This window comes from Vombatus ursinus, unplaced genomic scaffold, assembly GCF_900497805.2.
Source record: "Vombatus ursinus unplaced genomic scaffold, bare-nosed wombat genome assembly UNPS02014786.1, whole genome shotgun sequence".
Taxonomy (NCBI): Eukaryota; Metazoa; Chordata; class Mammalia; order Diprotodontia; family Vombatidae; genus Vombatus; species Vombatus ursinus.
The window spans coordinates 10,962,312-11,034,400 of NW_020954564.1; the positions used below are offsets into that span (position 1 = coordinate 10,962,312).

At 42.2% G+C, this 72,089-nt stretch overlaps 1 protein-coding gene across 1 annotated transcript; it reads left to right on the top strand.

Moving 5' to 3' along the window:
* The first annotated feature begins 15,447 nt into the window (after positions 1–15,447).
* Positions 15,448–41,528, top strand: LOC114046935 (carboxyl-terminal PDZ ligand of neuronal nitric oxide synthase protein-like). The gene is made up of 11 exons (XM_027867568.1): positions 15,448–15,552; positions 22,383–22,454; positions 27,876–27,968; positions 29,351–29,409; positions 29,738–29,846; positions 30,315–30,444; positions 31,093–31,211; positions 32,207–32,407; positions 39,142–39,307; positions 40,054–40,258; positions 41,185–41,528. Exons 1-11 carry the CDS (start codon positions 15,448–15,450, stop codon positions 41,477–41,479), a joined length of 1,554 nt encoding a protein of 517 aa, XP_027723369.1. The 3' UTR covers positions 41,480–41,528.
* Positions 41,529–72,089: the final 30,561 nt, after the last annotated feature.

Consider the following 72,089-nt stretch of genomic DNA (forward strand, 5'->3'; position numbering starts at 1 on the left):
TCTCTCCTGCCCCCTACATCTTTTCAGTCTTCTGTCTTAATCTTCAATCCAGTGACACTGGCCTCCTTTCTGTTCCGTGAACAAGATACTCCATCTTCTTGGTTCCAGGCATTTTCTCCATTTCCAGTCATCCCCAGTACTTAGCATAGTGTCCTGCATATATATAGCAGGTGTTTAATAAATACTTATTTATTAAGCATTAAGACCGACTGACTGAACTGTGAAAGTAGAAATAAAAATTGCCAACTGATTGTGTAGTGTAAGTGATGAGCCTGGGTGACTGGAAGGATAGCATTATCTTCAACAGAAGTAAGGGAATTTGTAAGAGAGGTTGGTTTAGTGGAAAACATAATGAATCCTCTTTTGGATATGTTGAGTTTGCAGTACCTTTAGGATGTTCAGTTAGAGATGTCCAGAAGACAATGGGTAATGTGGGATTAAAGCCAAGGAATAATACTTGGACTGGATCTCTAGATCTGGAAGTCATTGGCATAGCCTAGAGATAATAATTAAATTCATGGGAATTGAGGTCACCAAATATGAGTGCAGAGGTAGAAGAGAAGGGGTCTCAAGGCAGAGCCTTAGAATATACCCACAGTTACTGAGTATAGATGAGGGTGCAGCAAAGGAATCTAAAAAGTCAAGATCAATAGCACAAGAACTGAGTAAGAGAAGTGTCACAACATCCCAGAGAGGAAAAAGAATCCAAGATTGCCAGAATGTTTCAAAAGGTCAAGAAGGATGAAGAAAAGACCATAAGACCTAGCAAGTCAGAGATTAGTGGAAATATTTTGGCAAGAAGTTTCAGTGATGAAATCGGAAGCCAGATTAAAAAGCATTGGGGAATGAATAAAAGGGAAAGATGTGGAGTCAAGGAGGGTGCACACCTTTTCCCAGGAATTTGACTAAGAAAGAGAGGAGAGCTACAGAATAATAGCTAGAAAAAAAATTATAGGGTCTAATGAAAGGTTTATATGTTTGTGTGTGTGTGTGTGTGTGTGTGTGTGTGTGTGTGTGTGTTTTAGGATGGGAAAGACTTGCACTTGTGTATAAACAGCAAGGAAAAAAACAGTAGAAAGGAAGAGCTTGAAGATTGAAAAAGAGAAAAGAGATGATGGGGAAAGGGAGATCCCACTTTTTTGAAGATGGGAAAAGATAAGAAGGACTACTTCATCAGAGCCTGGAGAAAAGGGAGAGAGAATAGGAAATGATGTCGAGTTAAAAGTTCCAGAGAAGGAAAGAGGATGGAGACCATGGCAAATGGACACTATATTCTTGGAAAAGTATGAGGTGAGGTCCTTAACTGAGTGTGTAGGGAAAAGAGAGGTGTGGAGACTTTGAGGAGAGAAAAGGGGAAAACAATAGCAAATCAATTATGGAGGACTAGTAAAAGGGCTGTCTTGCTGTAGGGAGAGCCTGGTTGAGATTAAATAATACATTTATAGTGGACTCGGGTCACTTTTGCAACTTTCTCTAGCTCTATATAATAGCACATAAGTAGTAATGGAGAATGATAGTGGTGAGTGTAATCCAGGGTTCAAGTCTGGCAGGACATGAGGAGTGATCCAACAAAAAGATAGTGTAGAGTTAAACTGGGTTTAACTATAGAGTTGACTACAGGGTGATTTCTTGGGAAAGTGCAGGATGGGGTGAAGGGATTGGAGATTTCATTGAAGTCAAAGAGTAAGTTTGGGAGTAGTAAGTAGCATAAGGAGAGATGGAACTTTAGGACGTTTTTTAAAAATTATTTTTCCAATTACATGTAAAAACTATTTTTAACATTCATTTTTAAAAATTTTGAGTTCCAAATTCTCTCCCTTTCTCCCTTCACCCCTCCTTGATATTTTTCTCTTGTTTATCCTTCTGTCTCTCTTACCTTTCATTTTGTCCCTCCTTGAAAATGTTTTACTTCTGAACTCTGCTTCCCCCAATTTACCTTCCCTTCTATCAGTCCCTCCTTCTTCTCTTATTCCTGTCCCTTTTTACTTCTCTATAGGGTAAGATAGATTTCTATATCCAACTAGGTGTGTCTGTTATTCCCTCTTTGAGACAATTGTGATAAGAGTTCAAGCATTGCCCACCATCCCACACCCCATTTTCCCCTCCACTGTAATAATTCTTTCACCTCTTTTATGTGAGATAATTTACCCCATTCAGTCTCTCCCTTCCTTCTTCTCCCAGTGCAACCTTTTCTCACCTCTTAATTTTTTGGATATCATCCCATCACAGTCAACTCACACCCTCACCCTCTGTCTATGTATACTGCTCTTAACTATAAAGTTCTTAATGAGTTGTAAGTATCATCTTCCCATGTAAAAATGTAAACAGTTTAGCTTTATTGAGTCCCTTGTGATTTCTCTTTCCTGTTTACCTTTTTATACCTCTCTTGAATCTTGTATTTGAAAGCCGGATTTTATTATTCAGTTCTAGTCTTTTTATCATGAATGCTGGAAAGTCCTCTATTTAATTAAATATCCATTTTCCCCTGATGGATTATACTCAGTTTTTCTGAGTAGGTGATTCTTAGTTGTAATCCTAGCTCCTTTGCCCTCCAGAATATCATATTCCAAGCCCTCCAATCCTTTAATATAGAAGCTGCTAAATCATATCTGATCCTGGCTGTGGTTCCACAATACTTGAATTGTTTCTTTCTGACTGCTTGCAATATTTTCTCCTTGACCTGGGAACTCTAGAATTTAGCTATAATATTCCTGGGAGTTTTCATTTTGGAATCTCTTTCAAGAGGTGATTGGGGGATTCTTTCAATTTCTATTTTGCCTTCTAGTTCTAGGATATCAGGGCAGTTTTCCTCCACAATTTCTTGAAATATGTCTGGGCTGTATTTTTTTGATCATGGCTTTCAATAATTCTTAAATTATCTCTCTCCTGGATCTATTTTCCAGGCTAATTGTTTTTTTCCAATGAGATAGTTCACATTTTCTTCTATTGCTTCATTCTTTTGATTTTGTTTTATTGTTCTTGATGTCTCATGGAGTCATTAGCTTCCACTTGACCAGTTCTAATTTTTAATGAATTATTTTCTTTTTTTCTCTTTTAATTTATTTATTTTTAGTTTTCAACATTCACTTCCACAAGATTTTGAGTTCCAAATTTTCTCCCCATCTCATCCTTCCCCCCACCCCAAGATGGCATGCATTCTGTATACCACTTCCCCTAATCTGCCCTCCCTTCTATCTCTCCCCCCCTTCTCTTATCCCCTTCCCCCTCTATTTTCCTGTAGGGCAGGCTAGATTTCTATACCCCATTTCCTGTATTTCTTATTTCCAAGTTGCATGTGAAAACAATATTTTAATGTATGCTTTTAAAACTTTGGGTTCCAAATTCTCTCCCTTCCTCCCTCCCCACCCACCCTCATTGAAAAGGCAAACAACTCAAAACAGGCCATACATATATAGTCATGCAACACTCTTCCATGATAGTCATGTTGTGAAAAACTAAGTATATTTCCCTTCATCCTATCCCACCCCCCATTTATTCTATTGTCTCTTTTGATCCTGTCCCTCCTCAAAGGTATTTGCTTCTGATTACCCCCTCCCCCATTCTGCCCTCCCTTCTATCATCCCCCTGCTCTCTTGTCCCCCCCCCATTTTCCTGCAGGGTAAGATAGATTTCCATACTCAATTGAGTGTATATGTTATTCCCTCCTTAAGCCAAATCCTATGAGAATAAGATTCACTCATTCCCTCTCACCTTCCCCTGTTTCGCTTCCACTGTAAAAGCCTTTTCTTGTCTGTTTCATGTGAGATAATTTACCCCATTCTACCTCTCCCTTTCTCCTTCTCCCAGTATAATCCTCTCTCACTTCTTAATTTTATTTTCCATATATCACCCCTTCATCTTCAACTCACCCTGTGCCAGCTATCTATCTATCTATCTATCTATTTATCTATCTATCTATCTATCTATCTATCTATCTATCTATCTGCATACATACATATAATTTTTTCCCTCCAACTACCCTAATGCATCCTAATACCCTAATTACAAATATCATCTTTCCATGCAGGAATGTAAACAGTTCAACATTAAAAAGTCTCTTATGATTTCTCTTTCCTGTTTACCTCTTCATGTTTCACTTGAGTCTTGTATTTGAAAGTCAAATTTTCTATTCAGCTCTGGTCTTTTCATCAAGAATGCTTAAAAGTCCCCTATTTCACTGAATGTCCATTTTTTCCCCTAATGAATTATTTTCTTCAGTGAGCTCTTGTACTTCCTTTTCCATTTGGCCAATTCTGCTTCTTAAGGTATTCTTCTCTTTTGTGGATTTTTGTGCCTCTTTTACCATTTGACCTATTCTGCTTTTCAATATGTTATTTTCTTTTTTTAAATATTAATTTATTTTTAGTTTTCAGCATTCACTTCCATAAGCTTTTGAGTTTTAAATTTCCCCCCTACCTCCCTCCCCAAGAGAGTATGCAATCTGATATAGGTTCTACATATACATTCCTATTAAACATATTTTCACATTAGTCATGTTGTAAAGAAGAATTAGAACCAATAGAAAGAACCACAAGAAAGAAGAAACAAAACAAGACAGAAGAAAAAAAGAGCAAATAGTATGCTTCAATCTGTAATCAAACTTGATAGTTCTTTCTCTGGATGTGGATAGCATTTTCCATCATGAGACTTTTTCAAGATATCTTAGATCCTTGCATGCTGAAAAGAGCTAAGTCTATCAAAGCTAGTCATTGCACAACGTGGCTGTTGCTGTGCACAATGTTCTCCCGGTTCTGCTCTCAATGTGTTATTTTCTTCAGTATTTTTGTGCCTCCTTTACCAAACTGTTGACTCTTTTTTCATTATTTTCTTTTCCCAATTTTTCCTTTACCTCTCTTATTTGATTTTTAAACTCCTTTTTGAGCTCTTCCAGGAATTCTTTTTGGACCTGAGACCAAAAAGGTTAAGGCTTTTCATGTAGCTGTTTTGACTTTGTTGTCTTCTTCTGAGTTTGTGTTTTGATCTTCCCTGTCACCATAGTAACTTTCTATGGCCAGGTTCATTTTTATTGTTTGCTCCTTTTTCAGCCTATTTCTTGACTTTTAACTGTTCCCTGGGTGTAATGGGCACTGTCCCAAGCTTCACATTTTTCATGCTGCTTTTTCAGAGTGAGTTCTGGAGGTCTGCGAGTTTTCAGTTCTTTTAAGGTGGTATGATCTAAGAAGAGGCATAGTTACTGCTCTCCTGACATGTGCTCTGGTCTGTGGGTAATCACAAGCATTCTTTACCACCCTGGAACTGTGACCAGGGCCCTTGTATCCCTGTGGCAGCACAGTTTAGTGTTTCAGTGCTCTTCCTCCTCAACCTGGGACTGTGACCTAGAACTAACTATGAGCAATGCAACAGAGTTTTATACCCAGCAAAGGGTTCCCTGTAATGTCCTTCTGAACAGTAGTCTGATCTTACACTCTGGGCCCTGAGAGCTCTGGAAGCTGCAGTTGCTGATTCAGTTGTCCCCAAGGCCTGCTGCAGGTATGCTGGAGTGTGGCCTATGCCAGCAAGGCCTATGCTGGACTGAGCCTCACTCTTACCCCAGTAAGGTAGACCTTTCTTTCTGACCTTCTAAGTTGCCTTGGGCTGGAAAGTTATTTCATGCCATCTTTTTGTTTGTTCTGCCACCCCAGAATTCATTTTGAGACATTATTTTAAATTTGTTTGGAGGAGAATTTGGGAGAGCTCAGGTGAGTCACTGTCTTTACTCTGTCATCTTTCAAATATTACGAGATTTTGCTGGATTTTCCATTTTCTTACTTGTAGAAGTGGAACACTTGTAGGTGATGGCAAGACCAAAAGTGTCTGCAGAGGTGGAGTGGAGGAATAGGTCATTGGAATTGAGCAAATAAAGGAATTTGGGGGAGGTGGGGTTAGAGTATTTGAAGAAACATCAACAAGTATGTTGACATTCCCTAATATAGGGCCCAAATTGGGCAAAAGAGGAAAAAGATCAGACAATGACCTCAGAGGGAGGAGGTGGAAAAGATAACTAACACCAAGGTCTGGACAAATTTGTGTAGACTAAACTTCTGACGAACCTCAAGTACTGGTAGCAGAAGGAGAGTCTGGAAGTGGCAACAGATAGCAAAAGGAGTTCTGACTCCATTCTCTAGACCAGAGGGCTAGAACATGAGAGATAGTGCAACAAGTCCTAGAAAGAGTATATATGTTTTATATCCACTAATCTAATAAAAGAAAGAAGTCCAACAGCTAGCATCTACATAACGCTTTAAGGTTCACAAAGCACTTTACCCTGCATTAATGTAATTTGATTCTCACAACAGCCCTGTTGTTGTTGTTCAGTCATTCAGTCATGTCCCACTCTTAATGATCCCATAGACCATAGTATGTCAGGCCCTTCTATTCTCCCCTATCTCCCAAAGTCTGTCCAAGCTTACATTCACTGCTTCCATGACACTATCTGTCTATCTCATCCTCTGTCATCCCCTTCTTTTGCCTTCAATCTTTCCCAATGTTGGAGTCTTGTCCAATAATTCCTGTTTTCTCATTATGTGGCCAAAGCATTTAAGCTTCAGCTTTAGTATTTGTCCTTCCAATGAATAGTCTGAATTAATTTCTTTAAGTATTGATTGATTTGATCTCCTTGCTGTCCAAGGGACTCTCAGAAGTCTTCACTAGCACCACAGTTTGAAAGCATCAATTCTGAAGCACTCAGCCTTCCTCATAGTCCAACTTTCACAGGCTTACATTACTACCAGAAAAACCATAGTTTTGACTATATGGACTTTTGTCGGCAAAGTGATGTCTCTGCTTTTTACTATGCTGTTCAGATTTGCTATAGTTTTTCTTCCAAGAAACAAGAGTCTTTTAATTTCGTAGCTGCAGTTGCTGTCTACAGTGATCTTTGGGCCCAAGAATATAAAATCTGATGCTGTTTTCATTTCTTCTCCCTCTATTTGCCAGGAAGTGGTGGGACCAATTGCCATAATCTTGGTTTTTTTTTTTATGTTAAGCTTCAAAGTCAGCTTTTGCATTCTCCTCTTTCATTAAGAGGATGAAGCCTCATCAAGAAGCTTTTTAATTTTTCTTCACTTTTTGCCACCAGAGTGGAATTGTCTTCATATCCCAGATTGTTGATATTTCTCCTGGCAACCTTAATTCTGGCTTTTGATTTGTCCAGCCTAGTATTTCACATGTTGTATTCTGTGTATAATTTAAATAAATAAGGCGACAATATATAGCCTTGTCAAACTCCTTTCCCAATCTTAAACCAATCAGTTGTTCCATGTTCAGCTCTAACTATTGCTTTTTGACCTGCATATAGGTTCCTCAGGAGACAAATAAGATGATCTGGTACTACCATTTCTTTGATACTCATGAGGAACCTGAGACCGAGAGAGATCAAATGGCTTTCCCAAGCTTACATGGCTAATAAATGTTTGAGGCAGGATTCAAATTCAGGTCTTTCTGATTCCAAAACCACCACTCTATCCACTTTGCCACCACCACCAGAGCAACTTTAAAGCACTACTCCTAGTAGCAAAATGAGACAGAACAGTTGGGTCAGTGATGTCTGGAAATTACTTCCTACCTTTCAGTTGTTATGAGTAGTCCTTCTTCATGGATGACTTGTGTTGAGAGATCTATGACACAAATGAACCACTTCTGCTTACTTAAGGGCTTCCCAATATACTGTAAGAAAGACCTTGATAGTGTTGTGGCTGAAGATTTAGTGTAGATGGCTAAAGTGTGGGAAAGGAGAGAGGTAGGGATAGAGAAGGAAGAAAGGGACAGAGAAGAGAGAATAAGGGAAGATGAGAGGGAAGAAAAAATTACAGGAGAGAGAGAAAAGAGGAATAAATAACTGGTACTACCCGAGAGTAAAAAAAAAAGGGGGGGGGAGAGAGAGAACACTGGATTGGGAGACTAGGGACCTGGGATGGAGTCATTGCTCTGCCAGCGATGGTTACCCTTGTTAGTAAACTGCATGATCTGTACTTTCATTACCTTAGTCATAAAGGACTGAGTCAACCCTGCAGTTTCAAATCTACTATTCTAGAGATACTGAGTATTTTTAATCAAATACACAAACCACTAAGTCTTCCATATTAGCAACATTTAAGTGGCAAACCACCATGTTCTCCTTAGATATATTTCAAAACTGAGGTTCATAGGTTTACTGTCATGATCGGATTGAATTTTAACCAAATTGAGAAAATAGTCTTTTTTTGCCAATTGACAATGATGTGATTGTGAATCATATAAAGTCAGATCTGAAGGACGCTTTAGAATACAGAATGTTATGACTAGAAGGCACCTTAAAAATCACCCAGTCCTGTACTCTTATTTTACAGATGAGGAAACTGAGGACCAGAGATGTAACATGACTTACTTAGGTTCACATAGCAAATTAGTTACTGAACTAAAAATAGACCCTAGATCTTCAGATTCCCAGTCCAGTACTTCCTGCTTCTATACTACATTGCTTCCTGGTTGCTCTCCCATATCCCTGCCCACACAACATTTTGTTCTAATTTGGCATTAAGGAATGAATATTTATCCTCTCCTCCTTTTAGAATAACAGGTCCTAACTACAATACCTCTCTGCTGTGTCATTGGCTATCTTCTAAATAAACAGTCACTACACATTTCTGTGGCATTCATAAAGAAAACATAGTATTCTTCCAAAGGGCTGTTTCTCAGAGAACTTCAGTGATAATACCCAGAAAGGGACAGCCTGATAGCATGTAAGGCAAATGGCAATGTAGTAGATAGCGATGTATCTATGAGAGTCGCTATCTGAAAGAATAGTGATTATAACGGTAATATTTTAAGGACCTAACAATTTCCTTGTTAATGTTTCCTCCACCAACACACATTAAAACCCCTCTTTAGCTTAATAGATGGTCTTCAAAAGTTTCTGAGGCCATATAATTGATCACTCTATGGCCAAGGTAGTAATGAACCTCTCTGATCTTAGCTGATCTTTGACCAACAGGCACATGATCCCTCACCATGTATGGGCTGATGCCTTTCTTGCTAAACAGGAGCTGCCATAGCTTGTGCTCTAGCTGTGAGCATTCTTGTGCTCTTTGGCAGAGCCTTCTGTGACCTAGAGTCACCTCCATGTTGAAGGTAGGCACAAAAAAGAGTGAAGGAATGACAATGATAATAAGTAAATACTAGAGTATAAAGTTTGGGGATGGAACTTGTGGGGTTGTAATAAGTATTTCACTTTTCTTGCCAAAAAATATTTAGAGTCACAGAAATAAGCATGTCATTTGTAAAAGAAGAAACAAGTTTGGCATTATTCAGGCAGAAATTAAGAACATTAGATGACTGCCTTTAAGCATCTGGGCTGATATGGTTGATTGACTGACAACAGAAAAATATCTGGGAGACATGGGTACTTAAACACAGCAGGCATGGAGTCTGAGGCCATTACTCGAATAGTCCTGAGTTTTCAGACCTGATGCATATCTTCATAGATTCATAGAATTTTAAGGCTGAAAGGGAACTTAATTTCTTGGTCATAAAAGGCAATAGTGTCAAGCTAAAGTAGAAACAATGGTCATTAAACCATAAATAAGGATCCCTGTAGACCACAAATTGCCTTAGAAAAATCATGTGTCCCACCCCCTCCTATTAAATTTTAAGCTCGAGGAGAGAGAATGTTTCACTTTTTATTTGCATCTCCATTGACTAACACAATACTTGGCACATAGTGGGTATTTTAAAAATGCTTGTTGATTAAAACATAATTTACTTTGAGAGATAGTCATTGCAGCCTATCCAGAATAGGCTGAATTACATTTGGATTGTTCAGTCAGGTTAGAGTTGGGCAAACACCAAAAAAATTATTTCTGCTTAGTTAGGACACAATCTAAAAACATCAACAGATTTTGTTTCACCTCCTCCCCTTCCTCCCAAGCATGTTTGTCGTGTTATTTCTAAAGTAAATTTGGCATGGGGTACAGCTAGTGCAAATACATGGAAATGGGAAATGGAATATTATGTGCTGTGTGAGGAACGGTAAGAAGTTCAGGTTGGCTGGGCCATAATATGTGTGAAGAGGAGGAATATGTAACAAGAATTTCACAAACACCTGCTATGTGCTGTACTCTACTAGGTGCTAGGATACAACAACGTAAGTAGAATAGTCCCTGGACTCAAGGAACTTACATTATATATATTGGGAGAGACAACATGTATGCATAAAAGTAGATACAAAAAGAGATATAAGACAAATACAAAGTAATTTTCTGGATGAGACACTGAGGAGATGCTTTATGCAGAAAATGGCTTTTGAGCTGAGCTTTGAAGGACACAGGGGATAAGAGGGTCAAGGAATGTCCCTCTAGGAATGTGCTCCAAAAGCACTGAGATAGGAGATGGAATATTGTAAAGAACCATATTCCAGTTCATCCTTCACAATACTGCCAAAGAGGTTTTCCTTAAGTCCAAATCTGATTATGCCACTCCCCTATTCAATCAGCTCCAATGGCTCGCCATTGCCTCTAAGATAAGCTACAAATCCCTCTGTATAGATTTTAAAATCTTACAACCTGGCCCCAATCTATCCTTCCAGCTTTATTATACATTACTCCCCCTCCTGTACTCTGACCTAGCCAAATAGCCATTTCTTTGTCCTTTATCTATGCACACTATTTCTCTTCCCTTTGTACCAGCTGTCCTCCATTATGTACACCCTCTTCACCTCTACCTCACAGAGTTCTTCTTTTCCTTCAAGATTTAGATCAAGCACCATCCTCTGCATGAAGCCTTTTTATACCTTTAATTACTAGTACTCTCTCTCCCAAACTACTTCATATTTAATTGTATTTATTATCTTGATATTTATTTTGTACATACTTATAGCACATGCTCTGGAGTTATCCTCCCAAACTCCAGTGGTACTGGAAGACAGTCTCCAAAGCCTGATTCCTACATCTCAGTGTTCTAAGTGTAACTCTGAGAGACTGGCAGTAAACTATAATACTATAGTTCATGAGCCCCCACCAGTGTGCTTTACTTCATGACAATCAGTTGATATCAATTAGTCAGCCAGACTTAATTAGCCTTTTGTAAGGGATTTTTACTAAAGTGCCATAGTAAGAATAGTTAGTACAAAATATTTCCCTTGAAGTCTTTGATATACTTTCCCACCAGTACATACAGTGTCCAGGGTAAAATGAGCTGAAGCTTAAAGAGCACATGTGTAAAGCTCCTACCCAGAAGTCATTTTGTTGGAGTCCTCAAGCTGTTCCTCTTAAGTATAGGGTAGCTGTTGTGAGGGACTGTCTGATGTTGGCAGCTACCAGGTTGAGCACTGTGGCAAGGGTAGGGTAAGATCTGGGTATTTTGGAAGTCGAGGCAGGGGCTGTGGTAGGCAGAGTCGTGGTGAACTGGGATGGGCTGGATACGGAGAAGCCCTGAGGCAATGGGCAGTGCTTTGTGAGATAAGCTGGGTACAAGGAAGTAGCCAGAGCTTGAGCTCCTGAGGCAAGGGGCGGTGCCACGTGGGAGTGGGATGGCAGAGGACTGAGCTCCCTTTGCTTAGTCCCCTCCCTATATGCAACATCATCCCCAGACGCCTCTTGTGACCCTCCTGACTTCCTGGGTCCCTTTGTGCAGCACTGACCCAGACCCCTCCTCCCAGTGTCTGAGTCTGACTTCCTAGGTCACGTACTCTTGTCTATGTGCCAATCCCAGATGCCTCCTCCCCGTATCCGGTCCTAGCCTCCTATGTCACTCCCTCCCCCTTGGTGTGCTAAACTCAGACAGCCCCTTCTGGTATCTGACCCTACAATCATTGGCTAATAAGCAGGCTGGGGAGGAGGGGCTAGGTAGGTTTTTAGGAACAAGCATGGTCAGATCACACACGCGCTCTCTCCTGGCTCCTGCCCTGTTGCTCTGGCCTTGCTGCTTGGGCTTGCTATGATGGCTTGCTGTGTTGGCCTCTGAATAAAGCTCTGGTGTTGGCGCCTCCCGATGGCTTGTCTCTGTGTGTTGATCCAGCTGAGGACCGAAGACTCGGGAGTGAGTATGACTCTGGTAGTGTGCTCCTTATAGAAGGAGTGGGTACCGGCATACGGCTGGCAGAAGGTCGGCGTGCGGCCAGTATAAGCTGTTCTGCTGAATTCATTGTTGAGCCTTGAATCTCACTTTTCTTATCAAATCGAATCTATCTTCAGCTCCAAATGTAGACACTGCCACCAGCCATTGCTATCCCAGGTATGATGTTAGGATACCAATGAAAAAAAATCTAAATTGTCTGGTCCTCCAAAGTTCACCTTTTCCTCCTCTGGCTGGGGGATGGAACACTGGGGAAGACTGAGCCTGAGGCCAAATCTGAGGCTCTCTTCTCCTACCCAAGCAATTTCTTCATAGGGGCTTGGTACTCTTTCACCTTTGTTCTATAAGATATTAGAATTGTCTAATTGGAACTAGTCCACTGTTTTGTTTTGTTTTGTTTTGTCTTGCTTTGCTTTGCAAGCCTCACAGGGCATGACCAAATCACTTAACCAATCAACACAGACTTTCTGTATAACATTACTACATTTCATCCAATGGCTTCTAAAGACATCTAGGTTGATCAAGGACTTTTCATATTTTGTCTAAAGCCTATGGTTGATTGATGGATTCAACAAAGGTGTCCAGATCTTGTTCATACCTAGTAAACAACTAAGTTGTGTTTGAACCTAGTCACTTACTTCAAGCAGAGCAGGATAATTGTTGTCTAGGCTGATCCCTACCCATTACACTCTCTGTCCAATTTTACTATTTGCTATCCTCAACAAATCTACCAGAGGGAATTTGGCCGTCTATAGTCTCAAAACATGGATAGCTCCTTAGTGACTTGGAAAGGTTTTGTACTATCCTTTTTATCTCATTTGATCCTCACAATTCTGCAAGTTAGGTGCTGTTATTATCCCTAATTTACAATTAAGGAAATTGAGGCAAGCAGAGGTTAAGTGACTTGCACAGAGTTAGTAAGTTAGTAACGCTAGTAAGTGTCTGAGGCCAGATTTGAACTCAGCTATTCCTGACTCCAGGCCCAGCATTGTATCTATTGTGTTTAGTGCAGTGCCTGGCACATAGTAGGCATGATATAAATACTTATTCCCTTTCCCTTCCTTTCTCTTCCCTTTTTGAATGCCTTCTCCAGTGCCTTATACTACTGATTCTCAAAAAAAAAAAAGCTTATGTGGCCCATTTCATAATCAAATCTAGTATTTAACACCCTCCTTAAATACATGGTGACATAGTTTTAACATATCAATATCATTTAACAAAGTTCTAATAAGTCACCTCCTGTTTTGGTATCCGCAAAAATGCCTTCCTCAACCCAAAACAACAAAGGGGTGGAAGGAAGAAGTAAGGGGGAAAAAAAAACAATCATCCCTCCCTTCTCAGAAGGAAAGCTTAATTCCATACAGTTTCCTTTGATGGTGTGGAGTTCTCCCCACCACAATTAGAGATATTCAGCTGAAGAGTGGAAGCCACCTGCCTCGCCCCTCAAGTGAGGAACTAAGCTTTCCTGAATCATTCAGCCTGATGGAATCCAAATCCCATCAATGCATAAGGAAATGTGACTGGGATCTGGACAAATTTTAGAGGTGTCCCTTTCTAGACAAGGCAGGGGTCAGATGCTTAAATGGGTCCGGTCTCTTAGTAAAAGATATTTGCATACTTATATATTTACCTCTCCCTTTCAAATGAATGGATGAAAAATAATTTATTACATACTTACTGTATGTCAAGCACTGCATTAAGCTCTGGGGATAGAAATAGAAAGGCAGAAACTGTCCCTGCTCTCAAGGAGCTTCCATTCTAATGGGGGAGATAACACATACAACAGACTTCAGCAGCAAGTCTGATGGAGAAGTTCCATAGTCCTTACGTACAGCAGTGAAACAGATGGCAATGCATCCTCTTTAATATCATTTTCACTGACAAAATAGTATTGGTTTCTGATACTTAACCATTTGACAGTGCCAAGGACTTTAGTGTTAAGAACTTTCCTTTCCAGATTTTCATCATCTCTGGCTGCTAAGGAAAAAAAGGCTGAATGAAACACCTTCCTCCTGGTAGCTGGTCACCAGCTAGAGGTGTTGGAAAGTGCTGTAAGCTGGCTTTCCAAACAGTGGCAGTGTGTGGGGATTGCTAGACCCCTCTCCAAAAGGTGGTTTCCTTGACTTATAGCTTTGAGAGTTGGGCTGGAATAAAAACTTCATAAGAATAGTTCTTGTTTCATTCTTTGTATTTGTATTCCCAACACCTAACATAATGCCTGGCACATAGTAGGTGCTTAATGAGTGCTTGTTGATTGATTGAAGGTCAGTTTGGCCAGAATAAAGAGTATGAATAAAGCTAGAAAAACAGATTGAAGTCAGCATCACTAAGCTTAAAATAGAGGGGGGATTATTTGCTGACTTTGCCAGGTAAATATTCCTAAAATTCTAAAATGTTAGACTTGGAAGAGACTTTAGAATAGAATCTTAGAACTAGAAGAAAATTTGGAACATAGAACTTTAGAGCTGGAAGAATAGAGAATGTTAAAGTTGGAAGGGTCATTAGAACACAGACTAGAACACTAAATTTCATCTCCTGTCACCTACTTCTTCGGGACTTCTCTCTACAGAGTTTTTAATGGGTGGTCACCTAACCTCTGCTTGAACTCTAGGAAGACCGAGTCGCTCCCTATCTCACAAGGCAGCCCATTCCATGGGAGATGCTTCCATTGTTAGAAAATGTTCATTACACTGAGCAGAAATCTGCCTCTCCCGTTTGTTAATAGTCTTTGTCTTGGACCTCCCGTTCTCCGTTCCTCTTCTCCCCGCTCTTAGCTCTAACCTAGGAGCGCAGCGCAACCCAAGAGCCAGGAATCAGGCCTCTCTACCAGGCTGGGGCGGACCTGCTGTTGGGGCGCGTAGAGGGTAGTGTTGGGTAGGGGGGTGCTGGAAGGCTGGAGGCTAGCAGGTGCTCAGCGCCGCACATTAGCGACGGAGGGAGGAGGTAGCCTCAGCCTCCGGGTCCCACGTGAGGCAACTTTGGGCCAATGGGGCAGCAGCTGCGCGGGGAGGGCCCGGCTAGGCGGTTGGGGGGTGTAGGGGGCTGAGGATCTCATTCAAACCCAGCGGGCTGAGGAGGCGGGAGGCGGGAGCCGACGAACCTCACCCCTTTGGGTGCCGGGCCCAGCTAAAGGCCTCCGCACCCCTATAAAGCACCAATTCTCCGATCCCCCAGGACTGGGAGACAGACTGGGATCGGGATCGGGCAGGCCGGTGCTCGATCCGGCAGCTGGGGATGCTCTGGGCATCAGAGGAGACTGGCGACGTGTGAGGGCGCGGGAGACCACGGGGATCAGGCTGGTGGACAAGAGGGCCACAGCTCCGCTGCTGGGAGCGCCGCCACATCCGTCCCACGGGAGCAGGGGCTGGGTATCTCGGCACCCCGGGACTTGAAACGGCCATGCCCGTGAAGAACAGATACAACCTGGTAGATGAGGGTTGCGATTCACGGCTCCCGCTGCACAGCGAAGAAGCCTTTCAGCACGGGATCCAATTCCAGGCCAAGGTAAGGCGTTGGGGCGTGCCTTGAATGGCAAAGCTAGACAGATCATAGAACTCAATGTCATAGGCGGCAAAGACTCAGACAGAATGTCCACGGTGAGAAAGAGACCCTAGAACGTGGAAACGTTACAGTCAAAACGGACCTTTCAGATCATCTTGTCCCAACCTTTATTTTACGGATAAGAAAACTGAGGCATAGAGAGAACGGTATTTGCTTCCAAGGTCCACAGGGAGCATTCCCTGCCATTATCCTGGTTTCCTGGGTCTCTTACCACATTACTTCTTCGGTCCCTTTCCCTTTCCACCACCACTCCCACACACATTTGTTTTCTGTCCCCCTGCTCCCCAACTACCTCCATGGGTTTCATTTTCCATTCTCTTTCTTACTTTCTATTTCCTAGATTGAGTGGGAAATTGAACTCCCTTGAAGCCCTTAATATTGTTGAAATATCTCTCCTTCTTGATCTTTCTATTTCCTCTCAGCTACTACATAGCAACATGTCCTTTTTTGCACTACACCCTGACTGGTACTCTTCCTCTTCTCCAGTCCACCTGTCACCAACCAGCTCTGCCCAGCTTGTCTTTCCTGTCTTCTGTTCTGGGATATGGTGTCAATTAAGGCCAGTTGGCATGGTCACTGCCATACTGCAGATAATCCTAAATGAATGTCACGTCTTTGGGCATTCTTAGTAAGGGAGGATTTGGGATTTGGGTAAATGTATGTTTCTCAATGGGCTGAAGGAAGTTCCAGGAGACAAAACCCAACATGGATAAATGAAGTCAACCGATTATTTCAAGTGATTGTTCCAACCTTCTCCCAGCAAAACTGGCTTGAGATTTTGCTTCTTTTATTTTCTAGGGAGTTATCATGGTGCAGCTGGGTTTTGGAATCAGGAAAATTCTGGTTCAAAGTCATTGACATTTACTAGCTGTGTGACTGTGGATAGCTCACAACTTTTCTGAACATCAGAAAACCCTCTAAGAGTTATCACTAAGTTATAGAAAGGTTGAATCTCTTGATGGAGAAAATTTTGTGCTAATAAAATCACAGATCCTTGACATATTGAATTACTTCTCCCTAGTGGAGGTGCTTATGACTAACAAATGAGAAAAAGAAGGGACAAGTGCAATTAGGTAAGCTAGAATGTTAGATGTCAATGGGACTTCAGAGATTCAGCACCCTTATTTTACAGATGAGGAAATTGAGGTCCAGAAAAAGAGAAGCAGAAGGCTAGATTGTTATAGGATTTAGAGTTGGAAGGCATGTTAAAGGCCACCAACTCTAATGTGCACTACAACTCAGATCACTATGAACTGGAATAGTCATATAGAAAGAGGCGTAGAGTAAAATGGAAAAAAGCATCAGTTTTTGGAATTAGAGGACCCAGACTCTCATGCCAACTCTGTGATCATGGGCAAGTCACTAAATTTTTCTGAACCTCAATTTCTTCATCTGCAAAATGGGGATAATAATAGCTATACTGCTTTTCTCAGAGTCACTGTAACAAAAGTGCTTCATAAATCTTATTGCACTAGGAGTTTGAAGATGTATAATTTAGTCTGGATACTTCCATTAACTTGCTATGTAACCTCTCTGAGCCAGAGTTGTCTCCTCTGTAAAGTGAGAGATTTGGACTAGATGACCTCGAAGGTTCTGTTTATCTGCACGTAGTCTGTTTCTTAACATTCTATGTTCCAAAGTCCCTTCCAGCTCTAACGGATGCTAATCAGGGAAAGCTAGAGGGAGTAATTAGGAGGCTTCAAAGAAGAGCTAGAGCTTGAATGGTAGGTAGACTTTTTGGGGAGGGGTGGGCTGGATTTCCTAGCAAGAAGGAAGAGACCTTGGAGCCATAAGAATTTCCCATTGGAGGTGTCCCTTTTTTTTCAGGGTTCTCCTGGGAAGTGTTCTCAGAGGGGCTGTCTCTGACCACCGGAGGGCTCTCTCTCTTGCTTCTAAGCATTGCCATTAGCCTGACCTTTTTCTTGTTTGGACAGAACAAGATTAAGTGCTTAGATTTGAGTGCTTGACTCAAATATCAGATATTTGCCAGGTATCTGACTCATTTTAAGTAGGTCAGACTTAGCAGGTGGCGTTTTCCCAAATAATTGAGCAGCCACAAGTAAGCATGAGAGCTAAGAAGAAAACTCCAAAAGGTCATACGTATTACATTTGGTTTAGATTAAACTGGCTTGACCCCCAAATGACTTTTGGTTAATAAAAAAGATTATAATTACCACCTTAACGTATACAATTTGGGAAGGAGCCAACCTTGGGTAAGTTGAGCTTGGCTTCAAGAATTGTTCAGCTGCTAATAACTCCTTGTGTGATCTTAGACAAAGGAGTTGTAGATGATAAGAGTCCCTTCTGGCTCTCTAGGTTCTATGATGTTATTACTTCCCTGGGTCTCAGTTTTGTCATCTATAAAATGAGTAGTTGAACTAAATTGTCCCATACCTTATCCAACTCTAATATTCTGAGATCTGATGTCCATTTCACCTCAAATAAATCATGTACACTACAAGAATGTTAACTCCTTTTTTTTTTGTACATTATGACCCCTGGACCTAGCTGGAAGGAGAATTTGTTATAGAAGATAAGGGGTGATTAGGTTACAGGGAGGCTCAAAACCTGAAGCTTCAGAAGCAGAATTCAGTGATGATCTTGGGAAAATAACTGATCTCTTCTGCCACGCATTCAACGCTTTCTGCCTCCCTTTCCAACTGACTTTTCAACCTAGTCTCTTGTCACATTCCTACTTAAACTCAGCCTCTACCAAATAGGTCCACTTATCATCTGTCCTTTGATCTTAGTTCCAAAACATGCGAAAACAGGAAAGGGCCTGTGTTCCACTCTTACACCTGAGAGAAAGAACATGAGTTTCAGAGAAAAGAAAGGGACCTGGTCAAAGTCATGTTAGTGGCAGTAGAGTTTTCCCAGCCCAGTGCACCCATCTCTTTGCTTCTTTTTTTAAATTAATTTTTAAATTATTTATTTTTAATATTTTTGTTTTTAATTAATTTTTAAATTAATCTTTTTAATTAAAATTTTACTTAGTTTTATTAATACATTTTGTTTTTATGTCATAGCCATTTCTAAATATGTCCCCACTCTCACCCACAAGAACGTGTCTCTACCTTGCACAAAAGAAATGCAATTAAGCAAAAATAACTAACATTGTCCATGTTTGACAAGGTCTTCTACCTTCATAGTCTCCCCTATCTCTACTCTGAGAGGAGGGACATATTTCATCCATTGTTGGTTCTTTAGTTACTCATAGTTTGATTTTCTTTTTTGATCTTTTCACTTGCACTGTTGGTTATTGTGTTATATGTTCTTTTGCTTTCATGTATTTCACCATGTGTCAGTTCAGACAAATCTTCCCATGTTTCTCTGAATTCTTCACATTCATTTCTTACTCTATAATAATATTCCATTACATACACAGACCACAATTTGTTTAGCTATTTCCCAATTATGGTCACCTACTTCATTTTTAGTTCTTGATTACCATAAAAAGTGCTACTATGAATATTTTGTAATATATTAGTCCTTCTGATTTTAACTTCCCTGGAAGTACTTCCTACTTTTTCAAATCCCCCCTACACACACACACACACACACACACACATCATTGTGGAAGATACCCCTGGTCAAGCCCAACATTATCCAGGAATTAATTAGCAAGTATTCATTAAGTACTTACTATTTTCCAAGTATTGTGCTAGGCACTGGAGATACAAAGAAATAGTCCTTGCCCTCAAGGAGCTTACATTCTATTGGGGGAAACAACACGTACCTACATAAGTATGTACAAAATACAGTAAATATAAAGTAATGTGGGAAGGTTGAGGGATGGTCAGGAAAAGGCCTTGTGTAGAATGTAGTACTTGAGCTGAGGTTTAAAGAGACCTAGTGATTCTGAGAGGCTGAAGCAAAGAGGGTATATGCATTCTTGACATGGGGCTGGGGAACAGTCTATGCAAGGCCAAAGATAAGGAATAGAATATTGTATATGCAGAAACACAAATAGACTAGTTTGGCCAGAAGACTGGCTGTCACAGGCTAGAATGAGCTTTCCTCTCTCAATTTCTTTAGCGCTTAGTGTAAGTCCCCCACCAGAGTCTTTACCTCCTACTGTTTCATGACATCTCTAAATATTCCTATCCAAATTATGTAGCTCTTATATTCATTTATTTTCATGTGTGCTACTGTTGTCTATTCAACTAGACTATAAGCTACTTGAAAGCAAGAATATTGTGTAGTCCCTATAACTAATCCACTTATGTTATAGTCTCTAGCCCCCTCATAATCTTGGTCCCCTTCCTATTGCAGGAACTTCCTCTAAGACATCCCTGAAAGGTAAATCTCTCTGAATGGATACTCCCAGGGATGGAGAGGCAGAATGATCTAATTAAAAGAATACTGGACTGGGAAGTAGGAGAGACCTGGGTTCCAACCCCTCCTCTGCTACTTATAGGCAAGACATTTGACCTCTCTGGCCTCAGTTTCTCCATCTGTAAAATGAGGGATTTGGACCAGATATCTTCTAAGCTCCCTTCCATTTCTAAATCTATGCTTTTATGATCTCCTTTGGAGAATCAACAATAGGTCATTACACCTAGTAGGTGCTCCTCGATAGCTTTTAATTGAAGAATATAGCCCTCACAGCTTGAAGGGTCTTCAAAGGTCATCTCTTACAATCTATATTTAAACTTAAATCCTCTCAAAGGTTCCTGACAAGTGGTCAGCTATCTGGACTCCACTTGAACATCATTGGTAAACTCAATCCCTCCCAAAAGAATACATTCCACTGTTGGACATGTCTGATCATTAGGAAGTTCTTATATTGACACAAAATCTGCTTCCTTGTATCTTCTATCCATTTGCCCTAGTTTTTCCCTTTGGGTCCTAGCAGAACAAAACGAATCCCTCCTTTGTAGGACAACCCTTCATACACTTGAAGACAGCAATTATGTTCCCACCCTCACCCCTAATTCTTCTATTCTCTAGGTTAAACATCATTAATTCCTCCAACTGATCCTTGTGGGTCACAGGTTTCAATCCCCATCAAAAGGCTGGTGTCCTCCTGGCTGCTGGAATTTCCTCTCTGGCATCCCTGATGGATGTGCCAGCTTCTGCCTAGATACTCTCAGGGACAGGAGACTGCACCATGTAGATTTGGAATAAGCAGATATGGGTTCAAATCCTAACTCTGCAACTTTTGCTACCAACACAACCTTGAGCAAGTAACTCCGTTCTCTGGACTTCAGTTTCATCACTTAAAATAAAGGGGGGAGAGATGTTGAACTAGAGCATCTTTAAGGTCCCCTCCAACTCTAAAATCTTCTCTTCTACCTCACCAATAGCCTGTTCTGCTATTGGACAGCTCTCAACATGAGGAAGCTCTTAGATTGAGGGAAAATCTGCCTATCCATAAAGTCTACTCCACTGCTCTTAGTGCTGCCCACTGAATAAATCAAATAACTCTTCATATCATGGCCTTTCAAATAAAATTCAAGTTTTCTTGTTTGGATTTCAGGTCTTTCACAATCTGGTTCCAACCTTCCTTTCCAGACCTAATGTATGATGCTCCCCTCCACTCACTTTACATTCCTCTCAAACTGACCCAGTTTCTGCTCCTCATACAGCGCAGTCCATCTCCATATCTGTATGTTTGAGGAGACTGTCCTCTGTGCCTGGAGTGCATTACCCCCTTATCTTTCCTTCTGAAAATCTCTAGCTTCTCTCAACACTCAGCTCTAGAGCCACCTCTCCCATGAGGTTTATTCTGCTATCCTGTTCACCCACATGCTGGCATTACCTTGACCCTCAAAATTAGTTTGCATCTATCTTCTATCCACATATCTATGTATATGATATTTCCTCTCAAATGAGAATGTAAGCTCCTTGAGGGCAGACATAGTTTCCTTTTTTGGCTTTGTATTCTGAGCACCTAGCATGGTACCTAGCACCATTTATCATATTATTTAGTAAATGTTTGTTGAATGAATGAATTTGAAGTTAGAGATAATTTCATCTGTAAAACAAGGATGTTAGAAATAAAGGTTCTTAATCTAGGATCCATGGACTCCCCAAAGGGTCTGTGGATGGATTTTAGAGGGCCTATTATCTTGGACGAGGAAACAATTACATATTCATTTTCATCAACCTCTAACTGAAATTCAACTTTTCCTTCTAAAAACATTATTCTAAGAAGGAGTCCATGCCACAAAAAAAAGGTTAAGAAGACCTACTCTAACTCCTTATGGGACATTAGGGGTATCTGAAGAGGAGATTCCTGTTCTGGATGAGAAATCAGACTAAACAGCCTCTAAGGTTCCTTCCAACTTTGAGGTTCTAGATTGTAAAGAGACCTCCCCATCCTAGTCTCCTTCTTCTTAGCTTTTCATTGCCTTTCTATAATGTAGCACCCAGAACTGAACACAGAACTCCAGATGCTTCCTGACCAGAACAGAACAAAGCAAAATTATTACTTCCTTTGCCCTGAACTTAATACCTCTATTTATTCCAATGATGATTGCATTAGCCTTTGCCAGAAGTTGACTCATTGAAAGCCCAATATCAATCTAATTTGTCAGCTGTAATTGGCTTGAGTATCTTAAGAGAACTTGGAGATCTTTCCAATGAAAAGCCATACAAAAGAACTTCTTCCATCTCAACCACTTGCTGAGAATGCCAACACTGTTTTTCTTCTTTTGGTGGGGGAACTGGAGATAAGTTAAAACTATTAGAGTTGTAGCTTCCCCTTTCTGTCCACTCTTTTTCTCCTCCCTTTTTTAATGACCAGTTTCCTTCTTGTCTCCTTCTTTTAGTACATTGGGAGTTTGGATGTGCCCAGACCCAACAGTCGCATGGAGATTGTGGCCACCATGAGAAGGATCCGGGTGAGTGATAGAGCTAGGGAATCCCAGGAACAGCTTTCCCTGAGACTGAACCACATCCTTGGTGGAATGTGTTTCTGTCAGTCAGCCAACTAGCATTTGTTAAGTACTGACTCTGAGCCCTAATACAAAGCACTAGGGGATACAAAAAAAGGCCAAAAAATCATTATTATTATGGTTTTGCAGGGAGCCATAATTATGACTCAATATTTTATAATAATAATAATAGTATGATTGGGTTATCATATAATGGTTACATATAATTATCATCCACTGGCACCCTCCTGAAACCTCATTGTACATGGAACTATAAGTATTCACTAGTCTAGTAGTCTAGTCAATAAACTGAGAAGCCTTCAGGTATAGGCTTGTTAAAGGAGAGTGTGTCTGCCATCCAAGAAGGACCAACCTCGCTAAGCACAGAGAGGCTTGTCACCCCAAGTGATGAATTTCAGGTGATGAATTACATAAAAGTTCAGAGTAGATAGAGAGTCATCCCAGAGGAAAGGCACTGATGGTAGAAAGTGCTAGAAAAGGCCTCTTACAGAAAGTAGGATTCAGTCTGGGTTGTGGAGAAAGAACATTCTAGCCACTGGGAACAGTCAGTGAAAAATCAGAGTTAAGCAATGGAGTGTTGTGTTCAAGGAACCTCAAGTAGACAGTATAGCTGGATCATAGAATGTTTTGAGGTGAGGGGTAAGGTACATGAAAACTGGAAAGGTACAGAAGGGACTTTATGAATGGCTTTAAGTTTCAAACAGAGGCTATCCGAAGCTAGTTAAGCTAGTCCTAGAGATGTCACATGGGCAGCTAGGTGGCATAATGGATAGGGTCAGGAAGACTTGACTTCCGTTCATGAATTCAAATCTGGTCTCAGATACTTATTAGCTATGTGACCCTGAAAAAGTCACTTAACCTTGTTTGCCTCAGTTTCCTCATCTGTAAAATGAGCTGGAGAATGAAATGGCAAACCATTCCAGTGTCTTTGCCAAGAAAGTCCCAAATGAGGTCATGAAGAGTTTGGACACGACTGAACAACGATGAGATGTCAGAGAAGCAGATCATTTTCGGCCTGTACTCTAAGGCATTTTAGTTAGTTTGCTAAGAACTGCCAGAACCTGTCCTCTGCTAGCCTAGCATTCATAACTTTGAGTTACCTCCATGCCAGCATCAGTGATGGGACTGACCAGAAGAAGATTATCAACAGCTGGCTTTTCTATAGTGTTTTACTTCTGTGATCTCATCTGATCCTTACAACTACCTTGGGAGGTAAGTAAGCAGGTGAAGGTTTTTAATCCAAATTACACAGATTAGGACACTGAAGTTACTTGTCCTGTCACACAGCCAGGAAGTGGCAGAACTGGGCCTGGAATCTAGGTCTTCAGACTTTTAAGTCCAGTGTAGTCTAATATACATTTATGTATATGTGTTTATATATATATCTCCACGTGTACATACACACATATAAAGTATACACACATTTGTTGACAGGTACATCTAAGAAAATTAGAAATAGAAATCAAGTTATTATCATCATCACTGAGTTCTAAACTAGAACAACTTGGAGCCCTTTAAAATTGGTTTTGAGATCATAAATAAGGCTCCTCCCACTCCTTACCACTCCTCTCCATCCTAAAATCTCACGTACATTCATGCCTTTGACTGGTTTAACTAATGGCTCCTCCCCCTTTGCTGGAAATACATACTATGCTGCCATGGACTTCTTTCCCTCAGTTGTTATCCTGCCTGGTTTCTTCTCATGTACCCTAGAGTAACAACTAAAATAAGAACCATTCTTATAATGCTTTAAGTTTTGCAAAAACCTGCTTTACAAGACCCCTATGTGGTGGGTAATACAAGATTTTTTCCCAATTTACAGATTAAAAAAAGTGAGGCTTAGAGAGGAGATGCGACTTGCCCACAGTCACATGGCCAGTAAGTGTCTGAGCAGGGCAGTGAAGCCCAGGCCTCTTGAACTGCCAGGTTAGCACTTTATTATACCACATTACTTCTCTGTTCTCAGAATGTATTCTCAGGATAAAGTGTGATTGAATTAGGTTCAACAACTTTTCAGATGGGTTTGAAGTCTTCTAGAAGATTATCTGGGGTTTCCTCTTGTTCATTTGAAAGAGAATATGATTTCTTCTAAGTTAGGTTTCCTTTGTGCCAGGCAGCACATGGAAATGTTCCTATGTTCACCTCCAGTCAATAGCAAGAGTGAGCTCTCCCCTTCCTACTTCCCAGAAAAGCCATTAACATCTCACTGAGATAGGAGCAGAGCTAGTTCAGACCCCAAAACTTTCCTGATGATCTTCCTATAAAAGATAGAGGCCAGAAGACTCAGGCCCTTCAGGAAGTTGTCTTGGATCTCATGAAGTCAGTGGACCTTGTTGGCCCTAATGCTGTATCACACAGACAGAATTGAGTTTCAAATGCCTTTCATCTTAGATGAAGAGCATTGGCCATTAATAATAAAGGTAGCGATTCATTAAATAATGATTATAATAGCCCTTATTTCTATTATGCTTTCCTTACAATAATCCTGTGAAGTAGGTGAAACAAGTATTATCATGTCCATTTTACAAATTAAGGAACTGAAAGCCAGAGGGGCAATATTGGTATAGTGGAAAAAGCACTAGACTTAGTAGATAGAAAATCCTCCCTGGGACACCCCCAATTCATCTCTAGAATGAGGAGGTTGGAGTAAATGATCTCTCTGTTAGATCTCTTCCCACTCAAGATTCCAGGATTCTTTAACTATGAGAAGCAATTTGCCCATAGTTAGTCACACAGAGAGAAGTGGGGCTTAATCTGTCCCCTCCCTCTCTGGTCTTCTGACTCCCAGGCCTTTGCTTTTTTCCAGGACACAACGTTCATTACTCAATTTGCATTTTTAGACTGTGGGCAAGTTGCATCTCCTCTCTAAGCCTCACATTTTGCTCATCCATTTTCAGGCAAGGACATGTTTAGCTCTGAGATCGGTCTCTATACCATGCTAATTTATTTATTTTTTAAAAATAAAACAGTGGTCAATAGCAGGCTCTCTCCTCCCTGTCTTTCTCTTTGGGAAGCAGGAGACTCAGAGGAAGGAGAATGAGTTCCAGGCTTCTTTAGAACCATGGCCTGAGCAAGGGGGGAGTCTACATGTACATGTGAGGGGGGAGGGACAGCTGGGGCAGCCTGTCTCCTTAACCTCCTCCTCAATGTGTCTTTGAGGCTTTCTCTGAGCACTTGGAGGCAAATGCACGGGTCTAGTGGCCACAGACTCCATTCATTCTTACTAATGGCTCCCCCATTCTGTCCTTCAGCTTCAAAATGTAGGAGTTGCTGTGTCTGAGGAATGGTGGCTCTTTACCCAGGCTGTCATTTTGAAGGGAAGGATCAGGGAATGGGAGGGAAAAAAGGCAGTCTATAACACTTTCATGTCAATCAATCAATAAATTCAGTACTAGGGACAGCTAAATGGTGCAGTGGATAGAGCACTGAGCCTGAAGTAAGGAAGAACTGAGCTCAAATCTAGCTTCAGACATTTATTAGCCTGGGCCTATTTGCTTCAGTTTCCTCATCTGTAAAATGGGGATAATAATAGCACCTACCTCCCAGGGTTGTTATGAGGACCAGAAGAGAAAATTAATTGTAAAGCATTTAGCACAGTGACTGCCATATAATAAGCACTATATAAATGCTAGCTATTATCATCATTATTATTTTTAATAAGAATACAAACAGTTGCATCTACTGTATTTGCCAGGTTTGTGGGGATAAAATGAGATATTTGTAAAGTCCTTTGGAAACTTCAAAGTGTTTTTAAAATGCCAGCTATTATTACTATGATTATGCATGCACATATTCACATACATATATGTACTCCACCATAAACACACTTTCTTTTTTTTTTTTTTTGGTGAGGCAATTGGGGTTAAGTGACTTGCCCAGGGTCACACAGCTAGTGAGTGTTATGTGTCTGAGGCTGAATCTGAACTCAGGTCCTCCTGACTCCAGGGCCAGCGCTCTATCCACTACACCATCTAGCTGTCCCCATAAGTACACTTTCACACTCACTTTCATTGGTGCATGCACATACATACATATCTCAGTTTTACATACACTCAAATAGAGGTAGGCACACTCACTTTCACTCAAACACACATGAACACATATGTAGATACTTAGATTCTCACACTTTTACACTCCCACAAGGACTCTGACATTAACTCATACACATACGCATTTGCATAAATGTAGATACAGAGTCAGTGAGGTCCTATGGAATGAGGGAACAAAAAAGCCCTTATTAAGTGTTTATTATGTGCCAGGCACTGTACTAAGCACTGAGGAAGCAAATGCTAAAAAGAGAGTCTCAGCCCTTACTTTCAAATAAGAAAGATTCCTATGCCCTCCCCCTCACCCTACTAAGACATCAGGTGGTGGCAGTCCATGATACAAGTAGGCAGATCATCCCAGCATCCACACACATAATTCCTGCTCTCCTTGAACCCAAGGTGACCCCCTGGCATGGAGCACTAAGTGCAGGTGTATTAGGCTTCTGCCACTGAGCCATAGTGAGGAGAAGGAGGGCCTGCGGGATGGCAAGAGCACTGGAGGAACAGATGAGATTGCCTGTCTGACAGGTTCACCCCCCCCCTGACTCTCCTCCCCTACTCGGATAGGAAAAGAGACTCTGGCAGGGTTTCAAATTTTATGGATTTGGCCTAGTTAGCATCTTGAATGCATTCCATGTTTCAGCTGTAGTACTTTCTTGCTTTTTTTTTTCTTATGTATAACAAGAAACAGACAGCTGAGTTTTCTTTTCTATAAAATAAGAGGGTTAGACTAGATAATTTCCAAGTTCTAGTTCTAATACTCTTTGTTCTATGTAACAATATTTTGTATTCTAGGCTCATTCCTACCTAACTCTAACAATAATGTCCTAAGTTCATTCCTGGCTCTGTATATGTTCTAAGTTCATTCATTGCTCTAACATTCTATGTTCTAAGCTAATTCCTAACTCTAATAGTCTATGTTCTAAGCTCATTCCTAACTCTAACAATCTATGTCCCAGACTGATTCCTAGCTCTAACAACATTCTAAGATCATTTCTAACTCTAACAGTCTATGTTCTAAGCTCATTCTTAGCTCTCTCTGTTCTCAGCTCATTCCTAGCTTTTATAGCCTATGTTCTAAGTTCATTCCTAGCTCTAACAGTCTATGTTCTAAGCGCATTCCTAGCTCTAACAGTCTATGTTCTAAGATCCTTCCCTAATATAATGGACTGCGACTCTGTCTAGAATTTGGAATTCTGCCTCTGACAAAGCTAGCAGCAGGCATATTGTTGACCAGGGATCCTGGTCAATGCTCAGTGTACCTATCCTGGCCCAGCCATGCCAGTTGCTTCCAAATGATAAACATCTCTTTCCCCCCCAGTGTGAATTCAAAGCAAAAAACATTAAGAAAAAGAAAGTCAGCATCGTGGTGTCTGTTGATGGTGTGAAGGTCATTCTCAGGAAGATGCAGAAGGTAAGTATCTCTTACCATCCCTTTTTTCCAAGGAGAGGCCCCCTTCTTGGAGCAGGACCTTTCATAGAAAGAGTGACCATGACCACACCACTTCCTTCCCACCCTCTAGTGCTAAGGTGGACTTAATAACAGCCTCCCAGATGTATCAGGCCACAGGGCAGGGAAAAGCTTTGACATCAGGAGCTCCTTAAAGTGAGACTGAAGGGGAAAGAAAGGAGGGAGTAGGGCTGACACCAATGAGTAGTGGTAAGAAAGGACATTGAATTTAGAGTGAAAGAACACGAGTTTGAATCTTGGCTTTTCCATTTACAACCTTCATTTATGATCTTAGGCAAGTCACAACCTCTGCAGCTTCAGGTAGATTAGATAAGTAATCTCTCATTTCTTTTCCTGCCCCAAACCTTATATGTTTGGCCCTTAGCACAAGGCTGCAGGCATATTCAGGGGTTGGCTTGTGTTCTGTCTCTCCATTGCATCTGGACTTTTCCCTTTCTCAGGCTCCATTCCAGTCCACCCTTATCTCCTCCTGCCTGGACTACTACATCAGCTTCCAGTCTCTCTCTCTCCTGGGTCTTTTCTGCTCATATTGCCAGAGTCATCTACTCACAGTATAGCTCTGATCACATTCTTCCTCTGCTCAAATGCCACTGTAGTTTAGCAGAAGAAGTGCTATATCTGTAATAAGAAGACCTAGGTTTGAATTCTGATTATATCATTTACCATTTGTATAACCATGAACAAGTCATTTTTTCTCTCTCTGGGTCTCAGTTTCCTCATCTGTAAAATGAAGGGATTGAATTAGACAATCCCTAAAGTCTATTATTTTAAATCCTATAAGCCTATGAACTCCTCCATCCTCTGAATCCTCTTCATCCCTCAAGGCTCAGCACAGGTGCTACCTCCACCTTCAGGAACCTTTCCTGCCCTCTTTCCTCCAAATTCCCATAACAATAGTTCTGCCCCACTCAGTCTGAATCTGTCATTAAATGATCATAGAATTTAAAGCTAGAAGGGACCTTAGAGATCATCTCAACTAATGCCCTCAATCAATGCTTCACCCAACCCAGGGGTTTGCATTCAGAGCCTCTGACTTTAAAACCAGTGGTCTTTCTACTACACTATGCTGTTTCATGTGCTCATCATTTCATATGTATGAAGGCTATTTCCACCAATAAACTGGAAACTATCTGAGGACAGGGACCCATTTTCTCCCTCTATCTTCTTGATGCCCTTATCTAATCAGCACTGTGCTAAAAAGCCTTGTATTGTTTGTTTTGTTTCTTGGGTTTTTTGGTTTTGCTTTTTTTGGGGGGGGGTTGTGTGTTTTTTTCTTTTTTGTTTTTCTTTTTTTTGTTTGTTTGTTTTGTTTTACTTCTCTGCAGAGGAAGGAGTGGGCCTGGGAAGAAAGCAGAACACTGGTGATGCATGACCCTGTTTACAGGTAGGGATTGTCACACTCATTACCTCCCTTATCCCAGTAAAAATGACTGGTGCGCATGGTCATTCCATATATCTGAGCAGGAATATCACCACCCTCACCCCAGATGTTATTGTTATTTTTATTATCTTTTTTTTAAGAGAGGCAATTGGGGTTAAGTGACTTGCCCAGAGTCACACAGCTAGGAAATATTATGTGTCTGAGGTCGGATTTGAATTCAGGTCCTCCTGACTCCAAGGCCGGTGTTCTATCCACTGCTCCACCTAGCTACCCCAACTCACCACTGTTGTTCTCTCAGTTGGATATATTGACATGGGACATTTCCTCCTAGAATCTTCTATGTGTCCCATGATTCTCAAGACCTGAAGATATTCAGCTACATTGCCAGGGATGGGAACAACAACTCCTTCCGGTGCAACGTATTTAAGTCTAAGAAGAAGGTAAAGGATTGCAACATCCATGGCCAACACATCCTTTGTCCCACACCTGAACCCCACCTCTATAACCTGTACTAGTAGTCATACCACAAGGACTGAACCAGGGGGAACCTGCAGCCTCGAGGCCACATGTGGCCTTCTAGGTCCTTGGGTGCAGCCTTTTGACTGAGTCCAAGTTTTACAGAACAAATCCTTTTATTAAGGGGATTTGTTCTGTGAAGTTTGGATTCAGTCAGAGGGCCAACCTTGAGGACTTAGAGGGCTCCACGTGGCCTCGAGGCTGCACAGAAAGTCCAGAATGGGTGGTGTGGTGTGCACCTTCTCCCAACACATCCAAAGTATGATCCCATGGGCACCAGGCTAACTTGTATAAACACTGTTAAGGGATCAGGCCATAGTGGGATTAGGGGCTGGGCTGAGTCCTACATGGTGGGTATCAATGTATCCTTTTATCCATCTACATGTGGGCAGAGCCAGGCCATTCGAGCAGTGAGGACAGTGGGCCAGGCCTTTGAAGTTTGCCACAAGCTAAGCCTACAACACCCTCTACCCAGTGCTGATACAGCCAACCGCCAGCCCACAGAGAAGAGGCCTCAAGCAGGTACTCCATCTTCACCTTTCTTTCAACCTCTTCCACCTAAAATATACTTACTTTGCTCAGGATGTCCCCAGGATAGCCATCAGGTCAAGGCAAGGGAGGGTCCTAGATAATATGCTATGATACAAGGAGTGTTAATCTTGGAGTCAGATGATCTGATTTGGACTCCTGGTTCTGACCCTTGCTTCATCCTGAGCAAGTCACTTACTTCTCTGTGCCTCAGTTTCCTCCTTTATAAAATGGTAATAATAATACTTGTACTAATTACCTCACAAGACTGTTGTGAGGAAACTGTTTCATAGAGTGACATGGAACTTATAATTACTGTAGTTTATTATTCTTGGAATTCATTCTCTAGAGTGACCCTGTGATTAGAGCTAGGGTACTAGAAAGAACTCGTGTATGTCTAACTCATGCTTGAGGGGATTTGCTGGATGAACTACATTCACTTCAGGTCCTCTGCCCTTCCCCACCCACCAACCACCAAGACATGGGTGGGTAAGCTCAAAGGGTGAACCAGGAAAGACCCTGGAAGAAGTGGAGCCATTGCCTAGCTAACCTATGGACAGCATCAAGACTATAGTAACTCCTAGGCAGAACCAGACCAGTTCTTCCTCATGCAAAAGACCCCTCTCTTCTACTTTGCTACAGCATATCACCTAGAAGGAAGGAAACTAAGAGAGGAGGACGGGGCCGACGGGGACTCTGATAGAGCTGTTCGGAGGGAGCAGACCAGCCATGTAAAACTGGAAAAGGAAAGACCCAGAGAGGTAAAAGATCTAACATCAGGACAGGAAACTTCTAATGTGGGCAGAGACCAGACAGGGGCAGGCAGGGAATACTGGGGAAAGAGGAACTACTGATTTGATTGGGAAGACGGGCCCTCAGAGAGGCCCTTTGTCTGAAAGAAAGACCTGCTGGAGGGTAGGGGACCCACAATGCCACGTCACACAAGGATCCAATGAAGGAATTAGGGATGTTTGGGCCACAGAAAAGAAGACTTAGGATGGACATTATAGCTGCCTTTGGATATTTAAAAGAACTGTCATGTGACAGAGGGGTGAGACTTGTGCTGCTTAGCCGTAGAAAGCAGAATCAGGCCCAATGGGAGGAATTTTCAGTAAAACAGACTTTGGTTCAATATGAAGAATAGCTTCCTACCAGAGCTATCTGACAGTAGAACGAGCTGCCTAGAAAACTAGTGAGTTGTCTGTCACTGAAGGCATTCATGTAGAGACTGGGTGACCACCATGAGGAATACAAAATGAGGTTGGAATAGATGACATCTAAGGCCCCTTTTCACTCTAAGCTATTATTCTCTAGCCCAAAGTGAAAAAAAAAAAGGATTTGGATTTTGGGTTCTTTTAGGTTTATTTGTTGTTTGCAGTTTTTCATGCCAATGTGCCCCTCCATAAACCCAATGGGTAAATGAAAGTTGATGTGTCTCAGTATTACAAGCCCAGCTCCCAGACCAGGCTATCCCTACCAAAATGAGGTGTCCCTGAAAGTCCAGGGCTTCTAGAAGCCAGATGCATCACAGCAGGAAAGTATGAGCCAGAGTCAGATTTCAGGTCCTACCTACGCCAAAGCACACAGACTTGTAAAGATGCCAGTGTGTATATGACTGGGTATGTTTACCACTCTGCTTCACTATTTCTGTCTCTTTCTACCAAATCCAGCCCTTCTTGAGGTGTGGCTGAGCCAGGGCCCCACAAACTACTCATTATGCCTCCTCTTCCTTTCTCTATTCCCAACATTGTCCAAGTTATGCCGCTGTGTCCAGGACATTGGAGCTGGCTCTGCCCACCCTGCAACTGCTCAGCCATGGTCACCCTCTAGAAACCTAGAATCCTCCCCCAAGGCATCAGCCATGCCAGTAACACCGATGTTGACTCCACATTGCACACAGCTCCTCCACCACCAGCTTCTCCAGCAATGGCAGCAGGCTCAAGTAGCCACTGCCCAGGTAATATTCCTCCCCCTCTTCTCCTCCCCTAAGGACGGCTCCCCAGGGGCTGGGTTTTCCTGGGTGGCTTTCAGAGTGACTAAGAGATCATGGACTTTTGCTCTCTCTATGGTCCTCAGCTTAATCCTTTGCCATCATTCTATGTCTGTACTCCTGGAATCATTAATTTCCTTAGATTCTTCTGGTCTCACCATAGACTCACCCTTTCCTTTACTGGAGAAGCAGTGTTGGTATGTTGGAAGAGGCACTGAATGTGGAGACAAGCAGAACTGGATTCAAATCCTGGCTCTCTCATTTATTAGGTGCATGACCTTGGACAAGCCACTATTATCTCTCTGGGGCTCAGAAAAATGAGGGTAATGGTATATGCATTACCTTTACCATCTGTAAAAGAGTAATAGTATTATATGTGACCTTCACAGGTCCGTTATGAGAATAAAATGAGATACTCTCAAGTGCTTTGGGGGATGCTGAATAGCATCATTCCTTTTTTTAAAAAATGTCACTTCAAACAGAATTTGTATTTTTCTTTTTGTAAAAAAAAATTTATTCTAAACTCAGCCATCAACAAAATCAAATATGTATGCATATATGATAAACATAAAAAATTTTAAAATACAGTGTTACATAAAACCATTTTATTTAGACCAGACTCATGATTTCATTGGTGTAGGGAACTGCCTCTGTGGACACCCTTTACCAAGGCAGGTTGGCACTTGGTCTATAATGTATAGTCCTAGAGAGTTGCCTAGAGCAGAAGTGTTGACATGCTGCCTGCCTGGCCCAGGCAGCCCGCAACACTCCCAGTGCAGCAGAAACCAGATTAAAGTGTAATTGGGAAATATGTAACAAAATTAACAAAAATATGATAAAACACAGATAGTGTTACTATGTGGTTCTCCAAGTCAATATGTGGCCCTCGGGGATCCTTATGTATGTTTTAGTGGCCCCCATTTCTATTCGAGTTCACACCACTGGCCTGGAGCCCTGACAGGTTAAGTGATTTGCCCAGGGTCACACAGCTGGTATATAAGTCAGGGGTAGGTCTTCTTGACTTCATAGTCAGCTCTCTATTCACTATGCCATGTTGCTTCTCCTAAAGCACTCAACATTTCACAAAGTAAAGCCAAACGAATGGCCAAAAAATGCACTTGCTCTGTGTCTTTTTCATATGTTTATGAAGCTGTATTGTTGGGGGGGATTTTCTTTGATTTTTAAAAAATATGTCATTGTAGTCAATATGTTTATAGTTCTGGTTCTACTACTCTAACTCTGCAGAATCAATTTACATTTACTAGCTTCAGGACCCCCAGCTTACCTAACTCCCTGAGGCTTCATTTCCTTATTTATAAGTCAAAATAATAACAACATTTGCCTAACAGAGTTGTGGTGAGATAATGCATATAAAATGCTGGCAAACATTAAACCCCTATACAAATGTAAGTTATTTTGGTTGTTATACCCTTTATATTTATCATTTTACAGTACTGTAATCCAGCTTCTTGCTATTTAAAAAATAACCAGATAGATCCTGTTTTCCTTTTTTGCATACTTTTAGGGGAAAGTCTTAGCAATGGTATCACCAGTACAGAGTTTATCATTAGTTTTGTATATTGCCTAATTGTTCTCCAAAAGGCTTGCACTCATCTATAGCTAGTCCAAACAACAATGTAATAGAGTGCCTATTTCCCAGCAGCCCTGATAACATTGGATACTTGTTTTTGCTAATTTAGTAGGTATAAAGTGATATCTTAAGTCTTTCTTGATTTGCATTTCTCTGATTATGACTGGATTGAAGGAGAGGCATGGCATACTGATAGAGTGCTGGACTTGGAATCAGGAAGACCTGGGTTCAAATCCTACCTCTGAAACTTACTGATTTATGACTATGGACAAGTCACTTACCCCCTCTGAGCCTCAGTTTCCTCATTTGTCAAATGAGGGATTTGGATTAGATGAACTTTAGAATGCCTTCTCATTTTACCACAATTCTTACCTTCTTATTACCCAATCCAGACCTTGGTGACAGTTAGGTCCCTGTCTCCAAGTAATTCTCCCTCTTTTTTAATGAGTTCAGTGCTTGGCTCACAGACTTCCTCTCCACCCCACCTTCTCCCCTCAGACATCCCTGCAGATATCCTAAATCCTCAATTCCCCAAGTTGCTCAATTCCCAAGAATTATTCTTCCATTCTACCTCGGCTTCTCACAGGGATGAGTCATGCCTTTGATCATGCCTTTGAAAGTATTCTGCTTTCATGCTCAAGAACTCTGAATTTTTTTTATCTGAGCATAATATTTGTCTTTCTATCCCTTTTATGCCTCATTCTTCCTAAACCTTCTCTTCATCCCCACCCTGACCTCCAATCCCTCCATTCCTCGCTATTGTCCCAAGCCATCAACCCTGCTCTGGCTGCATTCTCCTCCCTTCCCAGTTGGTAAGCCCATTCATTTCTATACTGTTCTTTACTCTTGAATCCCTTGCTCCCTTCTCCTGTTATCAATCACGCCTCATCAAACCCCAATCCTGGATTACTCCCACCCTATACCTTCTTACTGCTGAAGGGAATTGGAAGAAATAACAAAACCTTGCTGATCAGATCAATCAATCAGTAAGTGTTTATTAAGTGCACTTATGGACAGCTCTGATTATCAGAAAGTCTTCATATCAAGCCAAAACCTTCCTGTAACTTGAACCCAATGCTTCTAGTTCATCCCTTTTGAGACAAGCAGAACAAGTATAATCCCAATTCAACATAACAGCCCTTTAGATATTTGAAAACAGCTATCACAAGTCTTCTATAGGCCCCATCATGGAGTTCCATCAATATACCTATATACTCTGTAACTGGACATTTTTGTGCTCCTCGAATTGAATGTCTGACCTCTTTTCTTAAAATACTATTACACTGTAAACTCTATGAGGGCAGAGAGCTTGTCTGATTAAAAGGTCTTGTATCTCCCACACCTAGCACACAGGGCTCTCTACACAATACATACATAGTAAATATTTGTTTCTTATTCATGAAAAAGTTAATGCTAGTAAACTTCCTTTGTAAACCCCACCCAGGAGAGATTGTTGTTTTACCTTCATTCTCGAAGAAAACTAATGACATCAGAAGGGTGATGTCTTGACTTGCAAGTGAACTAGATTTAAGTGAGGCAGGGTTGTACAAAGTCATCAGCCATACTCTCTACTCCAGGGTCAATTGAGTCCAGTGGCAAAATATAGATCAGGACAACTGGAAATGATCCCAGATGCAGTGACAGACCTTGGTCTTTTTATACTAGGGTCTTTCCCAGGTCTTATTTTGGTTGAGACAACACCCGTTCAGTGATTTAAGTAAGGTGAGGTAAGAAATGAGGCAAAAGATGTCCCAGTTTGCCTACTCAAAATAAATAAACAAACAAACAAATAAATAAAACTGGGAGCAGAAGACCCTCAGGGTTTTTGGCCAGAACAGAAACAACTGCTATTTACACTTACTCTGAGCCATCAGAACCCAACAATGACCAAATGAGGCTTGGGCTGGGACCTATTATTGTCCAGTTGTGAGAGCCAGAGTAATTTGGGTTTAAGGCATGGTCAAGTGGCTCCATTTGAATCCCAATGGATTTTCAGAGCTCTATTTCAATAAATCAATGAAATCAAGAAAATAAATGAAACTACATGGGACAAAAGAGTTAATTGTCCCCATTTTCTAAAATGATGGAATAAATAAGTAGGGAAGAGAGAAAAAAAATCTAGCCCCCCAAACCCCAAGACATCTTACGAGGTTTTAGCTATCAAAATTTATATTCTTTTTCTTTCTTTTTTTTTTTTAGGCAATTGGGATTAAGTGACTTGCCCAGGGTCACACAGTTAGTAAGTGTCAAGTGTTTGGTCTGAGGCCAGATTTGAACTCAGGTCCTCCTGACTTCAGGGCTGGTGCTCTATCCACTGCACCACCTAGCTACCCCTTAAAATTTATATTCTTTTGGGCAGAACACCCACATTTAAGGGAATGATCCTCATGTAGACAGAGGGAGAGGAGGGAAGGAGGAAAGTAGGAAGGAAGGAAGGAAAGAAGGAAGAAAGGAAGGAAGGAGCATTGCCCAACTGGAATTGGCCAGTTGGGTCCCCAGTGGGGCAGATTATTGTTTGTCTTTTGTTCTTGAAGAGGACCAATGACATAAGGAGGGTGGTGTCTTGACTTGCAAGTGAATTGGATTTAAGTGAGGCAGGGCTTCTACAAAGTCATCAGCCTCACTCTCACTCCAGAGAAAAAGTGGGGTTGTGTAGATGTGTGAGTCATTTCCACAGAGATAACAATTAATCCACAGAAGCTGATATAAGGTCCCCTCTACTTTCTTCCCTCTGCCGGTTTCCCAAATGCTCTATCTGGCTTCCTTCAGTTCAACTGAAACTTCTCTAAGTTACCAGTGATCTTTTAATTGCAAAGAATAATGGCTTTTTCTCAATTCTGATTCTTTTGGGCCTCTTTGCAGCATTTGACACTGCTGACTACCTTCTCTTCCTGAATGTTATCTCATTTCTGGGTTTTCATGGCATTGTCCTCTCTTGGTTCTCTTCCTACCTCTCTAATTACTTCTCCTCAGTCTCTTTTGATGGATTTTCATCCATGGCACAACCACTAACTTTGGGAGCCTGCTAAGGCTCTGTCCTAGTCCCTCTTTCCCTTTATCTCTGTAGTCTCTAATTTGGTGATCTCATTCATGGATTCAGTTAGAAACTCTATGGAGATGATTCCCAGATTTCTGTATCTAGTTTTAGTCTTTCTCCTGAGTTAGTCCTACAGTACCAATTGCTTATTGGACAATTCAAGCTAGAGTTCCTGAAGGCATCTTAGGCTCAACATGTCCAAAAAAGAACTCGTTATCTCTTCCTTCAAATCTACCCCTCTTCTGAACATCCCTGCTCTTCTTGAAGGAACCACCATCTTTCCTATCACCCAGGTTCACAACCTTGGCATCCACCTTGACTCCTTTTTCTCAACCCACATATCCAATCTGTTGCCAAATCTAGTAAAAAAAAATTTTTCTACATCTTTTACATATGCACCCTCCTTTCCCCTCAAAGAACCAGCACCTTGGGTGAAGCATCATCATCTCTGTCCCAGACAATTACAGTAGCCTCCTACTTGGCATCTGGCCTCAAGTCTCTCCTCACTCCAATCCATTCTCCATTCAGATACCTAAAGCATATGTCTGGCCACATCAACTCCTGTTCGATAACTCTATCTACCTTGTCTGTCTTCTTACATTCCACTCCTCTCCATGCAGACTGCAATGGAGCCATACCAGCATACTAATACTCCATCTTCTGCCTATGCCTTAGCACTAGCTGTCTGCCCTCCCTCTTCACCTCTGCTCCATAGAATCCCTGGCTTCCTTTAAGACCCTTCCTGGAGGGAGGCCTTTCCTGGTTCTCCCTGCTGCCACTGTCTTCTTCTCTGAGCTGACTCTCCCTCCACTCTGTGTTTTCTTTTATATCGCCCCCTATTTGAATATGAGCTCCTTGAGATCTGGGACAATTTTTTAATTTTTCTTTTATTCCCTGCATTTAGCATAGTCCTTGGCATGTAGTCAGTGTTTAATAAATGCTTGTGGGTTAATTTGTTGATTAAGCATCTTTTCATGTGTTATCAACATTTTGTGTCTCATCGTTCAGTTGTTTTCTGTTTGTCTTCTTTGACCATTGTTCCACTGGGGAGCATATTACTTTTAGAGAGATGCATTTATTCTTTAGAGAGCCATCATTCAACAAGCATTTATAGATTCTGGAAAGCAGACCTTTATCTGACATATTTACTGCAAATATTCTTTTCCCAATCTGTTTCCTTTTTGTTGTACAAATGGAGTGGGTTTTTCTAAGGATGTTTACTAGCATTCATTTTCTCATTCGACAAATATTTATCATGTATCTACTGTGTAGAAAGTCCTGTGCCAGGTGTGGGGAAGACATAATATTTTTATGAAACATAGTCTCTACCCTCTTGGAGCTTACATTGCAATAGTGTTCTAGGAAAAGAGGCTAACCTACTGATTTTAGTAGAAAAATATCTGCTGAAGAAACCTCATGGGGAAATTTAGTCCAGAGAAGACCTTGGTCGGTAGGGACACATGTGATAGATGTGTTTTCAAAAATCTGAAGGGCAGTCCTAAAAAAGAGGGATTCTGCTTGGGTTGAGGGGAGGGTGGGAATAAGCATTTATTTCACACCTATTATGTGTGAAGGCACTATGCTAAGCACTTTACAAATATCTCATTTATGACAAACAGGAATTAAGTGACTTACTCAGGCTCAAACAGATAGTAAAAGTATGAAGTCAAATTTGAACTCATGTCTTCCTGACTCCAGACTAGCACTTTATCCACTGTGCCAACCTGTTTGAGAGGGAAGAACTAGGGACAATGGGTTCAAATTACAGAGAAGCAGATTTGGTTTGATGTGAAGACTGCCTTCCTCACAGTAAGAGCTTTTCATAAATGGAATGGACAGCCCAAGAAATAGTGAGCTCCATGTCACTGCAAGTGTTAAGTAGAAAGTGAATGAGCAGTTGCTGGCAATGTTGGAGAAGGGATCTGGTGCTCAAGGTCGGTTTGGATTAGAATAACCTCTGTGGTTCCTTCTGATTTGGGATCCTGATTCTGTGATTCCTTCACAATGAGAATTAGGTGGTAGAGGTGGAGGTTGAGAATGGCCACAAATGGGGTGATGATGGGAATTCTCCAGGTACAGCTTCTCACAGACCAACTGGCTGCAGAGACAGCTGCCAGAGTGGAGGCCCAGGCCAGGATCCATCAGTTACTGCTGACCAATCGGGACTTGCTCCAGCACATGGCACTGCTGGGTCGGCAGCTGAGAGAGCTAGAGGAAAGAGCTTGGGGCCGGCCTAATGGTAAGGAATGCTCAGGGCAGGACAGGGAGCTGGTGGTGAGGGGAGGTGGCTCAAGACAGAGCAGGGGGCTGGGGCTGGCCTGCTGGTTTGGGATTGGGGGAGGCTGGGAGTTTCACGTGGCCCAGGTGAAGAAAGAGGAGATGATGTTGACCTAATAATGAAGGGTTCCAGGATGGCAGAGGGGCATCCTGGGCTCATAGTACAGTGTGTGTGTGTGTGTGTAAAATTACCACTAGTTTTTTACATCATACTAAATTATGCCAAGATTTTGAACTGGTTACACTGAGATTTTCGTTTGCTCCTTTTATAGAATATAGGATGTTAGAGCTAGAAAGGACCTAAGAATCCATGTTCTCATAGTATCTCATTGGGCTCCCTTGCTCTAAGTTCAAAAGGAGTAGGCCCTGCAATTATCTCCAGAAGGGAGAGCTAGGGAAGGCAATGGAAGACCCTGACCTATCCTCATTCATGATTTAAAGAACAAAGAATGGAGTATGTTAGAATTAGAAGTGACTTTAGAACAAAAAAAGACCCTGACTTGTCCCTATTGATTAGATAGAACGTTAGTACAAAAAAATGGAGAATGTCAGAATTAGAAGGGACCTTAGAACAAAGAGCTCTGAAACTTGGGTAGGAGGTACAGGAGTTGGGGGCTGCCAGTCTCTGAGGGCCTTCCTGGGAATCTTTAGCAGTAGACTCTTGTCAAAGGAGTTTATGGTTCTCTTTCCCTTCTTCTACCCAAACAGGTGGCCATTCTCTGCAGAGCTTCAGCCTTAGCTTGGACCGGGCCTCCACCCTGGGTCCCAGGGCCCACAGGAGCCAGGACACTGTGGGAAAGGTTAGCCTGACTTTGAGAAGTAGGCATCTGCCTGGGCTCAGCCAGAGAGAGGAAGACTCCAAGGAGACTGAACAGGGAGGGAGTCCCTCCAGTATCACAACCAATAAGGATAGGTCAGTGACCCCACCGCCTCCCTGCCCTTTCTCCTAAAGGTAGACAAAGTGCCCTCTTCCCCACAGCCTTAGAGGGACATAAACACTGGCTAGAGGGCATTGTACCTTCTCTAGAAACTGAGGGCAGTATATTATAATATAAAGAGTGATAAACTAGGAGTCAAGAGACCTAACTTCTTGTCCTGGTTGTGTCCCTAACTCAATCCCCTCTCTAAGCCTTAGTTTTTCCTTCTGTAAAAATGGGGCAATCAAATCTAGACTATCCCTTTCACAAATATACTTTGAGGATCTAACGAAATAAAATATGAAAAGACTTTTTGAGGCACTTCAAAACACCAAATAATGTATAAGATTATTATGATTAATAAAATCATAAGATTTAGAACTAGAAAGGACCTTTGAGTGGGTGTAGCCCAACCCCTCATCACAGAGACAGTAAGTTTGCAGAACTGGGATTCAGACCAAAGTCCTCCAGAGCTAGTGCCCTTTATACAACACTCCTATACTTCTCCATGATGGCCCTGGACTCAGGGCCCTCCCATAGCCAGAAGTGGAATCAGAGCCCTGAAGAGAGAGTGCCTCCAGGTTCTGCTTTGAGGCAAAATGAACTGGAATCAATGGGGAGCAAGCCCTCCTCTGAATTCCTTTAGCTAATCCCAGCCCTATGCCAGCTCACAGGAAGGACAAGGCAACAAGGAAAACGTTAGATCATCCCTCTGTCTCCAGACAGGCCGTCCCCCAAGTGATTTATGAAGCCCTTTCCTCATAACAACCCTGATGTGATTAGTCCTATTTTTTAGATGAAGAGCCAGATTCAGAAAGTTAGAAAGTATAAAGAATGCAGGAATAATCCTGACTCCAGGCCCTGTGTTCTTTCCACTCTCCAACTCTTCTTCCCCTTCCCAATCTCCTGTATTATTCTCCAGGCTGCTGACATCACCATCCATTCCGAAGCTTCACCCTCCACCCCCCACACTCAAGAAGAGGTTGACCAAGACTTCCCTCAGTCTGGACTCAGAGCCTGACCCGGGACAACCATCCTCCTTTGGAACTCCAGACTCAGTGAGCAATGACACCTTGGAGGAGGCCAAAGCTGGGGCCACTCAGTTGCACCTCTCACCCACAATCTTCCCATCTGGGGTCAATGACACGATCTTGCACATCAGCTTCTCTGATGAGGATGAGGAGGATCCAGCCATTGAGGCTCACGTTCCTGCATAAACCCACCCCCTGGCTCTCTCCTCCCTCCCTTTCTTTCCCTTCTTCTGGATCCTACAGGGCAAAGCCCTCCAGGTTCACCTGGAGCTACCTACAGTGTACCTAAATGAGCATAGAGCAGAAATAGCCTACTATAGTGTTAAGAGCACTGCACTTGGAGTCAGATAACCTGGGTTCAAATCTTGGTTCTGTTCCTTAGCCATCTGTGTGATCCAAGACAAGTCACTAAACTTCTCTGGACCTCAATAACATCATCTGTGATTTGATGAGGTTAGACCAGATTATCTCTAAGATCCCTCCCAGCTCTTGATCCTCTGACTATTCCTTCTGAAGCATCATGGTGTAATGACAAGAGCATTGTCATGATCTTGCAGTCACAAGATCTGGATTTAAACCCCACCTCTGAAACTTAGCTGTGTGAACCTAGGCAAGTCATTTCACCTTTCTGAGCTTCAGTTTCCTCCTCTGTAAAATGGGGAAAGAAATCCTTGCACTACCTACCTCATGGGCTTACTATGAAGAAAGCACTTTGTAAATCCCAAAGTGCTCTAGAAATGTGAGCTGTTTTTTGGGGGACTGTCTCAATCCTGAGTTGCTCTATATGTTTCTTTGTTTGTTTTAATGGGTTAACCATATCCCTAACCAGCTGAACAATTAGAAATAAGATGTATCAACTTCCTGCTGGCTCCCCCAGACCCTTTGCTAAGATTTCTTCTAGCTAATTCTCCTTTCTAGGCATCAGTTCCCTCATCTATAAAATGAGAATATTGGAGTAGGTGATCTCTAAAGTCCATTCCAGCTCTAAATCCTATGATCCTATGGTCTTTGCTCCCATTTTCTTCTCAGGCCTGGAATGATTTTCCCCCTTCCTCCATTGTCCTTTGGTGAAGTCCTTCCCATCCTTCAAAGCTCAACTTAGCTACTCCTTCCTGTATGGGGCCATCCTTGAACATCTCCATTCCCTTTCTCTCCCCAGATGAAAGAGATCTCTCTCTATATAAATTTCTATGGTACTTTGAGGAAAGCTCTGCTCTACTATTATACTTTAACTTGTGTTATATTTATGTGTGTCCATGACATTCCCTTTCCTCCACCTTACAACTATGGGCTCTAAGAGGTCAGGAACTATTCTTATTTTCTATCTTTGTTTTTCACATTGAGGCAGATAGTAAGTCATAGCCTTCATGCTAGGAGCGACCTCAGAGGTCATCAAATCTAACCCCTTCATTTTACAGATAAGAAAACTGAAGCCCAGAAAGGATAAGTGATTTGTCTGGTATCATACAACTAATAAGCATCAAAGACAGGCTCTCTTTGAACCCAGGTCTTCCAGACCCCAAGTCCAACACTATCCACTACACGACACTGCCTCATGTTGTATAGTAAAGTCTAAGGTGGATAGAAATATAAAGTTCTATCCTCCTGGAGGTGTCATACCCCAGTTCTCATTTTGCGACTCCTGGCTGGGCCTCCATCATGATCAAATGACAACCTGTGTCAAGCACTTTGCAAACCTTAAAGTGCTACATAAATCTGAGCCCTTATTATTGCAGAGCCCTAAGAAGGTCCTTTCCTTACTCCCTGGGGTCTGATAAGCCTCTGTCCTCTGTAGAAGTAGAAAACCCTTTCAGATGCATCACTCCATTACTTCTGGATGTCCTCCATGGGAAAGAATTGAATAAGACCTTCTGGAGAGCTAGGAATAGTGGAAAGAGAACAGAAAGACCCTGAACACTTGAAATTGGGCTTGGAGTGTAGAAGAGGGATGACACTGTAGACAAATGTCATTATGTCACATTTTGGCCACAAGCCAAGGATGCAATCTATATATGATATAGAATCCCCATGTCTATAACCATCTCCAGTTTTTAAAGCACTTTCCTTACAATCTGTGAGGGAAGGAATGCCAGTGTCATTGTTGGTATTTTACAGATGAGGAAACTGAGGCCAGATAAAGGAATGTGAGTTGCTCAAGCTTACACAACTAAAAAGTTCCAGAGCTGGGCTTCAGTCCAGGTCTTCTAACTCTCTAGCTCTTTCCACTACCTGCCACTGCCCCTTAATCCTGGGGCCTCCCCACCCCAACTCCTAGGCAACAAGACTCTCCAGCTTGGACACTTGGGGTTTGGGTTGCACCCTCCTGGAGGTCCTATAACATACCCTTCCTCTGGGATGGTCAATCCTCAAGTAGAGATGGTCAGTATCCAAATAAGTCAGGGCCCAGCAATGACTCTGGGGGTATAAATCCCTTTACCCACCCTGTGGAGTCTGTCCCAGTGTCCCACATACTAACCCTAAGAATGTGAGAGATTCCTCCTTTCCCTCACTCCCAGGTCAGCATCCTATAATTCCTCTGAAAGAGATGTAAACAGCAAGAATGGGGAATGAGCATGGCAGAGTTAGAATGTGTGATCTTTTTAAGGGAAAAGGTTACTAATTGATGGTATTGGAGGAATGGATTTGGAAGTGGGGAGAAGTGAATATCCTGACTCTGCCTTCTAGCTCAGTGAGCGGGACTTGGGCAGAGGAGCAAGCCTCCCATAGAAAGGGTGGCCAAGCATGTAAAAGAGAGATCCAGGTTTCTGTTGATGCAAGGAGATGAAGGATGGAAGGATGAGAGGAAAATGTTGAAGTTAAAGGGAAATTTATATTTCCAAAGTGGTTTTAAGGGACCAAGTAGAAAGGGATGGGAGAGTAATCAGCAAAGCAGGAAGGCCACATCTAGCCTTCCTACCTATCTAGGAATAGAAAAGAAATAGGGGGAGGGCAAAGGCATGTTCATGATGCTTTCCTCCATGAGAATTCAGAGAACTTTTGACTTCTTAATTCCTTCGCCTGTTGCACAGGCGAGAAGTTGAATCCTAGGTTCTAATGGTGGCTCTGTCACTTCCTGGCCCTGTTACTCTAGATAAGTCACTTGACCCTTCCAAGCCTCATATTTGTGTAATTAACAATCGCTCACATCTGTATATTGTATTGCAGTGGAAAGAGCACAAGACTTGAAGTCAGAAGATGTGGGTTCAAATTCTGGCAGTCACTAGCTGTGTGACCTTGGTAAACCCTGAGCCTTAGTAAATTGGGGATAGTAATACCCTTTCTGAGGGCAGGAACTCTTGTTTTTTCTTTGCACCCCAGTGCTTAGCACAGGGCCTAGTACTTAGTAAGCATTTAATAAATGCTCATGGATTGATTGAAAGTGTTCATAACCCTTAATACAGAAGAGCAGGAGTTCTTCATCAGGGATCTGTGAATTTTTTTAAAAATATTTTGATAACTGTATTTCAGCATGTGACTTCCTTAGTAATCTTATGTATTTTATTTTATTTATTTAAAAACATTATTCTGAAAAGGGATCCATAGGTTTCACCAGACTGCCAAAGGTATCCAAGATGCAAAAAATGTGAAGAACCACTGCCATGAGAGTAATGAATTATTATATGGCGCTTTATTCTCACAAAGTGCTCTTATACACAATATCTCATATGTTCCTAATAACAGCCCAAGGAGAGAAACAGGACAGGAACTTTTGTTATACCCATTTTATGGATATGGAGATGAGATCAGAGAAGTGCCTTCTTGCTCAAGGTCACACAACAGATCAATGGCAGTCAGAACTAGAACCCAGGTCTTCTGACTTTCGGTGCAGGATATGTTGCTGTATGATTCAGAAGTCTGGAGGTGAAAGGAGTGATGTGAACCAGAATCAAGGTTCTAGTGATTTGGTGTATGCTATGGGCTGGTTGGTCCAACCCAGTAAGCCCAAATGGCCTGGTCTCATACTACCATCTTGTGGCCATGTGAGGGATTGCCATAACAATAATGCTCATGTTTCCCAATCTAGAGTTTGTGGAGAGTGGCTCCCAGAATGGAGAAGATTTGTGCCCTCTGTTCAACAAAATTTATTAAGACAACGACAGTGTATAGAGAGCTGTGCAGGCTCTAAGGAAAATATAGGGTTTAGATAAAATGAAACCCTGCCCCTCGTAAAATGTAGTCTAATAGGAAGGGAAAAATATATCTATATACAGATATCCTCTAAACACAATTACAGTTAATTGCATTAGAGAGGTATAAAACAAAGTACTATGAGTATACAAGTTAATGTGATTAAAATAACACCAAATAAGCAATTTTAATTGTCTCTAGAAGACCCTTATGCTAATACTCAAGTGTGGCCAGGCTTCTATAGCCTGTCTCTCCATTAGTAGATAAGTATAATTAGTTCATCCCTTGAATTAGTTCATCATATTATGAGTATAATTAGTTCACCATACCATCAAGATAATGGTAATAAGCATTTATTAAGTACCTGTTATTTACAAAGCACTATTAAGCCCAGGAAAAACAAAGATGAAAATTAAACTGCCCCTGCCCTCAAGAGGCTTATATTCCACTAAGAAAGATGATACATAAAAAAATAGATGTTACTACAAAATAATTTGAGGGGGGAAAACACTGTAATCATAGAGATCTAGAATTCCTGAAAGGAGGTGGTACCTAAGGTGAACCTTGTGGAAAACTGAGGATTCTATGAAGCAGAGTTGGGGAGGGAGGCCTATGGAGGCATCTGGCACAGCCAATACAAAGGTCCAGAGATTGGAATGCTGAGTTTGGGAAAGAGCATGTAGAGGCCAGCTGAGGTGGAACTGAGTGCATACAATGGGAGGAATGTGAAATGTGTCCATAAAGTAGTCTAGAGCCAGAACAGGGAAGGCTTTAAGTTGGAAGCTGAGAAGTTTGCATTTTATCCTCTAGACAATGGGGAACTATAGGAGGTTTTTCCGTAGGGGAATAACATGGACAGACTTGTGCTTTAGGAAGATGATTTTGGTACCTCCTGAGGAGGAGGAACCTGAGAGAGGAGAGACTGTGGAAGAAGGGAGACCAGTTGTACTATTGTTAATAGTTGAGGCAAGCAAGAGGGATGAGGGCCTGAAGTAGGGTGGGGGCTGTGGAGGTGGAGGGGAGGGGATAGAGAACAAACCTGTTGGGGAGGTAGAAGGGAGAACCTGGCCTGGAGGGAGGATGAGTGAGGGGCAAGACATTTTTTCCATAAAGGTGAGATGAGGTAAGTGTCATTACCCCAACCTTGCAGATAATGGGACCCGAAGCTCCAAGAATTTAAATGACTTCCCAGTGGTCTCACAGCTAAAGAACTTTAGAGCTCCTAGGCCAGTTTTGGTGCTGGTCTACTCTCCCATGCTGCCCAGTCTGAGTAGATGAGATGGGACGGGGAAGGAGGAGATGGTGAGGGCCAAGACCTGACAGATGGAATGGAGAGACTCAAGGGAAGGCCACTAGCAGGGGATCAATGCTGGGGTGGGCAAGCATGGGCTCGAACTCACAGAATAAGAATCATTACCTTATGGTAGCTGAAAGAACCACCTATAGGAACTTGAGGATGCTGTTTGCTGATTACTGCACCGGGTGATCTCTAATGGCCTGCCCAGCTCTTCTGTCTTCTAAGACTCAGCTCATTTAGGAAGCCTCTGGGAAATCCTTCCTCATGCCTCCAGTGACTTAAAACTAGAATCCTAGCATCTGGGAACTGAAACTAACCTGAGAACACAGAAGGTCAGAGCTGGAAAGAGCCTTAAGAAACTAGTCCAAGAGCCCTGTTTTACAGATATGACCACTGAAGCCCAAGGAGTTTTAAGTCACTTCTTTAAGGTCACATGCCCAGTAAGTGTTGGAGGTGATATCTGAACCCAGATCCTTTGACTCCAAAAGTGCATGCTCTTTCCACTGTGTTACAGTTCAGAGACTTGCCCAATGTCACACAGTAATTAGCAGAGCTGCAATTAGAACCCAGGAATGACTCAAAATCTAGTATTCTTCCCCCATACCACATTACTCCATATAATAAGTAGGCTGTGTGCTGTTGGACAAGTCATTTCCTTTCTCTTAGCCTCTCTTTCCTCTTCTGGTAAATGAGGTATTGTACTAGAAAAGCTCTAATGATCCTCTTCCAATACTGTTTGTCCAATCTGTCTCCATTGCCATGGATGAAATAACTCTCCACAAGGGGCTGAGGGGCCAAACTCAGAGCCATTCAGAGGAAGTCCTAAGGAGGACTCCCACCTGTACCTGGGAGCTGAGGAGAGCGAGCTCTAGAAGGAATTCTAGGAGTGAACACCAGGGGGCACTGCTACCCAATTCACTGCTACTCCTAAAAGCAAGAAACTTAGACCATGGGTTTGTATTGGGGATTACTGCTCTCCTTTCTTTGAGGAATGAAGGGGCAAAGAAGCTAATTCCCCACTTGAGAGTTTCTGCCACATCTTGTCTGGGCCAAGGAACTGATTATCTCCCCAAGCCCATTCAATCTCTCTTATCCCAGGTTGTCTGCTCCAAAAGAGTCTCGTGGAATTACAGAATATTAGGATCAGAAGGGACATTAGAATATAGAAGACACTATCAGGTTTGGGGAAAAAAAAACTGTTAAGATCAACCAATCTACCCTCCTTCAATTTTACAGATTGGGAAACTGAGGCTCAGAGAGGGGAAGTCACCTACCCAAAGTCACATAAGGCATTAGTGACAGAGCTGGGAGAAGAACCCAGGTTTCCTGATTCAGTTGAAAGGTGTTACATATTACATAGGAAAGTCTGAGAGATAGGAGAAAGGATAGGGGATAAAGGCCTCCCCATCAAGGGGTTTTCCTTAGCCCAGCCTCCTGTCCTTTAGTCTGGCCCAAACGTAAGGCCAGAAAGAAGAAGAGATGTGAATATGCAGAATTATATAATTTTTTAGAGCTAGAAGGGACCACATATATGTTTATGTAAGTTTATTCATATATGTGTAAGAGTATATGTAACAATGTAAAATTTTCCAGAGCAGGGACTTTTTATTTTTTATCCCTAGCACCTACTATAATGCCTTGCAAATAGCAGGTCCTTAATAAATGCTTGTCAATTGAATTGTGTGGGGAGTGGATGCACATGTATATAAATGTGAAGAAAAGAAATGTGGGTATGTGTGTATGTGTTTGTGTGTGTGTGAATGCACGCATCAGTGTATTATTGGGTGTTCGTGCCTATATATGTAAGGGTAAATGTATAAGATTGTGTGTGTATGTGTGTTAGGTATGTGTATAAAGGTATGTCATTATAAGAAGGTCATGTGTGGAGTATGCATCTGTATGTGTATAAGGGGTAGTGTCTTTTTATGTGCTTCTTATATGTAAGAGTATATGTATATATGGTTGTATTTGTGGCCATGTGAGTGGATTCTCTAAGTCCCTACTCAAAGGTGTCTCCTTCCCAGGTCTCCTTCTCAGCTTTCCCTCCCTTCCTTCAAGACCCCATTCTCTCTCCTTATTTTACCCCAACTCGAGTCATTTTTCTCCCCAAATTTAATGACTCCTCCACTCTTTTCAGAATAGCTCTTTCCCTTCACCCCACAGCATCAACACAACCACTTATTTTAACCCACAAAAGAAGCCTTTCTCTCCTATTACACATGCATGGCATTCCTCTCATGAAGATAAGCAAGAAAGAGACTGAGAAAGGGTGCAGTAGAGTATGCAACGGCCTAGAACTCAAGGGAGCAGGGTTCCCAGCCCGGCTCTACCATTCATTTTCACCCCCTCTAAACCTCAGTTTCTTTACCTGTGAAATAGGAATAACAATTGTTGTCTGGCTTACCATTTTATTATGAAGGTAAAATGATAATAGGTGTGAAAAGGTTTTTGCAGCTATAAAGAGGCCAACTATAAGTATTGTCATTCGGTGATTCACCATCGCCTATGGAATAAAGTCAATGGTTGCATGGAAAGAGCCCAAGACAGGGAATCGTTAGACCTGCTTTCAAGCCCTAGCCCCACCACTACTTAGTGCAGTCCATTTGCCATCCATCATCACGGTGGTTTTCCTAAAGCTCAGATCTGACCATGTCATTCCCCAACTCAATAAGCTCCAATGTCTCTAGTCTCAAAGATCAAACATAAAGTCACCTATTTGGTATTTAAAGCTCTTCACAAACTGGACGCTTCCTACCTCTCCAGTCTTCTGCTTTCCTCCCTTCCATGAATTCTATGGTCAAGCTATGCTGGCCTCCTTGCTGCTCCTCCCACTTGCTGCTCCATTTCCCACCTTGATGCCTTTGCCCTAGCTGTCCCTATGCCTAGAATGTTGTCCCTCTTTACTTCTTGGGAATCCCTGGTTTCTTTCAAGACTTCACTCAGGTGCAGCTGCCTTCAGGAGACTTTTCCTGGTACCTGCAGCTGCTGGTGCTTTCTTCTCTAAGGTTACTTTGTGTATGTCTTGTACATCCCTAGGTATGTATAGGTTGTCTATGCCACATGTGGTTCACAACACTCCCAAGTGCCGAAGAACCAAATTAAAATGTAATTGGGAAATATTTAACAAAATAAAAATACAATAGAACATAGATAATGTTCATATGTGGTTTTCTAAGTTAATATGCAGCCCACAGTGAGCTTTATATATGGTTTAGTGGCCCCCATTTCTAATTGAGTTTGACACCAGTGTTCTATGCCATTAGTCATAAGCTCTAGGCCAAAAAAGAGTTTCATTTAGGTCTTTATATCCCCAGAGCTTAGCACAGTGCCTGGAGCAGAGAAAGTGCTTAATGAATTACCTATTTGATTGATCCTAGGTGAGTCAAGTTTGCTCTTGTAAACTGGGGAGATTAGACTAGATGATCCTTCCTTTCCTTCTCACTTAACATTCTATTTTCTTAAGTCCTTTTCTGCTCCGACATTCTATGTCCTAAGGTCCCTTCTAGTTTCCACATTCTGTGTTCTAAGATTCTTCCTAGCTCTAATGTTCCTTGTTCAAAGGTCCCTTTGTTGAATTGAATTCGAACATGTTATGTTCTAAGGGTCCTTCCAGCTCTAAGCCTCTAGGATGCTAAGTCCAAACTCCTGGGTATTCCAGATCCTCTACCATCCGGTGCCAACCTACCCTCCAAGCTAAGAGCAAAAGCTGGCCAGTTCCAGGCCCCTGGGCAATCCCAGCTCCCATTGCCCCTCACCCACAGGGCCTGGACCCTGGTGCCAATGTTGAATCAGGGGCCTGGAGAAGCCTGGCAGTGGGGGGTTGGGGAGGGAGGGAGGGAGAAGCAGTTAGCATTTTTACATGTTTGTCATGCTGACTGTTCAGGAGAGGGGGAAAAAAAACAACTTTTCTTTTCTTCCCCTTGGATGTCTGGTAATCAGGCTGGACGCAGGTGGTAAAGATCTCTATCCGTCAAACAATGCAGTGCAGTTTGTAACCTGTGACTAAATTTGGTGTTCGTTTTAATTTAGAGTCTGCGTTGGGCTTGCCTGTTCATCTCTATGCAAAGGAGATGAAATGAATATGCAACTTTGGGCCTGTAATTGTACCGCTTCAATGCAGCACTATAATTTTCCAAACAGGATCTTGCAATCAGGCCTCTATTCATTAGTGTATAAACAATTTTGTTTCTCGGCTCTTCAACTTGCCAATCATTTTCCCGAGAGGGAACATCTTTGACCAAAAAAAAAAAAAATCTACCACAAAGTTTCTTTTGTGCGGGCGGTGGTGGAAAGTTGGTGGGGGAACTTGTGCGGACTTTGGGCCCTAGTGGGTGGTTTGGGATCCCAAGGCCCCAGGGGTCTTTGGACCCTCTGTCTCAGGGGCCAAGGCTCATTGCACTTTCCTTGTCCCCAGCTGATTTTGGGCCCACCACACACTGGGTTTTCCTGGAGGGAAGATTATGGAGCTCTCTTCACTGGGGAGTTTTGGGGGGAATTGAGTTAAACCCTTGCACTCCCCTAGGGGAAAGAGGCGGTACCTTACCAGGAGAATCTCAGCCTGTCACTAAAGGAAGGAAAATCACTTCCCAAGCTGGGAGGTTAGAATCTTGGATGGGGATATTAGGCTACCAGGTGGGAAGGGCTTTGTCACGTGCAGAGCTAAAGGAGGAGCTCCTTTTATTGTAAGTTTTGGGGTCACCACATCCATCACCAGAGACTCAACCTGTCACACCAACCCACTGTGACACAGACATATTCTCTATGTTGTATCTCCTCAGTTACAAAGATGGGTATGTGCTTCATGTCTGCCCGTGCACATTTTTGTGTATTCTGTGCCTAAATATATGTGACTATGCCATGTGCAAGGAGAGACAAGCTAGAAGGAACCTTAGAACAGCCCTCTCTGCATGTGTGAGCGCACACATGTGTCTGTACATTCATTTATTCAGAAACCATTTATTAAATACCTATTATGTTCTAGGTTTTATGCTCAGCATTAAAGGGGAAGGAGACAAGATGCAAAGATAAAGAAGATTAAATCTCCATGATTGTATCTGTATGCTCGTTGGTGTGTCTGGGTGTGTGACTCTGTGTGTGTATGTGAGGGTGTATTGTTGTCCATGGTCATCCATGTCTGCATCCATGTGTAAATACTCTCTGTATGGAGATGGTTTGGGATCTGTATTCATTAGATTCAAAAGACATTCATTAATCATTTTTTTTTAATATTCAGGGCCCTGTGCTTAGCATTAAGTGTATTCAAATGAAAAATAGCATAGCTCCTGCCCTCAAGGAACTTATAGTCTAGTCATAATAATAACAGCTCACAAATTTTATAACACTTCATGGCCTTCGAAGCAATTTCCTCACAATATTTCTGTGAGATGTGAATGTTATCTCCATTTTACAGCTAAGAAAACTGAGGTCCAGGCAGGTAAATGACTTACCCAGGGTCACATAGAGAGGAAAAATGCTGGCTTTGGAGTCAGACGATGAGGATTTGAATTCCAGTGTTTCCTCCTTCCTATCTGGTGAAATGACAGAATCTGAGAGTTCAAAGGGACCTCAGGTCAGAGGCCTTGCAGTGCCAGCCATGCCTGAACAAGGATCCCCTTGGAAGCATGCACAACCAATAGTCAACTAGCTTTTGCTTGAAGACCTCCAGGTAGGGGGACGAGCTATGTCCTAAGGTCCCCATTTCTACTTTAGGGTAGTTCTAATGGTTAGCAGGCTCTTTCTGATATCAAACCTAAATTTGCCTGTATGCAGGTTTACTGATGGCTCCTAGTTCTGTCCTCGGGTCAAGCAAGACAAAGCTAATCCCTCTAAGTGACAGCCCTTCAAATACTTGAAGATAGTTATCATGTCCGGTTCCACTCCCCACCCCCAACCATTCTTCTCTTCTCCCAGATAAACATCCTTTCCTTCAACCCAGCCTTAGGTGGCATGAGGTCACATGGCAAGTGACTTAATTCAATTCAATTCAATTCAACCAACAATGTATTTATTATTGTTGTTCAGTCATGTCCTACTCTTAGTGGCCCCATTTGGGGTTTTCTTGGCAAAGATACTGGAGTGGTTTGCTGTTTCCTTCTCCAGCTCATTTTTATAGATGAGGAAACTGAGGCAAACAGAATTAAGTGACTTGCCCAGGGTCTCAAAGCTAGTAAGTGTCTACTCAGGAAAATGAGTCTTTCTGATTCCAGGCCCAGCACTTTATCCACTGAGCCACCTAGCTGCCCACAATTTATTAATTGCCTACTATGTACAAGGCACTGCTACCAGGTGCTGGGAATAGAAACACAAAACAAAAAATAGTCCTTGCCCTCAAAGAGCTTTTATTTTGCTGAGCCTCATTTTTCCCTATTTATAGAATAAAGGGATTAGACACTAAAATCCATTCCACATCCAAATCCTCTGATCCTATAATCCTAAGCGTTGGGGGCAGAGTCCTGTCCTGCCCTGCACTGATAGATACACTCTGTGTTACAATCGAACCATATTTATTATTTCCATTTTCATGGTCTCATCCCACCCTTTCCTAAAACCCTTTCTTTGCTTATAGCATCACACATAAAATACTTGAAATGCATTCCCCTTGTATCACTTCCTATCCAAATCCTTCCCTTCATTTAGGATGTGGTTCGGGTATTACCTCCCCCATGAAGCTTTCCCTAGTTACCCACACCTATATCCAATGAAAGGGTTCTCTCTATACAAATTTAATCAGAACATTTTGTCTATCTTTGTCCTATTCTCCTATTATATTTTTCCTTATATTATACTTATCTGGCACTTAACCATATGCCCCCTGGTGGAGTATAAGCTCATCGAAGCCAGGGATTGTATCATTTTTTATCTCTGTAAGGCACTTACACAGTGCCTTGTGCACAAACATAATAGCTGCTTAACAAATGTTTGTTAGATTGAATTGATAGAAATAGAAATTGATAGAAATCATGACACGAGTTGGACTATAAGTGCATAGGAGAAGGCCAAACAGTGGTATGAGAACACAGAGAAAGGCAAGATCACTTATAGCTGGGGGCAAGCTGGGGATGGGTGATCAGGGAAGGCTTTGGGTAAGAGGAGTCATTTAGCTGGGCCTTGAAGGAAGGGATGGATTCTTACCAGGCAGTGATCATTCCAGAAGAAATCATTCCAGGTAAGGGAGAGGTCACAAGCAAAGGAAAAGGAAGGACATAGTGCGCTGGAAGGGACCTCAAAGTCCAGCCAGTCCAAACCCCTCATCTTACAGATGCAGAAATTGAAGGGGAGATATCCAGGAACAGCTTATTTCAATGGGAAATAAAGTGCGTGCATGCGTGCGTGCGTGCGTGTGTGTCCGTGTGTCTGTACGTTTATGTGTCTGTGTGTGTCTGTATGTGTGTGTGTATGTGAAAAGGAATTAAGTTAGTGATAGATTGGAGCCAGATTTAAAGAGCCTTGAATGCCAAGCTAAGGAATTAGTATTTTATTTGCCAGGCCCCTAGAGCAGCTAGGTGGTGCCATTAACCCTATTTGCCTTGGTTTCCTCATCTGTAAAATGAGCTGGAGACGGAAATGGCAAACCACTCTACTATCTTTGCCAAGAAAACCCCAAATGGGGTCACAGAGAGTCAGTTATGACTGAAATGACTGGGTAACAGTGCCAAGAAGCTGCTGAAGGCTTCTGAGCAGAGAAGTACTGCCATCAGGTCCTTGCATTGCAAAGTTAGCCTGGTGTGGTGTAACACCAGTTCAGAATCCGAAGCCCTGGCTTTGATTTCAGCTCTACTACTTATAACGTAGAGTGACTTTGTACAAGTTACAACTTCTCTCTTCCATATTTTTCTCATCTATACAATGAACAAATTGGACTAGACAATTTCTAAGATCTCGCCGAGCTTTAAGATCATAAGATGACTCAGCCTTGCAAGATAGGCTAGAGGGGGAGACAGCACAAGCAATGGCTAGCATGTACATACACAGATGCTCATGTAGGGATGGGGAAGGATGGAGGGCACCTGTGGCTGGTGCTGCATGTTCCACACCTGCTGGTTCCTCCCTCTTGGGCTTTCACAATCCAGGAGGCTGTGGGAGGGAAAGAGAGGGGAACAGGGTGGTACCGGACCCCAGGAAAAGGAGTCTGGCCTTCTACAGAGACCCAGTCTTGTTCCCCACAAGATAAAGTGACCACTGGGCAGGATGCTCCTCCCACCCCCAGTCCTATCCAGCAATCCTGGCCATAGGTTCTATTTCCCCTTGGATCTCACTGTGTCTCCCCAAAAGGTAGGGATTGATCTGGAAGACCAGCTAATTCTGTGTTCTGACCCCTGATGCTCCCTCCTGTCCATTCTTTTCTTTGTTTCTCTCCAAGTGGGCCCAATCAGTGAATGGGGCAATAACATGAGCTGAACTTTCAGGTGAATAAAACTAATACAAAATTTTAGAATATAGAATGCTACAACTTAAAATATAGCATGTTAGCCCTGGAAGGGACTTTAGAACATAAAATCATAAACAAAGAATGTTAGAACATGGAATGTTAGAACTGGAAGGGATCTTAGAACTAAGAACATTCAACACTGAATGTAAAGGACACTAGATTTAGAGTCAAAAATCCTGGATTTGAATCCTTCCCCTGGTACTATTTACACAACTTCCCCCAAGCCTCATCTATTTGGGCCTCAGTTTCCTTCTCTGTAAAATGAGGGGATTAAACTAAGTGATCTCTATGGTCCCTTTCACATTTATGTCCTATAATCCTAGAGACAATATAATTTGATCCAGTCATTTTACAGGGAGGATCCAGAGGCCAAAGAGGTATATGCTGTTTGTCCTTTGTTTTCGAGAGCACTGATGACATCACAGGGTGATATCTTGACTTGCTCGTGAATTGGATTTAAGTGAGGCAAAGCTGCACAAAATCATCAGCCTCGCTCTCTCTTCCAGAGTCATCAAAATCCAGTGGCTTGTTGTTGTCTGTTCTTCATTCCCAAAGAGGGCCGTGACATCAGGGAAGTGATGCCATGACATGCAAGTGAATTTGGATTTAAGTGAGGGAGGACTGTGCAAAGTCACCAGCCTCACTTTATCTTCTGGAGCCATCTGGGTCCAGTGATGAGATATAGATCTGGATGACTAGAGATGACCCTGGATGCAGTGGGGGAGACCTTGGCCTTTTTAAGCTAAGGTCTTTAACAGGTCTCAGTTCGACTGAGGCAATGACCATTCAATAATTAAGTAAGAAATGAGGCAGAGAATGGACTCTTTACCTAATCCAAAAAAAAAAAAAAATCAGTCTGGGTGGGAAGACCCTCAGGGTTTCTGGCCAAAACAGAAACAATTGCTACTTACATTCACTCTGAACCAATCAGGGCCCAAACGATGAACAAGTGGGGCTTGGCCTGGGACCTATGGCCAATCAACGAGAGCCAGGTTGCAGCAGATGACCTTGGCATCTTTAACATCTGACCAAATTCCAAGTGCTGCGTAGCACCTGCTTCAACTGCCTTCATGGCCTTTGGAACAAATCATTCTCATTCACCATTCCATGAGGGGAAGTCTTCACTTTCCTCTAACTCACTGATGAATCTGAGGCCTATTGGTTATCCTCAGCCTGGGTTAGCCCATCTGCAGAGATGGTTTTCCCAGGATGCGGCTGCTGGGCATTCCTACAGCTTCTTGGAGTCATAGATGAGAGTTGGGTGACAGGTGGACATCAAAGGTGAATGAGTAGCCCTGAAAAGGGCTGGGCAAACCCTCATACCAGAAGTGCTAGTCCTCCCTAAACACCCCATATACCCCAGAGAAGTATAGCGATTTGCCCAAGGTTACACAACAAGTTAATGGCATCACTAGGATTTGAACACAGGTCTTCTGACCACCAGACTAGAACTCTTTCTAATAATAGCTGACCTTTTTATGTGGCACTTTAACATTTGCAAAATATTTCATATACTAATTATCTCTTGTGATCCTCACAAAAACCCCTGAGAGGTAGGTAGTACAGGTATTAATATCTTCAATCTACAGAGGAAGAAACTGAAGCGTAGGGAGGTTGACTTGCCCATCCATGGTTGCATAGCGAAAAAGTGTTGGAAGCTCTGTTTGGACTGAGTTCTTCCTGACTCCAGTCTTAGGGTTCTTATCTGGTATGACACACTCTTTGCTTTTAAGTCCCCGCCAAATCCCACTTTTTACAGGAAGTCTTTCCCAAACTCTCTTAACTCTAGAGCCTTCTCTGTTAATTATTTCCTATTTATCCTGTAAATAGCTTGCTTTGTCTATATTTGTTTACATGTTGTGTCCCTCTTTAGATGGTAAGTTCCTTGACTATCTTTTACCTCTTAGCACCCTGCCTGACACATAATAGGTAGTTTAAAAATGTTTATTGATTGATTGAGTGCCAGAGTCCCCTTTTAGCTGCTAACCTATTTTTCTGGAGTACTGATCATGTGTTGGAACCTAGGCAAGCTTCAGTGAGAGACAGGGAAGGAATTCCTTGGTCCAGGAGCTCCCAGGCTAGGGAAGGACATAAGACTTTCCACAGGCCCTGGGAGGGATATCTGAGATTGATGAAATGGCAACATTGTCAAACTCAAACAGAAAAGGATCCCTCCCTGAAGGCTGCCTGTGGATTTAGAAAACCACAAATTAACATTATCTATGTTGAAGATATGCCGCAGCAGGTTTGACACCTCTGATGGAGTGGAAACAATACTGATTTGCAGTCCAAGGACCTGCTATCAGTTCCCCATTCTGCCCCTTGCTGTGTGGTTTTCCCTTTTTTGGGCCTCAATTTCTCCAGCGGTAAAACAAAGAGAGTAGGACTAAATGATTTTAGAAGTACAGTCCGGCTCTAACACAAATTAAGGTCCCTAGGAAATTGTTTACTTACCACAAATAGCAGGCACCTTTTTCAGTGATGGGTAGTATCTGAAGGCAAGCCCCTCCCAGCCTCTGGAACTTCCCCACCTGATTGTCTCCAGCTCCTATGCTCCTGCGTTCTTTCCCCCCAGTCTGCAAACCCCAAATGATTGAAAGTTCAGCTCCATCCTCCTACACAGGGCAATAACAGACCGGAACCCAGGGGATCTATTTTTAAGGCCCCGAAAAGGATTTTAGAGATTATCTATCCCACCTCTTCATTTCACATATGGGGAAACTGAGGTTAGGTCCACTTGGTGTGAGGCCTTGGCACGCTAGTGATCAGACTCTGGTAATGAGTCCAGCCCAGACAGGGGCAGTCACTTTAGGGACTACAGCCTCCTCTGGGTTGAATAAGACACTCCCCAGACAGCTCCAGCCTGCAGCTGGCCAGCAAACAGCCCTCAGCTTAATTATTTCCTGCTTGACTGCCTGGGCCACCCACAGGGTGAGTGTACAGGGCTCAGCTTGAGCAGGAGCCCTTTGAGCAGAAATGCCCTCTCAGGCCATCTTGAGGGAACCTTCCTGGGATCCAGGACAGGACTTAGCTGAGGGGGACAGTGCCACTCCAACCAGGCCAGCAACCCTACTCAACAGTATTCCAATCAAGGGGGTGTTTTAGTCACAGCCACAGCACCAGTGCTATCACTAGGAATTTTTGTGCCCAGGGCAAGTACCACAAACCATGTCCAGGGTAAGTGGTATTACGCATGCCTTCATTTGGGGTGAGGGACACTACTCTGTGGGGAACTGGCACAAAGCTACTGCTGGGAAAAGTTAGGGTGAGGAGGAGTTTACTACCTCCCACCACCCGGTAGCTTCCTCAATTTTTCTTGCTAAGTGCTAAGCTCTGTTGCTTCTAGGCTACTAAAGAATTACAAGTGTTTGTCTAAATTTGGCACTTTGGGGCCAGGCCCTAGTAATCCACCCTAATTACAGCACCAGGACGGATCACAGAAGAGCACGCATTTACCTCTATCAAACTCCAACCCAAGCCTGCCAAGCCTTGATGCTGAGTGTAATGGAAAGCAACACAATATAATGGGAAAAATAGCACTGGACTTTAAGGCTTAAGAACTCAGTTCAAGTCTTTCCTCTGCCTTTTTCATAAACTGTAGGACTATGAACAAGTCACAACAACTCAAGGTCTGTTTCCTCACTAATATAATTGAGATAAAAAATAATTACACGACCAACCTCACAGGGTTATAAGGAGAGTACTTTGTAACCTTTAAAGACCTAAAGAAATGGGAAATATGACTGGGGGCTCAAGCAAGAGAGATGGTCCTCATGGCACACCCTGTCCCAAACCCATGGACGTCTCAATATCAATAGCTGCTCCTTTTAGAGCACTTTGGAGTTTACAGAGTCCTTTCCTCTCAATAATCCTATAAGGTCAATAATAAAGAAAATGAGATTCTAAACCAGAAGGGGCCTTAGAGGTAGTCTAATCAAATCTCTTCCCTTTGGAGATGAGGAAACTGAGGCCCTGAAGAGCCAAGTGACTGACCTCACTAAGGTCACAAGCAGCAGAACCAGGCTTTGTACTCATGTTTCCTGACTTTAAATCCAGCCTTATTTCCACCGCACTGTACTGAATAATAATAATAATAATAATAAGCCAGTGTTTATATGATCCTATAGTTTACAAAGTGCTTCATCATAACAACACTGTGAGGAAAAGTAGTACAAACATTACTTTTGTTGTTCAGTCATTTCAGTCATGTCTGACTCCTCATGACCCCATTTGGGGTTTTCTTGGCTGAGATACTGGAGTGGTTTGCCATTTCCTGGCCCAGCTCATTTTACAGATGAGGAAACTGAGGCAAATAGGGTTAAGTGACTTGCCCAGGGTCACACAGTTAGTATCTGAAGCCAGATTTGAACTCATGAAGATGAGTCTTCCTAGCTCCAGGCCCAGTGTCCTATCTACTATGCCTCCTAGCTGCACAGATGTTATCATCCCCATTTGATAGATAGCCCAGAGAGTTTAAACAACTTGTCCAATATCCCCAAAGTAGTAGTTGGCACAGGTGGAATTCAAACCCACATTCTCTGACTCTGGATCCAAGACTTTCCATTTCAATGCTTCAGTGGTTTCACAGTCTCCTAGATGTGGGCACCTCTTATCCTGAGGAAGATGGCAAGAAACCCACCCTTTTTCATCCTGTGTGATTCTCATCCATACCTTTCCATAAATACTCTATCAAAGATCCATTCCACTCTCTGAAGGTCTTCCTCAGCATCTGTTAATATTTTGTGGGACCAGTGCGTCATATCTGCAGCTTATCCTTTATTCTTAGGACATGACCAGTCACCTTTTCCAACCATGTATTTTCCAGATACTATACCATTCGGAGTACACTATAACCTATTTAGAGCCCCATCAGCGACTCCATTGTTTTTTCATTGACCAGAAAACCTTTATTTTCTAGAGAGCGTAGTTTCCTATGGAGTCACAGCCATGTAGCAATACCAGGATCATAGGATCATAGTTCCAGATCTGGAAGGAACCTTAGAGGCCTTCTACTCAAATCCATTTCCTATACAGATGGGCAAACTGGGACCTAAGGAGGCTGTACTGCCTAAAGGTAGCCTATATTTCTCCCTCACCACTGGACAGAATAATTTGCCCAGGGTTACATCGGTAGTAAACCTCAGAGGCAAAATTTGCTCCCAAGTCCTCTGACTCCAGAACCAGTGCTTCTTGTATGTACACTGCCTCCTGGTACTGATGTTAAAAAGGAGTTGTGTGTGTGTGTGTGTGTGTGTGTGTGTGTGTGTGCTCATGCAAGTGCCAAGAAACTACCACCCCACCCTGGAAAAAAATGCCAATAATAAAAGTGATAATAAAAGATCAGAAAGGGAAAGTGACTTAGTATACATCTAGAATGTAGTTGAGACAGGACTAGAACCCAGTTCTTCTGACTCTTGGGTACTTTCTATTATTCATGATGAAACAAAGGGGATTAAGTAACCCAGAAGATAGAAAGATGGAAAATCTGTCTCCTGCTCTATAGGGGAAGATAGGGACCATCAGGGCTCTAAGTTTCCCGGGAGAACTCAGTCCTGAAGCCAAACCTCCTGGAGCTGGCCTGGGTAGCTGAGGATAGAGACAAGGGGCTTGACCACCTTGACTAGAAGGCCCCTGACCTTGGCGCCTGCACAGCCAAACTCTGAATGACTGATCCCCACCCCTGCACTCCACAAACTCACTCAACTGTTAAACATGTCAGGAAGGACTTAGTGATGAGGAGATAAAGGCCGGAGGCTCGTTAAACATGTGTCCCATGTCCCATTAACTTCCCCAGCGGGGTCCCCGGAGGCCCAGAGAGAAGAGACAAAGAATATGTGGATGTTCCGGGAGCTCTGGCCTCCTGTCCTCAGGCCAGCCGGCCCTCCTTTCCACTCTCCCCAGCAGCTATCAATCTTCTCCCGGACACCCACTTCACAACTTGCTTCCCTGCCCGGATGCCCAACCGCCCACTGATTACCCCCCAGCGCCCTCAGCCAGGAAGGGAGGGGGCCTGAGGAAGAGGTGCTGATAACAAGAAGGGTTTTTTGTTTTGTTTTGTTTTTTAATGTAGTAAAATACATTGTGGACTAGAGAAGAGGAGAAGCACTTTATAGCCTGTAGACCCACAGCTCCCCGTGGGTTTGGCCTCTCTCTCTTTGGAAAGGGCAATAAATCCATGGCAAATCCTTTTGCTCCAGAGTCCAGAAAATGCCCCAACCCAGAGTCCCTACCAGAGTTGAGGACACAAAATTAGATAGGGCCTTCAATGGCCAATAAGACTTCAAGTTGGAAAGGCTCTTAGAAATCATTTAATCCAAACCACTCATTTTAGAAATGAGGAAACTAAGGCCAGAGAGAAGTGACTTGTCCAAAGTCACACAGGTAGTAAAGAGTAGATCCAAGATTTGAACCAAGGCTCCTAATTTTAAATCCAGGGCTCTTTTTACTGTGCCATACTGCCTAAAGGTGGCCTCTAGACAGAATAGCTTCCAATTCAACCCTGACAGTTGAGGTCTCTGTTCTTAAAAGTTTTTTTTTTTTTTGAGGCAATCCAGGAAAAGTGACTTGCCCAAGGTCATACAGCTAAGTAAGTGTCTGAGACCAGATCTGAACTCAGGTCCTCCTGACTCCAGGGCCAGTGCTCTATCCATGGTGCCACCTAGCTGTTCCTCTTAAGTCCTTTTTATATTAATTTATCTTTAGTTTTCAACATTCACTTCCATAAGCTTTTGAGTTTTAAATTTTCTCCCCCTTCCTCGCTGCCTCCTTCCCCAAGACAGCATGCATCTGACATAGGCTTTACATATACATTCCTATTAAACATATTTTCACATTAGTCATGTTGTAAAGAAAAATTAGAACCAATAGGAGGAACCACAAGAAAGAAAACAAAACAAAACAGAAGGGAAAAAAAGAGCCAATAGTATGCTTCGATCTGCATTTAAACCCCATAGTTCTTTCTCTGAATGTGGATAGCATTTTCCTTCATGAGACTTTTGGAGATGTCTTAGATCCTTGCATTGCTGAGAAGAGCTAAGTCTATCAACGTTAGTCATTGCAATACATGGCTGTTACTGGTACAATGTTCTTCTGGTTCTGCTCATTTCACTCAGCATCAGTTCATACAAATCTTTCCAGGTTTTTCTGAAACCCGCCTGCTCATCATTTCTTAAAGCACAACAGTATTCCATTATATTCATATACCACAACTTGTTCAGCCATTCCCCAATTGATGGGCATCCCTCTTAAGTCTTAAACTCCTCTCTTTAGGACCATCTAAGGAGGCCAAACATAGAGATGCAGAATCCTAGAGGAAATTACGAGGTCATCATGTCCCTGGCCCAGCTGCCAAAGGAGACAATAAAGGTTCAATATTCTCCCTCAGTTTCCCATCTCAGTGTTCAATCCCACCAATGATCAAAAAATTATTCTTTTTCTCTAACTCAGATGTCCCCTCCTTTAAATAGCCCATATCTTCAGTAGACTGTCATGTCCTAAAGCAGAGGTGGAGAACCTGAGGCCTTGAGGCCAAATGTTCAGCTCTTTGACTGAATCCAAACTTCATAGAACAAATCCCCTTAATAAAAGGATTTGTTCTGTAAAACTTGGACTCAGTCAAAAGGCCACACCCAAGGACCGAGAAGGCCACGCGTGGCCTGGAGGCTGAAGGTTCCCCCCCCCCACCCCTACCCCCGTCCTAAAACAACAACAAGACCCTTAGACTCACATACCATAGAAACAACATGTTGAAAGGAGCTCAGAAGTCACCCAGTCCCATCTCCCAGCTGTAACTGTGTCTTCTCTACAGCATTCCTCACAGAACACCCTTAGTTGACTTGAAGAAAACAACCAGCTCACTGATGACTCATCGTCTCTTCTCCAAGCTGTACACTTCCAACTCCTTTAACCCAGTCAAACCCCACCTCAAGTATCATCGCTAGTTCTGGTATCATGTTTTGGAGAAGCGTCTTCCTTTACAAACATGTACAAACTAGAATTCATCCTGAGGATATGCTCACTAGGATTGGGTGAGGACTTTTTTCCCCAATATGGTCTCTCTACCCAAAGGAGCTCTGGATTTATAATCAGGAGACTTAGGTTCAAATGCAAGCTTTGACACTTTCTGGTGTTTCTTCATTGCTTACCTGAGAGAAAAGTATAGGATAAGAGTGTTGGACTTACCCACTTCATAAGGTTGTTGTGAGCATAAAGGGAGGCATCGTATTTAAAATGCTTCGCAAACCCTAAAGAACTACAATGAATATAAATATTAACTGCTAGTTGTGAATAGAAAAAAATTACCCTTTCATCTCTAGAAGAATGTTAGCCCCTTGAAGGCAAGGACTGCTTTTCATTTTGTCTTTATGTTTCCGGGGCCCAGCAGAGGTCCTTAAACCTATGAGGTGCCCAATAAGAGCTCATTGTATAGAAATTGAATTGAATTGGTCAAACAGTGCTAATAACACTAACACTACCTAAATTGTTCTGAAGAAGGCCCTTTATTAATCTTAAAACACTACACAAGAGTGAACTATTAATAATAATAAGCTATATCACTATCGCCACTGAAATCTCACCAGGCAGATAGTCACCTACCTGCTGCCTGAATAAGTAAGAGCTGGTCCTTCCTTTCATAAGCCCCTGCTGGGTTTCTTCCTCCACCCTAGATCTGCCATTCATTGGTACTCCCCTTCCCAGGGCTCCTGCCTGTCTCCAAGGGCCCTCCAGCCCCACACAGTGGTTAATGAATAAATGGCCCCTTTTGCAGTGTTGCAAAACTTATTGTTTGGATAATACAGAGATTGAGGCAGTCTAATTACAGGTTAATCATGAAATATTTGTTTTAGTGCAAAATGATCACTCATGCTCATAGGAGACATTTTCATAAGGAGACAGGGTGGGGCTAGAGATGGGAAGGGCGGTAGAGTAGAGCTCAGGCTGGCAAGTCAGGAGACTTGGGTTCTAGTACTGGCTCAGCCTAGGTGTGTGACCTTGGACAAGTCTCTTTCTCTCCTTGAGTCTGTTTTCTCACCTATAAAATGTTAAATTAAAGGATCTTTAAGGTCTCTCCAAGCTCTGATGTACTCCATTGCACAGTCTAATATTCTTTGTTTGAGGGCTCCTTCCAGTTCTGCCAAACAATATATATTCTTTTTTTTTTAAAATATAAATGTCATTATAACTCCCATTGACAAATACAGGTACTTTAATTAAATATATACAAAAGCATAAGAAAAGAAAATAAGAATGAACATATAAAATAAAATATTTTAAACCCTAAGAGATTGTAAATGCCTGCACATGTGTCTGTGAACTTCTCTGATTTACCGACTTCTTAAGCCCACCCCAAAATGTGTTTTGTTGACTTTAACCTAATAGTGCCCACATTGCTTTTGCTTTGTGCTCTTTTCTCATCTTCCTTTTTGTGTGGTTAATGTCAGTCTATATTCTAAGATCCCTTCCAGCTCTGATGCTCTAAGGTTCTAACATTCTATAACCTTTGTTCTCATCTGAATCAGCTAGGTGACAAGGTAGATAGAACACTAGGCCTAGAGTCAGGAAGACCTGAGTTCAAATCCAGCCTCTGATAACAACCGTATGACCCTGGGCAGGTCACTTAACCTCTATCTGCCTCAGTTTTCTCCGTTGTAAAATGGTGCTAAATAATAGCACCTACCTCCTGGGATTGTTGTGAAGATCAAATGAAATAATATTTGTAAAGTGCTTGGCACATGGTAGGTGCTTAATAAATGCTTGTTTCCTTCTTTCTGACACTGATGATCTATGTCCAAACATTCTAAGGTGCCTTCCAGATTTACCATCCCATCCATTTATTCATGAAATATTTTTCAAGTGCCTACTGTGTAAAGACTACTTCAACAAGCACTGAATGGGGGAAGGATAGTTCAGATAAAACATATTCCTACTCCCTTGGAAATTTCAGTCTAGTAGAGAAATAAGACTAAGATACTATAATACATAATATTTCATGACTAATACATCAGAGAATTATAAAACAAAAAAATATAAAACAAAATAAAACAAAATTATGAGTTCCATGGCACTACTGGAGGTAGCGAAGGAAGACTCAGAGAAGGCTTCATGGAAGAGGAGGCTGTATTAAGGCTTTTTTTTTTTTTTGGCTAGGCAATGGGGTTAAGTGACTTGCCCAGGATCAAAAAACTAGTAAGTGTCAAATGTCTGCGTTTGGATTTGAACTCAGGTCCTCCTGCCTTCAGGGCCGGTGCTCTATCCACTGTACCACCTAGCTGCCCCCTGTGTTAGGCTTTTAGAGATGGTGAGGCCTTTGACTCCATGCTGCTAGAGAAAGTCACATTACACTACTATACCTACTGCATACACTATAAACTCATGTTATCTAGTTTCAACTGGACCCTCCACTATAGGGAAAAATATTTATGCTTCCTTGATTGACTTTCTCCTCCATTGCCTTCCATGGCTGTCCTAACCCTTCTCTCTTCCATTCCAGAATGCTTCTTCCACCCCACTCTATCTCTCTCAACAGAAGCCCCAGCCTTCTTTACAGTCTATCTGTAGACTGTCTATCTATTGGGAGCTCTGGCTTCTTCACCATTGCAAGGCCCCTCTCTCTAAATCTTCCTTCATCTAGCCTCTCTTCCTGTGACTAAGGAAGCAGTAGTTTTTCTCTTTGCAATCCCTCTCCCGAACTGTGGTCTTCATCCCAACCCTTCTGGTCTTTTAGGATAATAGATCCAGAGCTGGAAGGAATCCCAGAGGCCATTTAATCTAACCTCTTCATTTCATAGATGAGGAATCTGGGGCCAGAGAGGTTTAATGATTTGCCCAAGGTCACACAGGAAGTAAAAGATTGCTCCACTAATTATTCCCTCCCTCTCATCTTCTATTTCTCCCATACTGGCTCTTTCCCAGCAACTTGCAAATATGCTAATATCCCCTCCATTATTTAAAAGCAAAAACAAAACCTCATTCTACCCTGCCATCTCCTCAAGCTATTGTCTTATATTTTTCCTGCTTTTCATTGCCAGACTCCTAGAAAGAGTCACTGAAACTTGTTTCTCTCACTTCCTCACCACCTGGTCACTTCTCATTCTTTTGTAAGCTGGCTTAATAGCATTTCACTCAACTGAAACTACTCTCTACAAAGTTATGAATTTTTTTTTCCAAAAATGGAAGTCCTATTCTGTACCTTGAGTCTATCACCTCTCTGGAAGAAAATGTGTAGCATTCTTCATCTCTGGTCCTCTGGAGTTACTAATGATTTCTTAACTGCTAAATCTAATGGCCTTTTCCCAGTCCTCATCTTCCTTTGCCACTCTGAAGTTTTTCCTATTTTTGACCACCCCCTAGTTTGGACAAATTCTCTTCACTTATTTCCATGACACTGCTCTCCTGGTTCTCCTCCTCTTTGTGAAAACCCTCCCCTCCTTCTCAGTCTCCATTGTGGTGTCAGAAGCCCTCTCATGCTCTTTTAGTGTGGGTGTTTTCAAAATTCTGTTCAGGTCCTCTTCTCTTTTATCTCTGCAACCTCTATTTTGAATACCTCATCAGCTCCTATGGGTTCAAGTATGATTTCTATGCAGATGACTCCCAGATCTATTTTTTCAGCCCTAATTGTTCTCAATTGAACCACAAATTTAGCAAGAAAAGAAGGAAGAGAAAGAAAAAAAGAAAGAAGGAAGGAAGGAAGGGAAAGGAAGAGAAAGAAAGAGAAAGAAAGAAAATGAAAGAAAGAAAGAAAGAAAGAAAGAAAGAAAGAAAGAAAGAAAGAAAGAAAGAAAGAAAGAAAGAAAGAAAGAAAGAAAGAAAGAAAGAAAGAAAGAAAGAAAGAAAGAAGGAAGGAAGGAAGGAAGGAAAGAAAGAAAGAAAGAAGGAAAGAAGGAAAGAAGGAAGGAAGGTTCCTGCCCTCAATTACTTTATAGTCTTTCAAAAGTCTTACATTCTATTGTAGGTTTGAAGGTATCCTCTTCTTTGAGCAGTAAATTTTCTCTGCCAATGGTAGAGGCTCAGCTCAGGGGTATATAGAGGAAGGGGGAAGGGGGGAGTCCTGTCTATAAGTCCTGTCTGGAAACCTGTAGTATTAGCTCCCTACTCCAGATGGAGGAATGCAAACTGCAAACTGCAAACTCCTTTTTACTGATCACCCGCAACCCCATGTAGCTTATACATACACGCAAAAGATACATACACAAACATGTCACAAAAATAAGCACCCACTAACACACAGTCATATTTACACAGATAAAATAAACTCACATTCACACATACTAGCAACATATAGTTATATAATATGTATACATACATATATATGTCACATTCATATACACACATAATCACGCTAGCACAAATTCAAGCATCCAAACACACATAATCACACTCATACACAATATATTTGCAGTACTCACTAAAACATTTATACACAATTGCACATAGACACACAGAAAACACATACACATAGGTATTGATGCCTGATCCATTGATTTTTACATGCTCCCACATACACACATACTTTTTTAAAAAAATTATTTTCCCCCAATTACATGTAAAAATACTTTTAACCTTTCTTTTTTTAAATTTTGACTTCCAATACACATATAGTTTTAAAAAAGCACATGTGCACGCGCGTGCGCGCGCACACACACACACACACACACACACACACACACACACACACAGAGTCTTTTTCTCCCCCTTCCAGAGACCCTGAATGTTACCCTTGACCTTGTTCTCCCCTCCAAATTATTTATTCTCTGGAAGCTTAGACCCCACTACTACTCCTCCACACACCCTGCTAACAGTCAGATTCATGGATAATTTTATCTCCACTGAAAATAATTTCCAAATAATCCAAAACTAAGCTTCCTGATTGTACTTCAGGCCTCTAAAAGCCTTCCCCTAACTTTGCTCCAGTTCTTTTTTATCTGAATTTTTTTCTACACTTCATCCCAGTCCCAGAGTCCTCAGCTCTGTCCTTCCAGAGTGGGAGGGCCATGTAGACCTGAGCATGGTTGACCAGTTGCCCCCCACCCGGAGAAAGCTGGCCAAAGATAAAGGGCTTTGTTGGAGAATTAGGGTTAAAGGTAAGACCATAACAAGAATTTTATAACATAGTAGAAAAAGCACTGCACTTGGAATCAGAAGAACTGAGTTTGTATCCTGACTGTGCCACTGACTATCTTTGTGATCTTGGGCAAGTCATTTTGACCCTTTTGGGTCTTAGTTTCCTCCTAAGCAAAATGAAGGGTTTGGACTAGACAATGTCCACCTGCAAATCCTATAAAATTAGAGAAGGCTGCAGAATTCAGAAAGGCTTTTTGATGCATAAGGACTTGTATCTTTGGATTAGGACCCCATTTAGAAAGAGATCGACTTTTGGACAAGATAAATCTTCCAGAAGGTGGGTTAAGAGGAATGGTGAAAGGGATTCTGAAGAGAAATGAAGAGAGATCATTCATGGAGAAGCCTGAAGTATAAGAGGAAGGTTAAAATCAGAGCCTTTTGAGGATTCCTAGCAATCACTTTATCTGTCCCCTGCTTAGGGTTTCCTCTAATCACCATGTTACATAGGTGGATGCCTAATGGTGATAATAATTTTTTTTCAATTTCTATAGTGCTTTAAGATACATGAAAAAATTTTTTTCACAACATCATATGAGGCAAGTATTATTAACCCCATTTTACAGATGAGGAAACTGAGGTTCAGAGGAGTGAAGTGATTTAGGATCATAGGACCTAGAGGCAAAAGAGATTTTAGAGATCATCTAATCCAATACATCTATTTTACAGATGATGATCCTGAGTTCATAGCAGTGAAATGATTTACCCAAAGTCTCACAGTTTAAGAGTGTTAGAGCCAGGGCTTGAACCAAGGTCTTCTGATTTCAAATCCAATGTTCTTTCTACTACAACATGCCATAGGAATATCTCCATAATGCGTGCCCATGTTATTGTGCAAATGTGCACCATTGCAAACATGCACACAGACATACAGGCACATACGTCTGTATTTTGAGATGCACTGCTTTCTCTACATTTTGTAAGCATATACAATTGATACACATGTACCCCTAAATAAGTATGCTTCCACCTACTTGGAAAAGTAATTTCCTCTCCCTGGATTTCAATGACCTCATCTATGAAATAAGGAGACTGGATTAGATGCCCACTAAGATCCTTTCTTGGTCAACAATGTTCTATGATTTTCTGCCTGGACATATTCAATATCCTGACAGGTATGTGTGTGGCTACACGGATATACTCACATATATACCTGATCTCCAACCCCATATTCTCATGGCACCTGCATTAAGTCATATTTCATAAGCCCACATATATCATCATATCTATACTTTCCCCTCTCCCCCATCCAGCTAGTTGGCATAGTAGATAGAATGCTACTTGAATTCAAATCCTTCCTCAGACATTAACTAAAGGTGTGACCCTAGGCATCTTAACCTCTCTGAGTAGCAGTCTCCTCATCTGTAAAACAAGGCTAATAGCACCCACCTCCCACGGTTATTGTGAGGCTAAAATGAGATAATATATGCAAACTTTAACATGCTATATGTGTTAGCTATTTTATTGTGTTCACATTATATACACCTACATATGTGAGATCATCTCCTCAAATGTACTCAAATTGCTGGTATACATCTGTGTTATGATCACTAATGTGCATGCACTCACAGATTAGATGTAGTCAGATTTTTGCAAGCGTACAGTGATAGAAGGATAGACTGGGATCATAGATTTAGAACTGAAAGAGACCACAGAAGCCATCTGATCCAACAAAAGATTTTACAAATGAGGAAAATAGGCTCCAGAGAGCCTGAACAATTTACCCAAGGTCACACAGGTAGTACAGTGCAAAGTCAAGGTTCCACTCTGCTTTCTGAGTCCAAATCCTGTACTTTTGCCATTGCACTGCCCAGTATTGGAGGATTAATGTACATATACGATGCTCTCATGTTTGTCCATCTCATACACATGAGCACATACACAAATGGCTGTATCCAGCCACTGATGCTTGCACATGTTATACATACACATAATGCATATCCTCCCATGCATGCTTGTGTGTGCCCAGCCACGCATGTGTGGTCACATATAGATGTTAGCCCATTCTTATGGGCACAGTGCCCCCACGGACACGGACAGACACGTGCCCCGCACAGGACATCAGGGGAAGGCTGTCACTGCAGCCCAGGGTGGCTGGAGTGGAGTGGGAAAGCAGCACATGCTGACCCCAGGTATGTTTTGCCTTTTAGAATCCGATGTAACAGGAGCAGCAATTCATGGAGTTACCATGGCAACGGCCGGAGCCGCATTTACATATTCCTCTTCCCGTAATCAGCAGCAGGGACAGCGCCGCCGACTCTCAGCCCGCCTTGTACATAATTCTTTGTTTAGTTTGCTAAACAAGAGCCCTAATTCCGGACTGCTTCCTACTGTCATTATCTCCCCGGGGCTGGCTCCCAGCGGCTCTCTAATTGGAATCCTCGGCTCCTCCCCCCAAGGAGCGGGAGGGAGGGAAATAGGCCTAGAGGAGGGGGCCCCCACCTCCCCCCCCCCCCCTCTTTCCCTCCAAGCCGAACTTCCCAAACTTCCCCCCGGCTCCTTCCCCTTTTCATTCCCCCTCGCTTGCTCCCCCTCTTCCAGAGGGACGTAAGAATCAAAGGGGACAAATAATAGTCATAGAATGTCAGGATTTACAGATACTTAGAATTTCGAACACAGATCCTGGGACCTACAAAGAGCCATTAGAGACTGTTGAGTCCAAAGCTCTCATTTTAGAGATGAGGACTTGAACCCAGATCTCCTGGCTGTAGGTCCTCCTCTCATTCCACTATGCAACATTTCAGAAATGAAATTACAGAAATACCAGACCATTTTGGTTATAGATAATCAAAAGTGGACAAAAATGAGATCTCTCTAGCGTTGACTTAGGAAGCTCTACCAATTACCAGGCTTACAAGAGCCCTGCTAAATCTACTATCACCAGGAACCAGAGTGGCCCTGTTCTCCCCAAGACTCCTCGGTCAGCTGTGGGGACCATCTAACTGGACACCCTGCAGAAAGGCCACTGGTCCATTTATATAACCTCAACAACTCTCAGCCTTCTGCTATCTGGTAGAGAGCAGGGGCTCAATTCGTATATTCCTAATGAATCACTAATTCACTGCAGTCCAGCTGCAAGAAGAACCAAAGCAGAATATGTAAGACAAGGTAGTATGCTGAAAAGAGGACTGAGTTTGGAGTTGAGAAACTTAGGTTCAAAACCCAGCTCTATTACTTCCTGTCTCTGTGACCTTGACTTCTCTGGACCTCAGTTTCCTCATCTGTAAAATGAAGTGGTTGGACTCAATGATCTCTATAGGCCCTTACAGTATTTCAATAAATCCTTATCTCATCTCATGTGGTTACTCCCTTGAAATGGTGATAACATCCCACCCATGCCTTCTTATCTCCAGCAATTCTTATCCATGTCCTCTCCTAAAATTCTACCTGAAGGATCCACATGCCCTGCTGAGGACCTGCCTCTAAGCCTTTCAGTGTTATATGGGTACCAGGGCTGTACTCAGATTATCTAGCTTGTATAAAACCTGAGTTCATCCTGTGATTGAGTTTTCTTTTCAGAGTATAACATTATAATTATTTTCCTTTCAAAAAATATTTCATTTGGGAGGTATGACCTATATTTGAACCAATATGGTACCGTTTTTGCATGACCTTAAAACATAAACAATAATAAGAGGTAACATTCCAGTACTGTTTTTAAGGCTAATAATGTATTATCTCCCTTCATCTTCACAACAACTTTGGGAGGAAAGCAGTTTTAAGTATCACTGTCCCATTTTACATATGAAGAAACTGAGGCCAAGAGAGGTAAAATGACTTCCTCAAGGACATATAGCTCATGAGTTAGAGAAGTAAGATTTGAATAC

What these genes read in the sequence shown, in the direction of transcription:
- LOC114046935 (XM_027867568.1), top strand. Translation starts at nt 15,448, where the DNA reads ATGCCCGTGAAGAACAGATACAACCTGGTAGATGAGGGTTGCGATTCA. An exon ending in AGAGAAGAGGCCTCAAGCAG is followed by an intron (nt 30,445 to 31,092) that starts GTACTCCATCTT and finishes ACTTTGCTACAG; the next exon opens with CATATCACCTAGAAGGAAGG. An exon ending in CTCAAGTAGCCACTGCCCAG is followed by an intron (nt 32,408 to 39,141) that starts GTAATATTCCTC and finishes GGAATTCTCCAG; the next exon opens with GTACAGCTTCTCACAGACCA.